Source organism: Apium graveolens, chromosome 1 (genome assembly GCF_009905375.1).
Source record: "Apium graveolens cultivar Ventura chromosome 1, ASM990537v1, whole genome shotgun sequence".
Lineage (NCBI taxonomy): Eukaryota > Viridiplantae > Streptophyta > Magnoliopsida > Apiales > Apiaceae > Apium > Apium graveolens.
The window spans coordinates 15,993,719-16,065,807 of record NC_133647.1 but is presented as its reverse complement, the minus strand read 5'-3'; the positions used below and the strand labels follow the sequence as shown (position 1 = coordinate 16,065,807).

The window sequence follows — 72,089 nt, the reverse complement described above, 5'->3', positions numbered from 1 at the left end:
ACACGCAAATGATATAATTCTGTAGACATGTCATTTATTGCATCATTACACTCAGCTTTAGATAAATGTGCAAGGTTAGTGGCGATTACCTGATTACTTGAAGAACTTGTCTCTGTTTCATCAGACTTGGCCATTAGGGCTAGATTGACATAGTTGACATCCTTATCCTCATCTAGACCATCTGATGCCCAGTCATTTTCTTGTGTAATGAAAGCCTTTTCCTTTTGTTTGAGCAACTCAAAGTATTTCTGTTTATAATCCATAGGCTCAAACCTTTTCTTGTTGGAATCTGACTTTCTACACTCACTGGCAAAGTGCCTTGCCAAACCACATTTGAAACATTTGAATTTTGATTTATCCATCATGTTTCTATTTGGCTTAGCTACTCCAAAGTTCTTCTTGAACTTGAGCTTGGAAAATCTTCTGGAAAGAAATGCTAGATGTTCGTCAATATCTTCCATGTCATCTTGGCTCAAAGAATCTTCATTTTCTGCTACCAGCCCCTTGCCCTTGTTTTCACAGACCTTTGAAGTTGATTCAACAGCTTCCATCTTCATCTCCTTCTCTTTCTCTAATTTAGCAACTAGTGCAATGGATCCTCCTTTCTTCTTTCCTCTTTCCATCCTCTCATCTTGCTCTATTTCAAGCTCATAAGTTTTCAGGATGCTATAGAGTCTCTCCAAAGTAAACTTCTTGTAATCTTGAGAGTTTCTCAATGAGACTGTCATATGTTTCCATTCCTTTGGAAGAGATCTAAGGAATTTAAGATTGGAGTCTTTTGTCTGATAGACCCTTCCATGCAACTTCAAAGCATTTAGTAGTTTTTGAAATCTACTAAAAATGTCAGTGAGAGACTCACTGTCTTCACTATGAAAGTGCTCATATTGCTGAATTAGCTGCTGCATCTTGTTTTCTCTAACTTGTTCAGTGCCATCACAGATAATCTGTATAGTGTCCCAAACTTCCTTGGCAGTTTTGCAATTGATGATGTTGTCAAACATGTCACCATCAACTCCATTGAACAGAATATTCATGGCCTTCTTATCCTTCCTGACTTGTTCAATATCAGGATTAGACCATTCATGCCTTGGCTTGGGGACATATGGCTCATTTCTAGTTGCAGCTCTCATTGGTACATGAGGGCCTCTTTCTATGCAATCTACATAGGCCTCATCTTGAGAAAGTAAATGAAGATGCATTTTTACCTTCCAGTGATGGTAATTATCTTTATCCAGAAAAAAAATCTTGACTCCAACATCCTTCTTGTTCATCTTGCTGTTTTGTTGTGATCTTAAAACTCTTTTTTATCAAGAGCTTGCTCTGATACCAATTGTTAGTCCCTAACAATGCAACAAGAATTACAGAAGGGGGGTTGAATGGAATTCTTGAAACTTTTTCACAAAGATACAAAGTGTTAATCTTAATAATATATAACTGTGTGAATTGATTTGCAAACTACGGAATAATATCTTGAAATGAATCAAGACACAAGTAATTAAAAATACAAGTCTGTAAAAACTTTCTGGTGGATTTGAATGTATCCACCAGAGATATATATTATATCAAGAGAACTCTGTGTAGCTAAATTAGCTCACAGCTGCTTACAAATATGAACAACTAAGTTTACAGAGAAATGCTAAGAAATAAAGCTTACAAATGTTTCTCTGAGAAAAATGTTCTTAGTCTTGTTGTTGTTCTATTTGCTACTTCTTGGTTTATATATCACCAAGATTACACAGTAATAAGACAAGATAATAAAACAAAACCTATCAAGTCTAATACTCTGCTGCTTCATTACTCTATTACAGCATCTCTGAATATCTTCATAATAGCATGTAAATGGCAATGCTTCTTTGTTCTCTAAAACCCAGTTGAATAGGCTTCCACATTCCTTTTGCATACACTCGACGCATGTGATTGTGTTGTCACTGTCAACAGATGTTTGAATTCTTTATCCGTCGGGTTCATGATCATCCGTCGGGTTACCTTGTTAATCATCCGTCGAGTGGCATTGTTGTTTATCCGTCGGGTAGCTATCTGGCACTTGACTTCATTTCATTAATGCAGAATTATAAGACATCATCTATGTATAATTAATCAACCTATTTTGCATCTCTAGTTGAAGTCAACATGACATGAGTACTACTACAGAATCTAAACAATGTGTATGCAGAAATGTGCTATAGACTTATTGTTACACAAGCTACTCACTCGATGTATAATAAATCATCATCCGTCGGGACTATATTGAGTCATCCGTCGGGACTATAATCCTTATCCGTCGAGTGCTACATTTTTCACTAAGTAAAATCTACCAAGGTGTTTTGTTAATAAAATAATCAAGTTCACAACATATCCACAACAGATTTAGCAAAAAGGAAAGCTACTTTCACGAGAGGAACAATTTTACCACGAGAATTGTTGGTGTTTTTGTCTAACAAAATTCCTGATAAATATACTTTTCCAAATCCTGAAGCTATGGAACAAGGCACATCCAACCTTGTTCCTGACACCATAGTGTCTATTTTTCTTCCCTTAAATCGGAACACACTATCACCTCTGGTTCTTCTCAAAAGGAATTAGTTGCAAAAGCAAAGACAATAGCTGAGACTGATTTGTCTGAGAGACAATTAAGTCTAAAGGTTGTTTCACATTCACCTAAATCCTTGGAGCAAAAAGGTGGAGTAAGTAGGAAAAGTGTTTCATCAGTAACAAAAATCAAGGAGAATACAGAAAGAAAGAAAAGGAAAATTAGGGTTGGTGATAAGCTGGTTGATGAATCATCAAACACTGAAAGTGACAGTGATGATGCAATTTTATTCAAGAAGCCTACTAGACCAGTGGAGGTTATTGGTTCTAATGCGGAAGAAGACCAAAATTTGATTGTAGCTGTTAAGCCTAAGAAAAGGAGACTGATGAAGGCAGCAGAAAAAGTTCAAAAGAAATTATATGGTCTTACAGTGTTGGTTAATGTTGCTCAGGATCAGGAATCTACAAATCTTGATAAATCATTGTTAAATACTGACAGGTCTCAAGCAGTTCCTGACAAGATAGTGACCATTCCTGATCAAAAATTTACTAAATCTCACGCAGCCAAGATTGTCAAAATTGCTAAAGAAGTTGGTCTGTAGAAGTCTATCAAGATAAAAGCACAGACTTCAACAGTTTCTCAAAGTAAAAAGACCAAACTTCAATCACCACAGAAGGGGTACAGTACACAAGAACCATCTTCTTAAAGTGAAGATGCACCTGTTAATGCCCCAGGTACACAAGAACCATCGCTCAAAGTGTAGGTGCAAGCATAACATCACAACTGACTATTCCTGACATTGCTTAAGGAAGTCAAATTTCTGTGGTTGATGACATTTTGAAGACAATACAACACATGAAAGCTCATCAAAAGCACATTGCTGAAATGGATGTTGTTATCACTGATCCCATCTTTGAGGGAAGTACACAAGAACGTTCAATTCAAAGGATTGAAAAAGCTTCTACACCTCAAGTCACACAAGAACCAGCAGTTCAAAGTACTTTTGTAGACTTAGTATCATATTCTGATATGGGATCAATTCTGACAAGCAGCACATTCTTGACAAAAGAACAATTCATGATGAAACTGTTCCTGATTCTCAACATCCAGATGAACTGATCACTTATTAAGATAAGATTGAATCTATCTTGGTGCAACCACTCAAGGCTATACCAATGGTTGATACTCCTTAAGGTACAAATCATTTACACTCTATTCTATCTGATGACATGACTATGATTAGACCTGTACACAGGAATACCTTTAGTCATAAGAACACAGAAAACTCTTCTCGACCACCTCTTATTTCTGTCAGAAAAACTAATCTGAGCTTTTCATGTGAGAATGAGAGAAAAGATTTAGCGAAAAATAGAACTAAGAAGAGCAGGATCCTTACCTGGCAAAAGAAGAGGTAGATGAGAGTAGGGATTTAGTTAATCCTTGTCAGGAAGCTCTAACTATTAAAAGTCATGAGATGAATGGTGTGAGAAGTGATGAAACCACTTTAAAAGAACAGAGAGATTTAGGTACTCATGGTTCTTTTCTTACAGGATCTACAAATGTAACTAAGCCTTCAAAGTCAAATCCTGATTTAAAGCTGAAAGGCATAGTTCCTGATTTTGATTCTGATATTTCTGAGAAATCTTCTGGTGATCATGATGATTTTGATTATTCTGATGATGATAATCATAATTATGCTGCTCTGAAAGCTGATATTGATGCCTCTAAATTCTTTACTTATGGTTTATCATCTGGTCATGCTACTTTGTACATCCTCATAGGGCTTATGAATGGAATCATTCCTAGAGGTTACCCAGTGAGAAGATATTTATGGAATATGCTCAGACTTTAGCTGATCACGATGTTCAATTGGTTTCACATCATGAAATGAAAGCATCTATCAAATCCACTACAGTTTTATTCAGAGGACTGCATTCTTCTGTCTCTGCACTCAAGAAAGATAATGTACTCTCAGAGAAGAGCTTGCTGATATTTATGTGACTATTAAAGGTACAAACAAACAAAGTGGTCTGCTAAATAGAATGTTTAGCTTGGAAGAAAAACAAGATCATATGTCTGAGAAGCTGACATCTTTGGAAGCTGGTCAGAATGCTACAAATTCCAAGTTGGATGCTATTTTCTCTCTTCTACAAAGTCTAGATTCCAAAAGGGGAAGATAGTATCAAAGAAAAAATGTCAACCTGAATCAGTTTTGAGGAGAAATACCAATTCTGATGATGATGGTGATGAACAAGAGAAGGAGACCTCTGATGCTGTGAAAGTTCAAACTGGAACTGGAATTCAAAGTCAAAAGACACAGTAAATTCAAGTCTCTAAGGATAGATCATATGGTAGATCACATGGATCTAACATGGAAGCTGCTCTTTGTACTCCTAGTTCAATTCCTGATAACAAGATTACAAGTTCAGATTCTTTTCCTAACACTGAAAGAATGATAGTGATTCCTGATTCTGTGAAAACTGAAGAAGAGGAAATTCTATTTTAAATGGATTTACAGATTCTCTCTGCTTATGTTGAAGTTGTTAATGCTGAAAACTTCAAGGAAGAAGAAATGGTTTTTGACAGAGAAGAAAGGGCACAGGAAGGAAAAATAAAAATTGATGTTGACAAAGCAGATCAAGTATAGAAGAATATGCTTAAAATATTTGAGAGGAATAAATGGAGGAGTACTGATATGAAGATGTTGCAGAAAAGAGCAGAAATGAGAGCTCAAGTATTTCCAAAGATCAAGAATAAATACAAATGGGGAAAATTGCTGATCTTATTTGTAATGATAAATTGAGCTTTACTCCTTGAGGAATAAGGATGGATGGTTTACTTGGTTCTAATACCATGGGAGATAAGAAGTCTTGGTTAGTACAAGCTAAAAATCTCAAGTTGATTGAACCATTCACAAGAGCTGGAATAGGACATCATGAACCTAAACTTGTCAATTTAAAGTTATTGAACTTCACACTTGCTGATAGTCCTGGTAAGGAAGTAACTGTTGATCATCTGGATAGACTTGAAATTCTGAAGATTATTCTTGACAAACATGATGGTTCTGAATCTAAACAGAAGATCTTACTCTTATTGCAAAATGATAAAATACAAGTTCTTTCACTTGATGAACTGATGATCATGTTTACAAAGGAATTGAAGTACATTCACTATTTGCTAAGAGCTGAAGATGAAACTTCTAGGTTATGGTCAAACATGACTCTTGCCAATATCAGAAGAAGGATACTGGATGATGGTCGATAATATTTTGGATCATATTTTCCTAAGTACATAAATTTCAGAGGGCAAGAAGTCAACGCGAAGAAAGGAGAAGCTATCATTGAAAATGTTCTTACTGAGAGGCATATAACCATGAATCCTGATGAAAGAAAAACTTGTTATGTTTCACTGAAAGACATGATGACAGAAAGAGCTAAAATCAGAACTCTAAGAGCTGCTATCTATCAATTATCTGATAAAACAAAGTATGAGAAGAATTTGAAGATCAAATTAGAAGATATTCTGTTGAAAGAGATTGATGACAGAGTTAAATCATTTGTTCAGAGATACTGCAGAATTTATCAAGAAATATGAAGATCAAAGTCTGAACCAAAGTAAGCTTAACACTACTAATTTTTTCTATCTGGTTTTTGGCACTAGAAAATTTTATTAGAATTTATGCTTATTCTGCAAAGCATAAATTGCGACAGATTGTTAAGAATTGGCTAAGTCGAAGATCAGGATCTGTCTAACAATAAGGATATGATCAACTGTTATGATATGATTATCCTTTGGAAGCTTCGTTATCATCCGTTGATAATCTTTAGTCATCCGTTGATATATACAAATAATTATCCGCTGAAGCTACAACATATATCCGCTGATCAGGCTATCCGTTGAGAATGACTTGGATGATAAGTCAGGACTGCGAGATAAATCAGAAGGTGCTGATTTATAAGATCGTAGTTGATTTAGATATGTATGGAAAGTGTTAGAATTATATTGTAACATATCTTGTAATTGATAGAGGACTGATTATAGTTGTGTAGTATATAAACACAGAATAGGTTATCACAATTTGAGAGCTGAACTCGAGTATTCGCATAACCTAGAAGCTCTTATGAATATTGTTCTTGAGAGAGTTTTGTAACAGTTTAATAAAGATCAATATAAACTGGTATTTGATTCATCTGTTCTTACTTTACTTTCATAATACATCATTTTGTTTAGTAATTATATCTAATCCCCCTTAAACAATTACTTTACTGGGCAACACTGTCCAAAAGGCACACTAAACTGTCCAATGACAGTGTGTCCCACAGACACATGTCTCGAAGGCACATGTTCTGTAATATCTCGTATTTTTAGAATTATTATAATTATTATTTGAATATATATATATGCTTTTATGATTTAGAAGGAATAAAATGGTGGATATTTTATTCATGTTTGATGAGTTCGTGTTATTCAATGGTAATGTGCTAATTGTTATGTGTTATATCGATCCTTGTTAATTTCTGGAAATATTTACTTAAATGTATTATTTTCAAAAGTTATTTGAAAGCCGATCTTATTGATATCGGTAAATTGAAATTGTTTTGTAATATCCGGAAAATATCGTGCAATTATTTTTATCATTAAATAATTATTATGTTATTATTATGGGAATTTTGGTGAATTATCTGTTGATTGATATTTATATTTGGGTGTTTATATGTGATAAAGTGTAAGTATTTTGATTTTTAATATGTCCAGAATAAAGTATAGATAATTATGGTATTTTTCTGGTAATTTTTGGATTGTTATATGATTTTATAAGGATTTATAGATTTAATATTTATTTTCTGATTAATTATAAAACTATTTTATAAAGCCGGGAATCGTCCAACTTCAACCTTTTTTGTGTTTGTAGAACTCGGAACTCTTCGGAAAACTCCTTCCTAACCTAATTTGATTATTCTAAACATTTTCCGTATTTTGACTTTTTCGATCAGGAGTACAGTTTGACCCGTACGAGTCCTAGTGCAAATTTTTCGATATGATAATCATTTCGGTAGATCAATAAAACCCGTATTCTCAAGAGACGGGATATTTTTTATATTATTTTCTCATAGGGTGTTTTATAAGAAGCTCGGTTTTGATAATTATCCAAATCTGGTATTAAATTGTATCTTTTTTATAGTTACTTACCGGCTAAATACTCTATTTTCGGATCCGATATATAAGTGTAAGTACAGAATTATTAAATAAATAAAATATGTTATGGTTCTGTCAGCCGAGTGTTGTATTTATTATTAGCTGAGTGTGACTCTATGGATTCGAGAGTTAATTGTATTATTAGATGTTGAATTGTATTGTTTTGTCTTCACTTTTAAAAGTGATTTTATTGAAAATTAATTTTCAATATTGAAATTGTCTCTAAAATTATTTTTATGGATTTATAATTTTAATAATGATTTATGGGGATTTATAAAATTTAGAAAACAATATTTCATCAATTATTTATCCCTAAATGATTCTCTGATTGTGTTTTAGTATAAATTTAGTATTAAATTTTAGAATTTTTCAAAAATCATGAAACTTATATTTTCTTAAGTTTTGAATATTTTGAGAATTTTAAAATTGTTACAGAAAATTTTTGGATTATATTTCTGGAGATATTTTCTGGACATCAAATAATCCCTTGGGCTGATCAGAATTTATTTTGGGTAAGGATTTCGAGATTCTAATATATTATATCATGTTAGTGTTTATATATTTACTTCATAATTTTTAGAAGTTGTTTTAGAAGTCACATTTGACCATTTTTTTCGTTTCTGGCGTGTTTATATATGCAAATATATATATATATATATATATTATGGTGTGTTTTAAATTTATTAATTTTATTAGAGTATAGTTGAATTGTATTGTTTGAAATTGATTTTGAGGGGTTCTAACCTCGGGAAAGTCCGTTTTACAAAGACGTTATTTCGAAAATTGTTCTAAAGTATTTATTTCAATTTCAAATTATGTCAAATTATCACTACGCCATAAGTGCTCAAATGCTATGCTTTTTTTGAGTGTTGCAATAAAAACGTTCTGTTAGGTATAATTTTGCTTAATTTTCTCCAACACTAGTCAAAAAGCATTGCATTAAACATAAATGTACTGTTTTGGTAAAATTGGTAGTGTGATGACGTGCAACACCACGTTTAAGCGTTGCATTATATTAAATTATTTTTGAGATTATAAAAATATATATATTATCAAAGCAAATACAAAATTTTAACATTTTAGTCATTTATTTTCTTAAAATATAAAATGTAATATTTTATTTTATTTAACATATTTAGACATACATTTTATATAACTTTAAATCTTATTTTGAATTTTTGTAAAATTATAAATTTTGAAAATTAAAAAAATCTAAAGAAATATATATTTTTAATCAAAATATAGGTTTTTCGTTTAAGCTTTTCATTATATTAAATTATTTTTTAGATTATAAAAATAGATATATTATAAAATTAAATACAATAATTTTAATATTTTAATCATTTATTTAAAATATAAAATATAGTATTTTATTTAATTAAACATATTCAGACATACATTTTATATAAGTTTAAATTGTATTTTTAATTTTTGTAAAATTATAAATTTTGAAAATTAAAAAAATCTGAAAAAACAATAATTTTAATCAAAATATAGGTATTTTAAAAAAATGCAAGGCTATGAGTCGAACCTAATCTTGACAAAGCACTACTAGAAATAGTATATACGACATCAGTGCTTAGACATCGGTACATAATGCACCAGATGTTAATATATTTTTTAATAACGGTTTCTAAATAGGCGATGTTAAATAAGAATATTGATATCGGTTTTGTATACTAACCGTTGTCTATATTCAAAAAAGAAATACTTCAGAATACACGTTTTTAACTTTAACATCGGTTAGTTTTTCGAACCATTGTCAATGGCTAGTTTTAAAAAATTAAAAAATTACTTGTACTTTTCCCCCGTTTTAGTACACATATTTCCACGCTTTTCTCAAAAATCTTCCCCCTTTCCCAAATTTTTATTCCCCCTTTCCCAAATTTCCCCCTTTTTTCTCGGATCCGGTCTCCAACCTCGACTCTCACTCTCTCTCACCACAACTCCCTCTCTCTCTCTGAAACCACGCCTGATATTCTCCCCCGTCTCTCTCAAACCACGACTAAAACTCTCTCTCAAACCTCGACTCCATATCCCCTCTCTCACCGTCACAACCCCTGTCTCACCTCTCTATCAACCCATCTTAAACCCTAATTTACCCCATCCTCACAAATTAGTACTCACCACTTCACAAATTAAAACCATGCCGCAATTAAGCAAAAGCCCAACTTGAAACGGATTTGATTTATACAAAATTGAATGGTGAAACAAAATCGATTTATACAAAATTGATTGGTTGAAGGTTGTATTATGGCCTTGTTAAGAGCGATTGAAGATTGTTTGATGAAAGGGAAGGAGTTCTCTGTAACAAATCGAGCTTGAAATTAGGCATATTTGATTTAGTAGTTTAAAATCAAGCGATTGGTTTAATTAGGTATGTAACTTTTAAATTTGTTTAGAAACCTATGTTTTTATTTTAATTAAGTTTTTGTTCATAGGTCTGAAGCCTTGGAGCTTGAATTCTGTAATCAAGCGGTTATCGCTCTAACTCACCTAAAAAATAACGGCTTCTTAATGATACTTGACCATTAAAAATGATAAATGATATTTTTAGGCTGGATTTACTGGAATTGCAGTTGGTGCTGCTTACCACAGTCTGAAGCCCGTGGGACTTTGGTCCCATCTGTAGTCATCCCTGAGAGATTGCATTCTAGAATTCAGATATGTTTTCACAAGTAAGAACAAACCTTCTGCTGTTTTGCTTCTTTGTAGGAATCATCTGTTAACAACAACCCCTTTATCCCAGAGCTCTCCAATTGCAATATTTTTTAGTTGAAAGTTTTAGGTTTCAGTATTCAGGAGAAAGTTCTCATATAGTTCTTTTTGTGCAGGAATGCTTCGCTTGGGTCATGTCGATGTGAAAACGATAATTGGAGATGTATCTAAAATGGGTTGTGGACCTCTGTCATGTAACCTTATGAGGACAGATACCCTTGAAGAAGGTTGGACACCTTTTATGATTATCCAAAGGTTCTGCCAACATACAAATTTTTGAAATATGAACTTGATGATATCATATTTTTCTGTTTCATTTCTCATATTGTGTGTCAAATATGACTGGATGTGGAAAAAATTGTGAAAACTATCATCTGTCGAATGTCAGGGGGTGTAGATAAAAATAAAACCAAGCTAGCTGATTGATTTAAAGCCAAATATTTGGAACTCAAGAGTTTGTAATAGGAAATCCCCCAGGTTCTTATAATCTCATTGTTTAGCTTGATACTTCTCCCTTGACTGTATTTGTCTTTCTGTTACTTCTAGGTAGTCATATTATGTAGAATGGTAGCTATATTTGAGTAGAATAAAAAGAGGTTTTCCGTGTGCAGGAAACTGTAATCGTAGTTTTTGTGGTGTTTATACTTAATTGTGCCTGGATTTTGTTGAAAGAGAAAGTGCTCATGATTTAATGTACTACTCTAGAGATGCAAGTTGGTCCATGGTCTAGAACCATGGTATACTCTTAGTTTGTGATGTTAGAAATTTAGCAACCAAACCTTGGATCATGCAGTTGCGGTAAATTTAGAAATACTTCAAGTTTTGCTGATCATATTGTTTCAGTTTGTCAATCTTAAATTCTCTACAGTCTTATAAGCTTGCAGATTCAAATTATCTGCGAAGAAAGACTCCCTGTATCTCTGATCCTTGATTATTTTCGAGCAACTAATTTAACAGAGGAAACTCAAATCTTTATCATTTAAACTAATGGCATCAGCAGAACTGAGGATGAAGACAATGCTGTTGTTTGGCATGACACTATAACAAGTATGGTTACAGAAGTCTAGATTTACAATTTTGATACCAAAACTTTGTTAGACAAATGATTTTGTAAGTTAAAGTAACTTTTATTGGGGCTAGAGGTAGTTTTTGGATTACATTTGGTAAATAACATGTAAACAACAAAATGGGATGCTGCATGTTTCAATTCTGTTTTTTTGCAAGAAACAATCTCTCTAATCTAAATAGATGTAAGAGTGCAAGACTATGTACAATTGACCCGCAGACAGTTATTTCTATGGTTTCATTTTCTCATGTAATATGGTGATAATGCTAACAACCTTGACAACACATGTACTGAAAATCATAAATCATATTGGTGTTTGTAGATTTGGAAAATAAATTTGGAGTCTCCCTTTAATTCTAAGGTCGTGTTATTCTCAAGTGTTTGTTATTGTGTTTTTAAATAGGAGGTCCAAGCGGGTCTGGAAAAACTAGCCTGGCTCGTAAGATGGAAAATATTGTTGGTTGTGAAGTTGTTTCTCTGGAAAGCTATCATAGATCTGAACAAATGAAGGACTTTAAATATGAGTATTTTAGATCATTTGATCTTACTTTGTTGTCTAAGGTATAATAAGTTACTTTGGGTTGGTAGTTGTATTTATTGTTATGGATTTCCTCGAGCGGTTAAGCCTACTCTAGGATTAGTAAATTGTTTTGTCTTTAGAAGTAAGCTGGTTACTGGAATATTTGTATTGTTATGGTTACTAGAGTTGTTATCTTTTTAATTGGAGATAATACAGTGATATTATTGAAACCTTTGTCTTACTTCTGATTTGCAGGATTCACCAATTCGTGTACCAGCGTGTACCAGCAGAACAGTTTCTTAAATTAAGGGCATTTGATGCCCCACCAATTACAATAGCTCTAGCTGCAATTGTAATAGTATCTTTTTGTCACATCGAAGAACTTGTAATGAATTTAGTAGTTAGTATGATGTTGGGGTTGTTGGATGTATTTTGTGGATGGAACTTGTAATGGGATTGTTGGATGATGTTTTGGATGGCTAGTAGAAATTGTTGAATGGCTATTAGGATAATTTTCATGGGTTTTGTAATTATGAAATATTATTTTGCAAAAATTTTAAACAAAGCGTTGCATTTGATATTTGGGTATTGCATTATAAAGTAATAGTAATGTTTTTACCAGATATTGTGGAGCCCACTGCACGTGGCATCCACGTGTCACGTGCTGACGTGGCCTTAATGTGGGCCCCACACATGGAGTCTTACATCCAGCTTATGTCAGAGCCAACGCTTTTTGGTGTTGCCTTTGATGTATATACTGTTGCATTACATCTATTAGGCAATGCTTACTGGTGTTGCTGTAGACCCCCAAAAAGCGTTGCATTAGGCCTCTAATGCAACGGCCGCAGATGTAACGCCCCTTGGTGTTGCATTATTGAAAATGCAACGCTTTTTTGACATAAGGCAACAACAGAAGAGCATAGCATTTGAGCATTTATGGCGTAGTGTATGATTTTTTATTATTTTTGAAAATCATAATTTGATTCAATTATTTATAATTTTTTGATTAATTATTTATTCATTTAATTAATTGATTAATTCATTTAATCAATTAATTTTATTTATAAATAGTTGAATGAAGTGTAATTATTTATAATTGAGCCAAATAATATTCTAAAATTATTTTGAACTTTTAAAATTATATAAAGGTATTGAATATTCAATTAATATTATTATTAATTGAAGTATTCTTATTTTATTCGTTAAAAATAGACCGATTGTCCGTTTAATACGAAACAAACGTGTCTTGACTCAGAAAAATATTCTGCTTTCATTAAAAATATTTTCGAGATCCAAATTCTTTTGTTTCAAAAGGCCGCTTGTTTTACGAGTCATTCTGAGTCGATTATTGATCGATAAACCATATTTTTGACCCGATTTCGATTCTATAAGTACTGAGTCAAATGTTTTGACAAACCAAGTCATGTGTTATATAAATTATGTGATACGTAAGTTATATGTGTACATGCTATGTGAATTACGTGCATGCGTGGGTCAAGAGTCTTGTGCCTAACTGTTTTCTTTATATGTGGGTTATCGTTCTGGTAGACGATAGAGTTTTGACGCGCAGTTCGTCGAGTAATTATCGTGTAGACGAATAAGTTGTATCTTTTAATTATAGATGCAATCATTCAAGACGATCAGAACCAAACATTGGATGAAGAATGAAATAAAATGGTATTGGATATCTGGCTTCTAGCAATCGCAGGAGCATCATATTGAAATAAAAATACGGTAATATCTTCAGATACCAGACTGAGATAATTGTGTTTCTACGAGTGTGACTAACTGCTAAAAATCAAAGGCAACTTTTCTATGCTATTCTAATTCCAGAATAGTTCAATATTTTACATATCAAACTGTTTATGATTATGCAAGTATTCTTCTCTATTCCCATTTCAGAATAGATAAATGTTTTACATATCGCTTAATTAAATGATTCTGTTTATGCAAGTACTCTTCTGCTATTCTATGTTCAGAATAGTTAAGTATTTTTACTTATAAAAATGAATGAATTTATAAATGTTTTAGATTTTGAGAAAAATGATTTGGTTGCGAGTATTCCTGCCCAAGTGAATGGGAGGAATAAAATTTATAAGGGTGTCGATTTTTATGACCCCTTTCAATAAAATGTTTTAAGATTGGATGAATGCGTAAGTGACTGGGGCAGACGGTCCAGCGGAGGGCCATGTATTATATGAAATATTTATAATAAAAACTATTCCACAGGAATATATATTGTCTTTTTATTTGAGTACTCGTGTTTTGAGACATGTTTCTATGAATCATGATCTAGTGCTATCACACGGGCTGATCAGGATGTGATAGTACGTCCGTCGGAGAAAGATTTCAATCTAAATTTAATTTTCTTTTGATAATCATATACAGAGTGATTTATCAAGTGTTTCTGTTTTGTATAAAAAGATGAAATGCAGTTTAATTTAGTTTCTGATTTATGTTGATACTTACTTCGTGGTTAAATATTAAAGGTGGTATTAATAGAGATAATTGATGTTGACTTCAGTATGGGATGTTGTGAGCATCAAAGTTCGTATTGATATCTAATTTGATATGACATCAAAATGAATATTGATATCAAGAGTTTAGTTTTAAATAAAGTTTATGATTCAGTCCATAATCACTGTTTCATATTGTTGTTGTTTACGATATTTTCATAAACACTGTTTTGCGATTTTTTTTATTCTCGTCAAGATTCAAAGTATTGCTGAAATATTTCACTCAAAAATATCAAAAGGATTTTTAATACATTTAAGGAATCAATTCTGCTATTCCTTAATTAAAATTTTCTAATTCAGCAATTAAGATTTTAATTGTTCTGCTCTATTGCAGATGTCGGTTTTTATATCAAAAAGACCATATTTATGTTATACTGAACTTGCTGAGCATTTCTTTCGCTCATACTTACCTGTTTTTAAATTTAACCCTCCAGTGAGGATTAGCTTGCGTTGTTTAGCCGCATAATTCAAGGAAGCAAAGAAGAAGCTTTTGGAATTGGTCTAGGGTTTGCGGGCTAGTGTAAGTTATATTATGTAAAGTTGTTTATATTATATTATATTATAGTTGTTGTGACCACCGGTAATTATTGGAGCTATTTTATTAGTGCGTTATATATATTCCTAAATATTCTGTGTTATAAGGCCAACTATGCGAATTCGTTATATATTGTGTATAATTTTGTCGAATGACATTGCGAGTGTTGCTGGAATATTTTAAGCGTGTAATTTTCGTACGCGAGTAAGATTTTCGCTACGCGATTAGTAAATAATAAAGATTTCTCGCGATTTAGTAATATTTGAATAGTTGCGATTAGGCGATAAATGTTCGTTTTAGTATTGTGGGATATAATCAATTTACTTGCAATTATTTGTGCGATTTATAATGTGTTAACTATATTTTTCGTGATTGATTTGTTAGTATAATAATGTTAGAAAAAATTATTTTTAATATAAAATTTTATTCGAAAATTTTGAAAACAGTTTTATTATATTTCTAAAATCTCATAGTATTTATGGTATTTATTTGGTGATTTATGGATTTGTATTTTAATTACTATTTTTTTTTTCAATTTTACTTTTACTAGTTATCGAATTACAAGCATATTCTTGCATGCAATTTCCCCTCAAATAGAAACCAAGGATAGAATTATCCTCTCACTCCCCACTAACTCCTTTTGACCAAGCAAAAGACCAATAAAACCTTGCATGCAATAATTAGCTATTAGTGGGTGAAGGCTAAAGTGGTAAGTTCAAACTCCACTACCATTTTTTGTGAGATAAAAACAAGTTAAACACTTCACTCACTTCATTTCTCCACCACCACTTCACTCTCTTCTCTCCTTCCCCTCTCTCTCGGCCGAACCTAAAACCCCCTCCCCTCTCATTTTTTTTTCTTTTCATTTCTTCATCTTCTTGCATCTTTCAACCCCTCTAAGCAAGGTTAATTTCACTTGGTTTCATATCATCATTTAAGGTGAATTTTCTTAGTTGCATGTAGTTAAAGCACAAGGGTTTAACTTTGATTCTTGTGAATCTAGAGTTGAACTAATTGTGGCTTATAAAACTTGAGCAAGAAATGGTCTTGATGAAGTGTTATACTTCTACTTTCAATCCATAATCTTGGCCTCAAGCATTCGGCAATGACTCCAAGGAGCCGAATGGGTTTTTATGCTTTATGTGTTAGTTTTATTTGATTTCAAAAAGAAAGAAGCTTTGCATGTGACTTTTAAAGAACCTATGATCTTTTAAATATGTTTTTACAAAGTTTCCATCCTTGCATCACTACAAGAAAAAAGTCCATAGACATCGCTTTTTGGCCGATGTCTATGTTGTTTCCCAACCGATGTTGATGTCGGTGATGTATATTCTAGACATCGGTGAATACCCGATGTTTATACTCGATTAGACATCGATTTTAGTTAAAAAAAAGATGTCTATGTGTTGATTATTTACATAAAATGCTATATATAAATTATTTAATAACTAAATTACACCTAATTAAACATATCATGAGCTATATTTTTTGTCACAAAAACATCGATTTTAGTGAAAAACACTTATGTCTATGTGATGATGTTTTACAAAAAATGCTATAACTAAATTATTTAATAACTAAATTACACCTATTAAAACATATTAAACATATATTGAGCTATGTTTTTTGTCACAAAAACATCGATAATTCTGACAGAGGTGATGTAAAATGACATATTAAACATCTATTTCTTTAATGAAAGGTGATGTCTAATTTAGCGTATAGACATCAGTGTTTTCTAGAATGAAGTGATGTCTATGTATCATTTAGACTTGAACATGTTAGTCTTTAACATCAGTTATTTGTCTGAAACTGATGTACATTGTGTTTTTTGACGTCAGTTTTGTTTGGTTAAAAGTGATGTTTATAATGTTACTTGACATCAGTTTTCTCTTAAACAAAGTGATTTCTATGTTTCATTTAGACTTGAACCTGGATTTCTTTGACATCAGTTTTTTACCTTAAAGTGATGTACATTATCTTTTTTGACATCAGCTTTTCTTAATTGAAAGTGATGTGTAAGAAGTTTATAGACCAAATTGTGTAAAGTTTTACATCACTGATTGTGTAATTGTTGTCTGAGAACATAAAGCAAAATAATAAAACATATGATCTGATATCTAAACTATTACATTCTTCAGAAACCAACTGAAGACATTCAGTCTAATGAAAATTGTAAGATAATTTTTTCATTATCCTGTTTTGAACACTCTTCAAAATATGAGACACAAATCCTCTCTACACAAGACATCAAAGGCCCGTATAAGTTCCCATTATTTAGATATCTCAACAACTGCAGAGGACAAGATGAGAAGGCCACTTTATCCCAAGCAAGAAAGTACGATCCCCCACTTACTGGACAAATGCCATGTGCACGATCAAATCAACCACACGGGTGCTGCATTAACCACCCAAAAAGACATATGTAAAAGAATTTAACAGTCAACTTTGCTCATAAGATAAACAATTGAACCGCAAATCACAATTAGATGAGAACGATTATTTACCTGTATCCCCATTCATTGTCATACCAGGAAACAAGCTTGACAAAGTTATCATTTAGAGCAAGTCCTGCTTTGGCATCAAAGATGCTTGACCTGAAAAATTTAATTTCGACCACAAATAAAGATGGATGCTGCATTTTATATTCATTTCATAGTGAATCTAACAACTTGCTGAGAGCCTGCTTAAATACGAACTAGCTCAACATATTATGAAGTTACATGGTTCCAAAGGTGACTTGCAGTAAGGCAGTTCAAAGAGCAATTGAGTAAACAACTTCCCTGGTTTCACAATACAGCCCATGCTTAAAAGGTTTGGTCTCACAAATCAAATATGTAGTGCTGAGCCACAAAAATGAAGGTAGCACTTTCCCAACAGCCTAAGAAAACATTTAACCATAGTATGAGTACGCATTTCAGAAAGAAATTATCAACAAACCACAACAGAAGGTGTCCATAGAATGTTCAATCACAAGCTATTCAGAATCATAATAAACTCCCAAATGGACTATTATTATCAACCCATTAAACATGTTTGAACAGTTTGCAGGTACCTTGGCAGCTCCAGTGCTGCTAGGAATGATGTTAAATGAAGCAGCTCTTCCACCTCTCCAGTCCTTGGCAGAAGGTCCATCAACAGTTTTTTGTGTGGCTGAAATACAAAGGACATATTTAAAACAGTATCACTCTTTGTTCTATGAATCAGATGAGGACTAATAAAATAAGATGGATAATCACATGTGATTGAATGGACAGTTGTCATTAGCCCCTCACAATGCTAAACCTATCATTGATCACCTGCACATTTAAGAGAAAAATTGAATGATATGTTTAATTCCTCCAAATTTTATGAGAAAAACCAATCAAGCTGAGACAGTTATTTACCTTAGCAAGGGGAGCAAGGCAATTTGTGGTGCAACTAGCATTGGAAACAATATGGAGGTCAGATTTGCAAATGTCACTTAGATTTGCTAGAGGCAGATATTATGACCTTCTTTGCACCTCCCTGAGAAACAAGATAGAAGTCCAATCAATATACCTTTCATGAAATTACTTCACCAAAACACAAGATACGTAAATAAGAAAAATTCTAAAATAGTAAATAAGAAAATGTTATGGTATGACAGTAATGATGATAAATTGTTCAGAGCCAGAGAGCACCAGCATCCTTGAGCAAAGTAACAAGACTTCCATTAATATGAGAAACCATTAGGGTTTCAACTCCTCCCAAGAACTTTCCTCCCACAAACACATCTGGCACTATATTCTGCTATTTTTCCCCCACAATCTGTCTCAGAAAGGACTGAATATCCGGGCCATCCGCTTCCCCATCTAGCTCGACAAATATTGGACTAACTCCAAGGCTGGATAAGAGCTTTCTCACAACATGGCACATACAGCAGCTACTGGTGATGAACACCACCACCGGATTGCCAGAAGCAAGGGACTGGACCTTCTCGCAAATCGTGTTCATCTTCTTCTCATCACTGCCATTTGTTGCATTGCTGCTTAATGAAATCTCCAGTAGCTGTTTCTCAATATCCATGTTTCTTATTGTTGAATAGTAAGTATAAAAGACTAGTACTTCTCAAATGTGTTGATTTGTTTTGTGTCTGTAATTCTGAATTTATAGGAGGGGGGTAAAGGATACAGAAAATAGATAATAAGATGTTGAGATAAATGTAACAGGAACAAAATTAAGTGACACAGAAAAAGAAAAAAGGACAGGGCTTATTTTGTGAATGAGTATATATTTGGTTGTGTGAAACATGACCATCTGATTGTATGGTACATTTGTAACCAACTGTTACCGCTGCATTGTTTACTTTTTGGGATCATATTTTGGCCTGTTAGTTTCTGCGGAACTGAAGGAGGATTGTAATGCTAAACAGTCTGGTCTACATGATGTCCTCATCATGCATATTAAATTTAAATATTACATAATCATTAATTATTGTATTTTCATTAAGGGTTTTAAAGATTAAGATTATAAGCAGTTATCTGGGTCCACAGTCTATATGTACTACTAACCCGGCAAAGTCTGATAATATATACCTGATCTCTGGAAAAATGATAAATATATTTGAAGGCAAACCAAAACGCCAAATATTATTATTGTGATAGTGAGACCTCACCCTTGTAATCATGGATCTACTTACCTTTAATTATTTCATTTAATATTTTAGAATTTTTCTTATTTACATATTTGCAAAGGATATTAGAAACAAGATAGAAGTCCAATCAATATACCTTTCGTGAAGACACCAGTGGATTCAACAATATACTCAGCACCAGTGCTAGCCCATGGGATCTCCCCGGGGTTCCTGCAAACCCAAAACAGTAGAACATGCTGAACAGTTAAGCCTTGCCCATTACTGGAAAACAGACAAATACTACACTATATTTAATGAACTTACTGCAACCCATACCTTGAACCGAAGACAACAACAGGTTTCTCACCAAATAAAAGGGTCTTCTCATCCTTAACTTTGAGTTCATGATGCTTCCAGGAACCATGGACACTGTCATACTTGAACATATATGTCTACGACAAACAATAATCAGTTTCACTTTCGTAAAAGTAAACAGGGAAGATCAATCTTAGTTGTTAACTTGTAAAGCTAACACCAACTTGTAAGCATACCCAGTCAATTTCAAATTGACTGAGATTTGACCAGAACACAATCGTTAAAATTAATGTCTATTATAATCATTCAATCTTGCATTCAAGTTCTGATCCAGCCTTATAACAACGGTAATCATCTATAAGTAACTTGCAAGTTAAAGACAATTTCAACAGTTAGAGTAAACTTGTGTTCAAAGACTTTCAAGTGACAAGGTAATTTATTAGTTTCTACTAAAGTTCCATTATGCAGTTTTACAAGTAAAAATGAAAATCATCCACTCTAGAACATATAGAAACTTACAATAACTCTATAGTAACACTGTTACGAGCCTCTCGTACCCGGGCAGAGCGCGCATACAAATAACTTAATTTCGATAACTTGTCTATAAAATAAAGGAGATAAATCTATAATAAGAACCAAACACCAAATCAAAACATTTGAAACCTAATCATATCCGTAATAAAATAATAGATCAGCATTTATAACGAGCAAAATTAGATAAACAACACTAAATCAAATCACAAATCACAACTAAAGCAAAAAAATGAGGATTAAAGTTAAAAAATACCATGTAATCAGTAGAGATGAAAGGATCGTTAACTTTACACAATTTACAAAAATAAAAAAACAAACAAAAATACAAATGAACAACCAAAAACACCCAAATTACCTAAAGGTTTAAATCTTTTTCTCAGATTAGGTAATGTATACAATAAGAAGAAAAGTATTAGCAACAAGTTTAGACACTAAATTTATAAAAAAAATAAGGGTTTCAAATTAGAAAAAATCCCAATTTACAAAATTAGGGTTTTGAATTCAAAAATCCTCAACTTTTAAAACTGGTCTTCATGCAGAGAAGACCAGTTCGATTCAAGTAGATACAACACTTACCGAAGTAGAGAGGTTAACTGAAAGAGGCTTAACGGAGAGATTGAGAGCGGAGAGAGGTTCAGAGAGAGAGAGAGAGAGGTTCCAGAGACATGTTCGAGAGAGAGAGAGGTTTGATAGATTGTGATAGTGAGATGATGGCCGGAGTTCCGAGAGATTGTGAGGGGAGAGAGGTTCGACCAAAAGAGAGAGAGAGAGAGGTTCGAGAGAGAGAGAGGTTCGAGAGAGAGAGAGAGAGGGGTTCGAGAGAGAGAGAGCAGATTTGTGTTTTTTAGTTTTTACTTTTGAGTTTTTAGTTATTAGTTTTTTGTTTTGATTTTGTGTCTGAAGATTAATTTGGGGGAAACAAAAATTTGGTTAAGGAGGGAGAATTTTGGGATTGGGGGGAATTTAGAATTAAAACTGAATGAAAATTTTACTAAGGGGGGAAAGAAAAGGTGGGCGCGAATTTTTTTTTGGTGAATTTTAGACATCGGTTTAATTATAACCGATGTCTACAAAGAACAAAGACATCACAAAAACACGGGGTGATGTCAATACTTCTTTTAACATCAGTGGCAAAGTTAACCGATGTCTAATGTGTGATGTCTATTGACATTATTCTTGTAGTGCATGCCATGATTTTTATACTAAAAGTTGAAGTTATTGCTTGCATGTCGTAGTATAAGTGATATTTCGAACAAATGTACTATGTGACTTGAATTTGAGTTTTTATGCAATACATGCCACAGTTTTTGCTCTAAAATGCTAGCATGCTATGTGCCTTAATAAGTTATGATTAAATCTAGTAGCCATCAAGTGTTTGTTCGAATTTTTGCTTAAAAATAGTATATGTAAAAATCTGCCTTGTTATGCTATTTGTGTTTGCCTTGGTAATTGATTTATATGGCTAGGTTTATGCTCCTATCTCCCGTATAATGATAGTCAGTAGGGTTGTGCATGTTATAGATTAGGTTTGTTGGGTTGCATGTTGGTTTTTGTGTTGATTTGGGAGTTAAGGTGGAAGGAGGTATACTAGGCACTTTGTAGCAGAATTTTTCACCAGAAGTATAGGTTGTTTTGGGTGAGTTTTGGTAAGGCCTTGCTAGGCCCAATTTTACTGGAGTTAGGACTTGAGTTGTAATTGAGTCCAGTGGCTTTGATTCATTGAAAAACTTGCATTTAGGTAGGCACACACATATATTTCCGAGAGTAACTCAGAGCAGGACAGAATTGCATAAGCTTGAACTTTGATCGACTTTAACCATGCCTTAGGCTAGGCCTTCATGGGGCCTCGGCTTAAATAAGTATAATGCATCCCTAGGAAGTTTAAAAAACCTTTAGAATTAAAAATTGAATGAGAAAAGTAGGTTTTATGTAAGTAAAAACAAAGCAGATTACATTCTAGTAGGGGCTGGGCAGAGTCAACTTTGGGCAGAAGCCTAGAGAGTCCTAGGTGAGGCCTTGGCCTGAAATCAAGTCTGAGAGTTAGTGTTAAGTCATAATAATCCATGGGAATTGATTTTGTTATAATACCCCGAGTAGAAGTTGAGATATCGGCTAATGAGCACATGACGTGCAAACTGGTGCTAGCAGAAACCTTAGTGTGAGTATTGATTTTTTAAGCCTATAGGAGTGAGGCCTTTGAGTCTCACCAACTTTAGAAGTTAGTTTAGAGTCTTAAAAACCTGTAGGAAGTGGTTTGGAATGAAGGCCCAAGGTGGAGACACCCCATTTCCACTAAGAAACCCGAGAGCACCCTTTCGAGTGGCATTAGGAAGCTTTAATGGTATTTGTTATGTTTGGAATTAAGAAGTGAAGAGTCCGAGTGTTGCACATCATCTTTAGGATTAAGTTAAGGTCAATAATAGTTCTTATGTGTTACTTGCTTATGTGCTTAGGTGTTTAGATGATATTATAGTATAAATAACTAGTAGTATATGCCATGCCATTACGTGATTATGTGACTATGTGGATTACTTGAATTATATGCGATTAAGTTTGTGTAATCGTAGTTATAATAGGGGTAAAGGTAAGTCTAGAAGCTTATAGGCTTATAAGTCGATAAAGGGTGAATAGTAATGAGGTTAATATAATGTGTAGGTTCCGAAGCGAAGGGGAAGACTCGTGCCGTCAAGAATGAATAATCTTAGGACTATTGGAAGGCAAGTTACTATCTTCTTATGCTTATAATTGTTGACAAGTTACTTACCTCTTTATTCTTATAATTATTGCACATACATACATTTTCCATGAATGCTTATTATAATAACCCCCATGTCCATAATTATTTCAAATACTTCCGATAATCACTCTTAACTTGATTTGTAATCGCTGATAGAATATATATAGATTAAGCGCAATCCTCCAGTATGTAATCGCGGTATTAGTTAGAAGGGCTGTTCCAAACTCTGAACTTGTAAAGATCTTGGGGATTGTTATTATTTTGGTTGGTTTGTATTAGATTATTATCGTCCTTTGGACTTATAAGTTTGTAATAATTATAGTTCGCTTTTATTTAGTGTGTGTATGTGTGTGTTATAGTTGGGGTGTGACAGTTTTTGGCATCAGAGCCTAGGATTAGAGTCCCTGGATAGCCCAATTAGGACCATAGGAAGTATGAGTATATATTATTATATCAGGAGTGCTAATACGCGATAATCGAATAAGCCATATCTAACCCTTATATATATATTACTTGACAGCAACGTGCGCATTCGTCATCTTCGACCCCGCAGAGCGACTCAATTCATTTTTCTATCTATGCTGACTTAAGGATGCATCATGACAATCTCCAAGGAAAGTATGTCAGGATAATGGAACGTCTTGAAGAAGTCTATGCAAGTCACAAAGTGATGGGTGATGGACCTAAAGGGAAAACCATTTCGAGGCTTGAGTCACTAATCCAGGTAGCCACATCAAGATTGGAGAAAATGCCCGTGCATCACGACCGGACCAGTCAGATTACTGTGCAGATAATAGTGGATGAGCTTGGGAGCGTAGTCGAGATGCTACGTGAGGACAATACCCCCGATATTGCAAGGACCCGTGTGGAGGAGTCTGAGGAGGAGTCTAAGAAGGAGGCCTAGGACAAGCACTAGGAGACTTGACCTTTAGTTTCTTGGATTAGGTTGTTCCTTTTATTACCATGCTATTTATTTCCCTTTCTAGACTCTCGTACTGTTTTAATTCGGACCTATAATAGTATTTATACCCTGTGATTCGTACCTTTCGACTTGAACCATGTTGAATTCAGTTATGCACTTTCTTTGATTCCTATAATTGCTCCTTTAAAATTTCTTGCTTATCACCATGCATCACCTTTATTGTTTGAAAACTATATACCATGATAACTGTAAATAATACCCCAATTATGTATCACTCAAACTGTATAACTCTTATTTTAGAAAATGGCACCTAGAAGAGCCCGAGGAAGACCTGCAAATAACCAAGAAAATGACGGATCAAACCAAAACCCTGATATAGTACAACTTGTGGAGTTGGTACGCCAACAAACTGCTACCATAGCCCAATAGCAACAACTTCTTCAACAAATGCACCCACCTCAACCATCCCCAGAAAATGTCACTACTTTCAAAACATTTCAATCTGTAAAACCCCCAGAATTTAAAGGAACACAAGACCCGGTAGAAGCTCATGCTTGGCTTAAGGAAATAGAAAAGGCCTTTGCCTTAACAAATGTTGGAGATAATCAGAAGGTGGAGTATGCCACTTACTTTCTTAAAAGTGAATTAAACTATTGGTGGGAGTCGGCGAAAGCTTTAGAAGCTACTGAAGTTATTACTTGGGATAGGTTTAAGAGAATGTTTTTGGATAAGTATTTTCCTCGCTATATGCAAACACAAATGGAGATAAAATTATTTGAGTTGAAGTAAGACAACATGATGGTCGGTGAATATGAGAAGAAATTTACAGAACTCTACGTTTGTGGGAGAGTATGTTGATTCTGAAGAAAAAAGGGCAAAAAGGTTCCAACAGGGACTAAAGCCTTGGTTAAGGAGTCGTTTGAAAGATTTTGAGTTGACCACCTATGCTGAAGTGGTTCAGAAGGCGATGGTAATTGAAGGTGAGAGTGAGCAAAATCAAAAGGAGAAAGGCAACAAGAAAAGAAGAATTGAAACGGGAGAAGAAGGCTCAAGTTACAAGGGCCAGAATCAGAGGACTAATCAAAGGTTTAAACCTCAGAGTGGACCCGGAAACTTCAAGAAGAGAGAATTTGGGAATAAGACACAAGAAACAAGATCTCAATCAACTAGTGGACAGAAACCCCCGCAAGGATCAATTCCGGAATGTAAGATTTGTAATAGATGACATAAGGGAATCTGCAATAAGGCGAATATAGTTTGTTTTAAGTGTCATACGAAGGGCCATTATGCTCATGAATGCAAGAATCAGAAGGCCAACATCACGTGTTATAAGTGTGGGAAACCAGGGCATGTGTCACGAGAATGCAAAGGAGTGGGTAACAACCAATTGATGCAACTGACTACTGTACCCTACCCTGTGAATCAACTAACTCCTATGCCAACCCCTTCATTCCCTATATCTTTCAATCAACCTCAGATAACATCATCTTTAAATCGTCCAGCTTTGACTTATCCAGCTCAAGCAAGAACTTTCAACATGAACATGAAGGATGTAATTCAAAGTTCCGATGTGGTATCAGGTACGCTTTCTGTGAATGCTGCTAGTGCTAAAGTATTGATTGATTCGGGAGCCACCAGATCATTTATTTCGAAAAATTTTGTTGATAAGTTAAATTGTGAAACCCAATTGATGCATGGACCCTTATCCATTATCTTAGCTAATCAAGATAGAGTATCTGTAGATCGTATTTACCCTTATTGTTCAATAGAGATAGCCGGTCGTGTTTTTCCTGCGAACCTTATTCCTTTCCAATTAGGCGAATTCGACGTGATCTTAGGAATGGATTGGCTGACAAGTTTCAGTGCTCAAATAGACTATAAGGATAAAAGAATAGTATTAAGTACCCCTCAAGGTAAGAAAGTAACGTTCAAGGGCCAAAAGCAAACTCAGACATTTCTCACCTCGATGCAAGCAAAGAAGTTGATTCGAAAAGGATGTGAAGCGTATTTGGCCTATGTAGTTAATAAAGATAGAGAAGTTTCTAATTCGGAAGACATTCCAGTGGTAAGAGATTTACTGGACGTTTTTCCTGAAGAACTTCCTAGCTTACCCCCGGACCGACAAATTGAATTTACAATAGACCTTGCACCCGGTACCGAACCTCTTTCGAAAGCTCCATATAGAATGGCACCAACGGAGATGAAGGAATTAGCAAAGCAAATACAAGAGCTACTAGACAAGGGATTTATAAGACCAAGTGTTTCACCATGGGGTGCGCCAGTTTTGTTTGTAAAGAAGAAGGATGGAAGTATGAGACTTTGGATAGATTATCGAGAATTGAACAAGTTGACGATTAAGAATAGGTACCCTTTGCCTAGAATTGATGATCTGTTTGACCAACTAAAGGGAGCCTCTTGTTTTTCAAAGATTGATCTGCGATCGGGATACCACCAATTGAAGATTAAGTCTAAAGACATACCGAAAACAACTTTTCGAATAAGATATGGACATTACGAGTTTCTCGTTATGGCTTTTGGGTTGACGAACGCACCAGCTGCTTTCATGGATTTAATGAATCAAGTATTCAAGGAGTATTTGGACAAGTTTGTCATAGTTTTCATTGATGATATTCTGGTATATTCAAAGACAGAAGCTGATCATGCAGAACATCTAAGAATAGTCTTGGAAGTACTGCGAAAGGAGAGATTGTATGCCAAGTTCTCGAAGTGCGAGTTTTGGTTAGTTGAAGTAAAATTTCTAGGACACATTGTTAGAAGAGAAGGAATTAGAGTAGATCCTGAAAAGATCGAGGCTGTAATGAATTGGGAGAGACCGAAGACGCCAATAGAAGTGAGAAGTTTTATGGGACTAGCGGGATACTACAGAATATTTGTAAAGGATTTTTCGAAGATTGCCGTACCCCTAACCAAATTGACAAGGAAGAATGAGAAGTTTGAATGGATGGAGAAGTGCGAAAATAGTTTTCAATAATTAAAGCAAAGATTGGTAACTGCTCTAGTTTTAGCATTACCAGATGATAAGGGAGATTATATGATATACAGTGATGCCTCTTATAAAGGACTTGGATGTGTATTGATGCAACACAGGAAGGTGATAACGTATGCTTCAAGACAACTTAAACAACATGAACAGAAGTACCCGACTCATGACTTAGAGTTAGCTGCGATAGTGTTTGCTTTGAAGCTATGGAGACACTACTTATATGGGGAAAAGTGCGAGATATACACAGATCACAAGAGTCCGAAGTACCTCTTTACTAAGAAGGATCTGAATATGAGACTGTGTCGATGGTTAGAATTGATCAAAGACTATGATTGTTCGATACAGTATCATCTGGGAAAGGTCAACGTGGTAGTAGATGCTTTGAGTAGGAAGGAAAGGTTAAATATGATATCGATGCTGAAGGAATTGTCTGATGAAGTTGAAAAATTGCAATTAGAACTTTGTGATCATGGAAGAGCGGAAGAAATGTGTTATGCCATTACTTTTCAACCGACACTATTAGAGAGAATAAAGAAATGCCAAGATGAAGTAATGACTCAAGAGAATAATCAGTTGACAGGAGAAGAGATATGTACCCAAAAAGACGAACAAGGTGTGTTGAGATTTTCAACAAGAATTTGGATCCCAAATGTGATGGAGTTGAAGAATGATATTTTGTAGGAAGCACACAATTCGAGATTTTCGATTCACCCGGGAAGTACCAAAATGTACCATGATTTGAAAAAGAGTTTTTGGTGGCTGAACATGAAAAGAGAGATTGCAGAGTGGATTTCAAAATATGACACGTGCCAAAGAGTAAAAGCAGAACATCAAAGACCAAGTGGTTTGATTCAACCATTGAAGATTCCAGAATGGAAGTGGGCAAATATTGCCATGGATTTTGTAGTGGGTTTACCGCGAACACGTTCTGAACACGACACAATTTGGGTGATAGTTGACCTCCTTACGAAATTGGCTCATTTTATTCCAATCAATGAGAAGTCTTCGTTAGATAGACTAGTTCATATGTACGTACGTGAAATCGTGTTACGTCATAGTGTACCCATATCAATAGTTTCAGATCGAGACCCGCGATTCAACTCAAGATTCTGGAATCAATTTCAAGAAAACCTTGGAACGGAATTAGACATGAGTACGACATATCATCCCCAAACCGATAGCCAAAGCGAACAAATAATCCAAACCATTGAAAATATGTTGTGAAGCTGTGCAATTGATTTTTCGAGAAGTTGGGGCGATCATCTACCACTCGTAGAATTCTCGTATAACAATAGCTACCATTCTAGTATTGGCATGCCACCATACGAAGTGTTATATGGACGAAAGTGTAGAATACCGACGAGTTGGGATGAAGTTGGAGAAGGAAAGATTTATGGACCTGAACTGATTCAGCAAATGAAGGACACTGTCACTATGATCAAGAAGAGACTCATTGCTGCTCAGGATAGACAAAGGAAGTACGCGGACCCCGCCCGGAAGGATGTAAAATTTGAAATTGGGGAAGCTGCGCTGCTAAAAGTATCACCATGGAAGGGTTTGACCCGATTCGGTAAGAAAGGGAAGTTAGTGCCAAGATACATTGGACCTTTTGAAATCTTGACCAAGTAGGAAAAGTTGCTTATGAATTAGCCTTGTCGCCGCAATATCAGCACGTGCATAATGTATTCCATGTTTCATGGCTAAAGAAGTATAATCCAGATGTCAATCATGTGATAGAAATTGAACCAGTGGAGATTCAGGCTGATTTATCTTATGAAGAGCGACTTGTGCAAATACTGGATCGACAAGAGAGAATTCTTAGGAATAAATCAGTAAGTTTGGTTAAAGTATTGTGGAGGAATCCAAAAGTCGAAGAAGCAACGTGGAAATTAGAATCTGAAATTCGAAATCGGTATCCTCAATTATTCTTCTAGATTCTGAGGACAGAATCCTATAAGGGGGAGAGGATGTGACAACCGGTAATTATTGGAGCTATTTTATTAGTGTGTTATATATTCCTAAATATTCTGTGTTATAAGGCCGACTATGCGAATTCGTTATATATTGTGTATAATTTTGTCGAATGGCATTGCGAGTGTTGCTGAAATATTTTAAGCGTGTAATTTTCGTACGCGAATAAGATTTCTCGCGATTTAGTAATATTTGAATAGTTGCGATTAGGCGATAAATGTTTATTTTAGTATTGTGGGATATAATCAATTTACTTGCAATTATTTATGAGATTTATAATGTGTTAACTATATTTTTTGTGATTGATTTGTTAGTAGAATAATATTAGAAAAAAAAAATTAATATAAAATTTTATTCAAAAATTTTGAAAAGAATTTTATTATATTTCTAAAATCTCATAGTATTTATGGTATTTATTTGGTGATTTATGGATTTGTATTTTAATTACTAAAATCATTCTTTTAAAATTTACTTTTAATAGTTATCGAATTACAAGCATACCCTTGCAGGCAATTTCCACTCAATTTGCCATCAAGTGTATACCTTGTATTTTTGGTTCGGATTTTTGCTTAAAAATAGTATATGTAAAAATATGCCATGTTATGCTCTTTGTGTTTGCCTTGGTAATCGATTTATATGGCTAGGTTTATGCTCCTATCTCCAATAGAATGATAGTCAGTAGGGTTGTGCATGTTATAGATTAGGTTTGTTGGGTTGCATGTTGGTTTTGGTTTTGATTTGGGAGTTAAGGTGGAAGGAGGTACACTAGGCACTTTGTAGCAAAAATTTTCACCATAAGTATAGGCTGTTTTGGCTGAGTTTTGGTAAGGCCTTGCTAGGCCCAAGTTTAATGGAGTTAGGACTTGAGTTGTACTTGAGTCCAGTGGCTTTGATTCATTGAAAAACTTGCATTTAGGTAGGCACACACACATTTCCGAGAGTAACTCAGAACATGACAGAATTGCGTAAGCTTGAACTTTGGTCGACTTTAACCATGCCTTAGGCTAGCCCTTCATGGGTCCTTGGATTTAATAAGTATAATGCATCCCTAGGAAGTTTAAAAAACCTTTAGAATTAAAAATTGAATAAGAAAAGTGGGTTTTATGTAAGTAAAAACAAAGTAGATTACATTCTAATGGGGGCTGGGCAGAGTCAACTTTGGGCAGAAGCCTAGAGAGTCCTAGGTGAGGCCTTGGCCTGAAACCAAGTCTGAGAGTTAGGTTTAATTCTTAAGAATCCATAGGAATTGATTTTGTTAGAATACCCCGAGTAGAAGTTGAGATATCGGCTAAGGAGCACAGGACGTGCAAACCGGTGCTAGCTGAAACCATAGTGTGAGTATTGATTTTTGTAAGCCTATAGGAGTGAGGCCTTTGAGTCTCACCAAATTTAGAAGTTAGTTTAGAGTCTTAACAACCTGTAGGAAGTGGTTTGGAATGAAGGACCGAGGTGGAGACACCCTATTTCCACCAAGAAACCCGAGAGCACCCTTTCGAGTGGCATTAGGAAGCTTAAGTGGTATTTGTTGTGTTTGGGACTTAGAAGTGAAGAGTCCGAGTGTTGCACATCATCTTTAGGATTAAGTTAAGGTCAATAATACTTCTTATGTGTTACTTTCTTATGTGCTTAGGTGTTTAGATGATATTATAGTATAAATAACTAGTAGTATATGCCATGCCATTACGTGATTATGTGACTATGTGGATTACTTGAATTGTATGCGATTAAGTTTGTGTAATCGTAGTTATAATAGGGGTAAAGGTTTGTCTAGAAGCTTATAGGATTATAAGTCGATAAAGGGTGAATAGTAATGAGGTTAATGTAATGTGTAGGTTCCGAAGGTAAAGGGAAGACTTGTGACGTCAAGATCAAATAATCTTAGGACTATTGGAAGGCAAGTTACTATCTTCTTATGCTTATAATTGTTGACAAGTTACTTACCTCTTTATTCTTATAATTATTGCACATACATAAATTTTCCATGAATGCTTATTATAACAAACCCCATGTCCATAATTATTTCAAATACTTCCGATAATCACTCTTAACTTGATTTGTACTTTACCTTCGAATGTTCTTTCCTTGAATCTAATTCAATTAAGTTGATACCTAATCTTTCCCTGGCATCCATGTTATAAATCATTAAAAATAAAATAAATGTTTTCTTATCTTAGTGGATTGGACCTAGACGCAATGTAACGGCCTCAACCCCGGGGTTAGGAGTTGACGTCACTAACAACAATACTAATAAACAATATAACCCAAATTATTAATTATACATAATTTCGACCCCTTTACCAAGACCTTTTCCAGGTTTAAGTATGACTTAGGTTACAACCATCACAAAACCAACTTACTAAGGACAATTCAAACAATACTATCTTTATTCAGCAACTCAACAGACCCGCTTGGGTCCAACATAACTACCTTAGAGGAGCCTGACACGGAAGGAACTGGAACTCTGCCCCAACTACCACTGAAGAATCTCCTAGTATCTGCAATACATATATAAAACATTTTGCAAGGGTGAGCAATCAATTGCTCAGCAGTACCACTATATGAATAGTAATCAAAAACAGTTTATGATAAACAATTATAGGAACAGAAATCATAACTTGCTAGAAAACAAGTAAAACATGTCTGAACTGGATATCAAAACTAGCATGCTCTATAAACCAAATCATTAGTTGTGTGATGTGCATAAATATCAATTTCAATTTTAGCATGCTTCTTTCATTTTCAAATCTTCCGTCCCATCGCAGGACCCATAAAACCATTTGTCCCGTTACGGGGACCCAAAATCATTTATTCCGTTACGGGAACCATAAAACTTGTCCCATCACAGGACCTATAAAACTTGTTCCTCTCCGGGAACCTCAAAATCACTTGCTCAGATATAAAAGTATTGGATGATCCCTGGTGAGACAGCTGATCAGGCTATCCTACGAAACTTGTTCCGGAACTCAGAGACTAGCTAGGTCTCTGTCACACTGGGCTGGTGGTTATAACAGGGTGCGCAACCACTTCTCCACTTACGCTAACTTCCAGGCCGTTACGGGCCTTCTGCGCACACTCATCCAATTATCTGGTCATTTTTATCCAGTTTTCCAAATCACTTACCTATCTCTTGTCAAAACAATTATAACACAGCACATTTTCCAAAACATTTTCATTTTATTCAAAACATAGAGATAGGTATTTTCAGAAGTTACTTTTCCCCCCAAAACACAAGTTAATAAAATAATTTGAAACCCAGGGGATACGTAACTTAAATCGTTCTGTTCCACTATGAGAATAAAACAATATTATATTCATATATGCTGAACCATAAAGATATGGTCAGGGGTACTTGCCTTGCAGATCCTTACAAACATTACCGATTGACCTTGAGCCGACACGAACGTTTAGGCTTTATCACCTAACCACTAGATTACCCTGGATTCGACTTCAACACTCAGGTCCTTCGATTAGAACCTTACTGAGCTCATCGACTATCCACTAGGCTATCCAACGCCAACTCTTGGGCTTTCTGACTAGCACCTACAAAGTCGAAACATCCTAACTTAGACCTTCGATTATGCTTGACATATCCTTGCTAACCATCTACCCAACGTTAACAAAACCCGACTCGTAATACTTCACATAATAATACACGTATCAATTAGGGTTCACGTTTTTGAAAGTCGGTTCGGTGTTCATTTTTAGAAATAGGTATATTTATCCTTTATGAAATTAGGGCTATCGATTTTCGTAAAGTATTTCATCACAACACATAATCAGATTTCGTATAAGGTACGTACATATAACCGATCGACGTCCCGATAGTCATTGGGTATGGCCCCGTATTTTTGTAATTAAATTTTCTCGGAAATCGGGCAGCACCTCCTTTGATTATCGGCTAACCCGTCGAACATCCCGACGTCCAAACAAACACAACTACAATCAATCACAATCCAAACCAAACCACCGATTTCAGCCATCAATATCAGTCCAAAATTCTCAATTACCAACTAAATACAATTATTAATTATTAGTCCCGTTATATAATTTTAATCACATTTTATAGTTTTATTCGCAATTCGCATTTTAAATCGTATTTTGTATTTTAAATTGTAGGACTCAGAACAACGTCATCACCGTCCACCGTCGACTCGTTCTAAAACTCATTGTCGACGACGATAAAATTTACGGGTTCCCGTAAATCCCGGGCGTCCTACGTAAATTCCATCGATTAACTAATGATAATAAAAATTCTGCACCAAAAATCTTTTCACGAAACAAACTCAAATTATAGAGAATAATTAACCAGTCATCAACAATCGGCAAGGAAAATAATTGAAAGCCGGTAAAGTGACTGGAAACAACAACAGCACTGAATAATTGAACCAACACATACACACACACGGCCAAACACACCCAAACACACGCACCCACACACACAATGCACACACAGCACACTCACACACGCGCACACGCGCAACACGCACACACACAACATCACACACACAAACCCACATACTCACACTACACACACATATACATGACCATATATATATACAGCCAAACGGAAACCCACCGGAGAAATAAAGGCGGCGGCCGGAAATCGCAGAAATAGCAGGCAGGGAGGGAGGAAAATGAAAAGGAAGGAGAGAGAGAGAAGAAAGAGAGAGATGGAGAGTTGCAGAGAGAGAGGAGAGATCGACACTGGGGGGAGAGGGAAGTCGAGAGAGATTGATGGGGAGAAAGTGACATGAACTGAATGATATAAAACGGGTTGAACCCGATTTTACAAGCCCTTGCCCTTTTTTTTATTTTCATATAAACTCCGCAATAAAATTTTATCTGACCCGCACTTTAACTATTTAACGAACAATTCACGGGTAATTAAAACCCGAACATTAATAAAATATTTTATAACATATCACAAATAATTAAAAGACAATAAAAATTAAATTTTCAAAATTTTAAAATAATTTTCGAAACACAATTGATACCCGTTTTTAACGAATAAACGAAACAACACGCGGGTGAAATTAATCTCAAAAATTCCCAAAATAATTTTAAAATTCTCGGAATATTCTAAACTTAAATAAATATGAGTTTCATAATTTTTAAAGAATTTTGGAATTAAATACAAATTTAACAAATAATTACAATTAGAAAATCATACATGGCTAAATAATTGAGGAAATGTTGATTTCTCAATTTTAAAAACTCCTAAAAATAATTAATAAAATTATGAAGCGATAAAATGATTTTAGGGATAACCCAAGTATTTATGGAAATAAATCCTGAATTAAATCACCTTTAAACACAAAAGTAACGCAACACAGCTTCACGACGAATTATACAATTAATACACGAACACCACAATCACACATAATCAATTAAAATATTAACAAATAATATCCAGCTGACGGAACCTATACACATACTTTATTTATGTACTTATTTAATAATTACACATTTAAACAGTATAAAAATATACGAGTCATTATAACCTCCCCCCCCCTAAAAAGATTCTATCCTCAGAATCTGAATTTTAACCAAACAAGTGAGAATATTTGTCAAGCATATCTGACTCTAACTCCCAAGTAGACTCTCCTACTCGAGGATTCATTCAAAGCACATTCACTAGGGATATATACTCATTCCTAAGGACTCACTCATAACAAACTAGGTTATGGGTCGATCATTCCCCGCAGAACAATTTGAACAAGAGCCCATTGGCTCGTACTCAATGATTTGGTTCGAATCAAGAACATATCGCTTTAACAATAACATGCAGAACACATTATAAATTTCTGCAACTGTAATGACAATGCTAACTCATGAGCACTTCATCTATCTTCCTCGATACCTCCAACAGGTACATATATTTAGGGCTCAACTCGCCCCTTCTAACTAAACCTAACCAATCTCTTTCAAGGTTCCTACTTTTATATCCATACTCTTTCGATGCAAATCCGTCTTCTTTCTTTGTCCATCCCAAGCTGCTTCAACTCTTTTCTGAATCAACACCACTACATCCTTGGTGCACTGAATTTACTCAGGATCTAACAATATTTCTACTCCCACTTTCTCTTAATAGAGGGGAACTCACACTTATGCTCACACAAGGCTTCGCAAGGTAGCATTCCCTAATAACATGATAATTATTAACATAGAGGACTCAATCATTGGCAGGTGATTACCACAGTTTCTTTTTAGATTCAAACTATATACTCTCAGCATATCTTATATTGCCTAAATCATCCTTTCACTTTGACCCTTCTTCTACGAATGATAGGCGGTGCTCATTTTCAATTTAGTTTCCAAACATTCAAACACCTCTTGCTTCTCACCATCAGTTAAGACTGGAAGATAATCTCTTATCTTCACTTCTTCTCACCTTTAGATATTTGAACTTCAAATTCCACTTTCCCTATTCATTTATTAACTCCTTAGCGATTTTAATCACATTCAATCCTTTCCTTCTATACAGGGCATATGTTACTATACCGACTTTGCTTAAGTGATCTTTGATAAAACGATCTGTATCCCTTGTTTATCTCAGCTACAAATCATCTTGGAAAATTTAGCATATAGTTTCTTCCCTTCTAATCTTTATAGGGAAATCTTTGAGCGTTCTACACAGAATTTCTTAATCTTTAAATAGCTGAGGATGTTATCAATAGATACAATTTGCTTATCCAAGCACTCCTTAAATTAGGTCACCTAAATAATCAATTCTTAATAGGGTTATTTATTCCTATTCGTCGTCTTGTTAAACTCCCGATAATCATTACATACTCTCATAATTTCATTCTTCTTTTCAGCAACATTCCTGGTGTAAACCAAGGGACTATATCTGGTATGCTCACTTTCCTTACTAATATCTTTTACAATTATCGATCTAATTATTTCGTCCCACTGGCCTTCCAAGAAACTCCCGGAAATTTATATATTACTCAATTTCCTTCAGCTTAAGTATTTTCTACTTCTTATCTTTACACAAGGTGGATCTACTTTATCTCTTTAGCTTATTAACTCTTTTCTTCACACGATTGGAAAAGCTTCTTATCTTGCTCCTTCCTTTAGCAACTCACCCTACTACTGGCTTCCATACACTTTACTATTCGCTTCTCCTAAATTAATCTTTGCCTTATGAAAGGAAAATAAACTAGTTACTAAAATCATGTCAAACTCCTCTAGCTCAAAGGGTGTCAGATCAGCTGCACTACGTCCGAATTTCTAAACACTCGATCTTTTGGTCACTCTGGAAGTTTTGCCTCTAGCCGTGCTGGATATTGGCCCTTGGGATGTAGTACCTTGAGTAACCGTTCCACAACTCCTTGTAATAGCCTTCCTAAAATGGTAGCGAACAACTCCTGGATTTTCTGGATTACATTCCAACGCAGCATGACCCTTATGACCGCATTTAAAGCATTGAACATTCTTTGTTTTCATATTTGAAAACCACATTAGCATTTAACTTCATATAATTGGAACCGACTTCTACATAACTGACCATTAGCTGATAAAATTAACCAACTCTTCCTCTTGAATTGACCAATTGGAGTATCATCCGAAATCCCACTAACACATCATAGTATACGTTGTATCTTTAAAAGTAGGGTATTTTCCAAAAATTTGGGCAGCATTTTCTCTATATTACTGACTACCAGTCAGACTCGAGCCGACACCAACACTCAACCAACAACCATATCAACCCATCAACATCAACCAAACCACCAACAGGTAAATTAACCATCTTTCACCACTCCACTCCACAGTTCACAATACTGTGACACATAACATGTTAATAACCATATGTATCACTAACCAACATAATAAAACGGGGTTAACTATTTCAATCACAACTACCAACAAGCAATTTCGCAAATTAGGTCAACTTAAGGACCTCTGCTAGGCATAATAATCCAAGTTTCAGCCAACCATACTTCTAAAGGCGGTTCCCTGTCATGTGCCATAGACTCGACAATCACTGAATAACCTTTCTAAGACAACAACCTTTTCTAATGGCTCACAAATCCTTATTGTTGCGATCATTCCAAAATAGCAACCGGATACAGAACTTTTATTTCTCCTGACAGTCAACTCTTTGTTTACTTTCCATAACTAGGATGGTCTGACCACAGAGGTTACCGAAGGAAATTTATATTCATAATATGCCAAATAAAAATTTCAAAATCAAGATAATCCATTCTAAAAGAAACGTGAAGGGAATGCGGATATGATTGGGAGCAACCATACAAGTACGTAAGATGGCCAGTCTTAGTATTATACAGTTTACAACACATAATTCGGTGGCGTCCCACCAGACCCTTTGTCACACAGACAAATAGTCACATCATATGTATTGTTTGCCCCAATAAACCGATAGAACCTCCGAGGAAAGAAATATAAGGGTTCAAGGTATAAACCTCAGTACTGATCCACATTCGCTATGAAACTCGGTTGTCATGGCAGCCGCTGACTATTACCCTTCCACCTGAACTTTCATGATCAGATTCGCTCGTTCGAGAAAAGAAACTAGAAACCTCAACTAGACATTGCCAATGATACCTATATATATAAGGGAGACTTACTAAAATATAGGGCAGTTCCAGCCAATCCCCAACAGACATCAGGGTTACGCCTTCGAACCCTTGACTAAACTCACAGACTCGCTCCTCTGGTTGAGTTGCTGCCTCATATCTATATAGAATAAACCTTCTTACACTCTTCTGACTCTATTCCTAACCTAAATCAGGGACTCAAACCTGTAGCTCTGATACCAACTGTGACGGCCTCAACCTCGGGGTCAGGAGTTGACGTCACTAACAACAATACTAATAAACAATATAACCCAAATTATTAATTATACATAATTTTGACCCCTTTACCAAGACTTTTTCCAAGTTTAAGTATGACTTAGGCTACAACCATCACAAAACCAACTTACTAAGGACAATTCGAACAATACTATCTTTATTCAGCAACTCAACAGACCCGCTTGGGTCCAACATAACTATCTCAGATGAGCCTGACACGGAAGGAACTGGAACTCTGCCCCGACTACCACTGAAGAATCTCCTAATATCTGCAATACATATATAAAACATTTTGCTAGGGTGAGCAATCAATTGCTCAGCAGTACCACTATATGAATAGTAATCAAAAACAGTTTATGATAAATAATTATAGGAACAGAAATCATAAATTGCTAGAAAACAAGTAAAACATTTCTGAACTGGATATCAAAACTAGCATGCTCTATAAACCAAATCATTAGTTGTGTGCTGTGCATAAATATCAATTTCAATTTTAGCATGCTTCTTTCATTTTCAAATCTTCTGTCCCATCGCAGGACCCATAAAACCATTTGTCCCGTTATGGGGACCCAAAATCATTTGTTCCGTTACGGGAACCATAAAACTTGTCCCATCACAGGACCTATAAAACTTGTTCCTCTCCGGGAACCTCAAAATCACTTGCTCAGATATAAAAGTATTGGATGATCCCTGGTGAGACAGCTGATCAGGCTATCCTACGAAACTTATTCCGGAACTCAGAGACTAGCTAGGTCTCTGTCACGCTAGGCTGGTGGTTATAACAGGGTGCGCAACCACTTCGCCTCTTACGCTAACTTCCAGGCCGTTACGGGCCTTCTACGCACACTCATCCAATTATCTGGTCATTTTAATCCAGTTTTCCAAATCACTTACCTATCTCTTGTCAAAACAATTATAACACAACACATTTTCCAAAACATTTTCATTTTATTCAAAACATAAAGATAGGTATTTTCAGAAGTTACTTTTCCCCCAAAACACAAGTTAATAAAATAATTTGAAACCCAGGGGATACGTAACTTAAATCGTTATGTTCCACTATGAGAATAAAAAATATTATATTCATATATGCTGAACCATAAAGATATGGTCAGGGGTACTTGCCTTGCAGATCCTTAAAAACATTACCGATTGACCTTGAGCCGACACGAACGCTCAGGCTTTATTACCTAACCACTAGATTACCCTGGATTTGACTTCAACACTCAGGTCCTTCGATTGGAACCTTACTGAGCTCATCGACTGTCCACTAGGCTATCCAATGCTACCTCTTGGGCTTTCCGACTAGCACCTACAAAGTCGAAACATCCTAACTTAGACCTTCGATTATGCTTGACATATCCTTGCTAACCATCTACCCAACGTTAACAAAACCCGACTCGTAATACTTCACATAATAATATACGTATCAATTAGGGTTCACGTTTTCGAAAGTCGGTTCGGTGTTCGTTTTTAGAAATAGGCATATTTATCCTTTATGAAATTAGGGCTATCGATTTTCGTAAAGTATTTCATCACAACACATAATCAGATTTCGTATAAGGTACGTACATATAACCGATCGACGTCCCGATAGTCATTGGGTACGGCCCTGTATTTTCGTAATTAAATTTTCTCAGAAATCGGGCAGCACCTCCTTTGATTATCGGCTAATCCGTCGAACATCCCGATGTCCAAATAAACACCACTACAATCAATCACAATCCAAACCAAACCAACGATTTCAGCCATCAATAACAGTCCAAAATTCTCAATTACCAACTAAATACAATTATTAATTATTAGTCCCGTTTTATAATTTTAATCACATTTTATAGTTTTATTCGCAATTCGCATTTTAAATCGTATTTTGTATTTTAAATTGTAGGACTCAGAACAACGTCATCACCGTCCACCGTCGACTCGTTCTAAAACTCATTGTCGACGGCGATAAAATTTACGGGTTCCCGTAAATCCCGGGCGTCTTACGTAAATTCCATCGATTAACTAATGATAATAAAAATTCTGCACCAAAAATCTTTTCATGAAACAAACTCAAATTATAGAGAATAATTAACCAGTCATCAACAATCAGCAAGGAAAATAATTGAAAGCCGGTAAAGTGACTGAAAACAACAACAGCACTGAACAATTGAACCAACACATACACACACACGACCAAACACACCCAAACATACGCACCCACACACACAATGCACACACAGCACACTCACACACGCGTACACGCACAACACGCACACACACAACATCACACACACAAACCCACATACTCACACTACACACACATATACACGACCATATATATATAGCCAAACGGAAACCCACCGGTGAAACAAAGGCGGCGGTCGGAAACCGCAGAAACAACAGGCGGGGAGGGAGGAAAATGAAAAGGAGGGAGAGAGAGAGAAGAAAGAGAGAGATGGAGAGTTGCAGAGAGAGAGAGGAGAGATCGAGACTGGAGGGAGAGGGAAGTCGAGTGAGATTGATGGGGAGAAAGTGACATGAACTGAAAGATATAAAACGGGTTGAACCCGATTTTACAAGCCCTTACCCCATTTTTTTTATTTTCATATAAACTCCGCAATAAAATTTTATCTGACCCGCACTTTAACTATTTAACGAACAATTCAAGGGTAATTAAAACCCGTACATTAATAAAATATTTTATAACATATCACGAATAATTAAAAGACAATAAAAATAGAATTTTCAAAATTTTAAAATAATTTTCGAAACATAATTGATACCCGTTTTTAACGAATAAATGAAACAACACGCGGGTGAAATTAATCTCAAAAATTCCCAAAATAATTTTAAAATTCTCAGAATATTCCAAACTTAAAAAAATATGAGTTTCATAATTTTTAAAGAATTTTGGAATTAAATACGAATTTAACAAATAATTACAATTAGAAAATCATACATTGCTAAATAATTGAGGAAATGTTGATTTCTCAATTTTAAAAACTCCTAAAAATAATTAAAAAATTATGAAGCGATAAAATGATTTTAGGGATAACCCAAGTATTTATGGAAATAAATCCTGAATTAAATCACCTTTAAACACAAAAGTAACGCAACACAGCTTCACGATGAATTATACAATTAATACACGAACACCACAATCACACATAATCAATTAAAATATTAACAAATAATATCCAACTGACGGAACCTATACACATACTTTATTTATGTACTTATTTAATAATTACACATTTAAACAGTATAAAAATATACGAGTCGTTATACGCAAGTCCTTTTCATGTTATTGATAGGCTCACATATAGCCTAGGGATCCCATTATATTTGAGAACTCGGCGAGGTTCGGGATTACTTCGTGGCTGATCACCGGCTGTAATCCGTAGCGTCCTAAAATGATTTTGATGACTTGACATTTAAAACATGATTTCCTGATGCCATGATACCATATACCATGTTTCGATTATTATGATTCTACCATGCTTATATACTATATCATGTTGCCCGATATCATGATTCCATATACCATGTTTCGATTGCTATACTTTTTCCATGTCTTCATATTACAACTTCATTTTTCTTATTGTCATTTTTATAAGTATCCATAACCCCTTAACTTCAGAAGTCGTGATTTTGAGATAATGCCTTGTATAGTAGAATGATTAGTACTTGCTGAGCCGTTTTATCTCATTATCTTGTGTTTAACCCTGTTCTACAGCTAGCAATCATGGTTCGTACCAAGCAGACCGCCCGTAAGTCAATTGGTAGGGAGAGTGAAGACCATTTGAGGGCGCATGTAGAATATATATAGATTAAGCGCAATCCGCCAGTATGTAATCGTCGTATTAGTTAGAAGGGCTGTTCCAAACTCTGAACTTGTAAAGATCTAGGGATTGTTATAAATTTGGTTGGTTTGTATTAGATTATTATCGTCCTTTGGACTTATAAGTTTGTAATAATTATAGTTCGCTTTTATTTAGTGTGTGTATATTATAGTTGGGGTGTGACGGTTGTTATTGTAATTGGGCATAGTATACTTCCTTTCGAAGTTATATTAGCGGGTTTGCCTCGAAATTTGAATTATTGAAAAGAGTTTTAAAAGAAAGTGAAAAATTTATTTATGGAATTTGGATATCTTGTTTCTAGAACTGTAACCTAAAAAGATCTTGGTGTAGTTTGGGGTCACAGATGCTATATTTCAGTTGATGGCATTTATTTATTGATTCAACAGGTTATTTTGGATTGAGGTTTCATAGTGACGACCAAATCCCTTGACCCCGGATTTGGGGGCGTTACAGGTTGGTATCAGAGCTGAGGTTATAGCAAACTAGAAACGAGAGTGTGTAGTTATGTAAGAACGCTTGAGCTCATATTGAGTTCCCGTTGGATTATTGGATATAGTACCAACGAGTAAGCTAAGATAGGTACATTTGTTTGAGATGGTTGTGTTGAGCTGGATATAACTCCTATCAGCTGCGAATATCTATTGTGGAATCTTCTGAGGCTACTACGATTCGACGATGATGAAGATTATCGATATCCTTATAACATGAAGAAGTTTCTAGAATCGGATGACGAGTCAACTGAAGAGTTCAAATAAAAGATAAGTATTAAGACCTTGGCAATACCTTCTCTTTCTATTACTTCTTTGACATCTCTCAAAAAAGAGGTATTTGTTATATATGCTTTTATGATTTAGAAGGAATAAAATGGTGGATATTTTATTATTGTTTGACGAGTTGGTGTTATTAAATGGTAATGTGCTAATTGTTAAGTGTTATATCGATCCTTGTTAATTTATGAAAATATTTACTTAAATGTATTATTTTCAAAAGTTATTTGAAAGCCGATTTTATTGATATCGGTAAATTGAAATTGTTTTGTAATATCCGAAAAATATCGTGTAATTATTTTTATCAATAAATAATTATTATGTGATTATTATGAGAATTTTGGTGAATTATCTGTTGACTGATATTTATATTTGGGTGTTTATATGTGATAAAGTGTAAGTATTTTGATTTTTAATATGTCCAGAATAAAGTATAGATAATTATGGTATTTTTCTAGCAAGTTTTGGATCGTTATATGATTTTATAAGGATTTATAGATTTAATAATTATTTTCTGAGTAATTATAAAACTATTTTATAAAGCCAAAAATCGTCCAACTTCAACTATTTTTGCGTTTTTACAACCCGGAACTCTTCGAAAAACTCCTTCCCAACCTAATTTGATTATTCCGAACATTTTCCGTGTTTTGACTTTTTCGATCCGGAGTACAATTTGACCCGTACAAGTCCCGACGTAAAATTTTGATACGCTAATCATTTCAGTAGATAATTACACACATATGGTATTAATTGTATCATTTTTATAGTTACTTAGCGGCTAATTAATCTATTTTCGGATCCGATATATAAGTGTAAGTACGGAATTATTAAATAAATAAAATATGTTATGGTTCTGTCAGTAAAGTGTTGTATTTATTATTAGCTGGGTGTGATTATGTGGATTCAAGAGTTAATTGTATTATTAGATGCTGAATTGTATTGTTTTATCTTCACTTTTAAAAGTGATTATTGAAAATTTATTTTCATAAATATTGAAATTGTCTCTAAAATTATTTTATGAATTTATAATTTCAATAATGATTTATGGGGATTTATAAAATTTAGAAAGCAATATTTCATCAATTATTTATCCCTAAATGATTTTCTGATTGTGTTTTAGTATCAATTTAGTATTAAACTCCAGAATGTTTCAAAAATCATGAAACATATATTTTCTTAAGTTTTGAATATTTTGAAAATTTTAAAATTATTTCGGAAAAATTTTGAATTATATTTACCCGCGTATTTGTTCGTTAAATCGTAAAATGCGGGTAGGTTGCGCGATTCAAAAATACTTTCAAAATTTTGAAAATTTTATTTTATTAGTTTTCAAATATTCCAGGAATTTTAAAACTATTTTGGTAATTTTTCGGGTTATTCTCACCCGCAAAGTGATTCGTCAAAACACAACACGCGGAACATAACCAGGCTGTTAGGGAATATAAAACACGCGTCAGGTTTTCCTTCTGCCTTTGATGCGTGGCAGGAGATTATTGGAAAAAAACAAAGAAAAGCAGGCGCTGCCCGCATAACCCCCCCCCCCCTCGTCCCCCGTTTCTCTCTCTCTACTTGCTCTCATTTTCTCCCTATATCCTCCTAACTTAAGATCCAGATATACTTCCCGATCAACTGCTATTGGTCCTTACTCTGGTGCTTATAGCTCTATCACTCTGCTCGCTTCTCTTTCGATATATTTCTATACTTTTAATTTTCAAAAATTCATATCTTACAAACCGTTTATCCAAATTTTATTTGTTATATATATAAACGATCAACGCTTCGATACCTATACAAAGGTATATATATTGCATGGTTTTGAGAAGAAAATTTGCGGAGCATACTTCCCGTTTTAATTTATTTTCGGGACATGGAAAAGGAGTTTGACGGTGTTGATTACTTCACATGGCATTTCAACGTGTGTATGTTTATGGCTATTAATTTCGGATTTTTCTGGAGATATTTCCGGACATCAAATAATCTCTTGGACTGATTAGAATTTATTTTGGGTAAGGATTTTGAGATTCTGATTTTGTACTTGGGTATATTATATCATGTTAGTGTTTATATAATTATTTCATAATTTTTAGAAGTTGTTGTAGAAGTCACTTTTAACCATGTTTTTCATTTCTGGCGTGTTTATATGTGCAAATATATATATTATGGTGTGTTTCAAATTTATTGATTTTATTAGAGTATAGTTGGATTATATTGTTTGGAATTGATTTTGAGGGGTTCTAGCCCCTGAAAAAGTCTGTTTTACAAAAACGTTATTTCGAATTTTTTTCTAAAATATTCATTTCAATTTCAAATTATTTTCTTTTATTATTTTTAAAAATCATAATTTGATTTAATTATTTATAATTTTTTTTGATTAATTATTTATTCATTTAATTAATTGATTAATTCATTTAATCAATTTATTAATTGATTAATTCAATTAATCAATTAATTTTATTTATAAATAGTTGAATGAAGTGTAATTATTTACAATTGAGCCAAATAATATTCTAAAATTATTTTGAGCTTTTAAAATTATATAAATATATTGAATATTCAATTAATATTATTATTAATTGAATTATTCTTATTTTATTCGTTGAAAATAGACATATTGTACGTTTAATACGAAACGAACATGTATAGACTCAGAAAAATATTATGCTTTCATTAAAAATACTTTCGAGACCCAAATTCTTTTGTTTCGAAAGGTCGCTTGTTTTACGAGTCATTCTGAGTCGATTATTGATCGATAAACCATATTTTTACCCGATTTCGATTCTAAAAGTACCGAGTCAAATGTTTTGACGAACCAAGTCATGTGTTATATGAATTATGTGATACGTGAGTTATGTATGTACATGCTATGTGAATTACGTGTGTGCGTGGGTCAAGAGTCTTGTTCCTGACTCTATTTTTTATATGTGGGTTATCGTTCGGGTAGACGATAGAGTTTTGACGCGCAGTTCGTCGAGTAATTATCGTGTAGACGATTAAGTTGTATCTTTTAATTATAGATGCAATCATTCAAGACGATCGGAACCAAATGTTGGATGTGAAAGAGATATGTCCTAAGTCCAATCATCTATGAGGATTTAGGAATAACTTTTATGTAATCTGTTTTGATTTTATTGATATTAATCAAAGACTTGTTTTGTTTTTATTACGGGCTCTATCTATTTTAAATGTTTGAATAAGATATACCACAGTTTAGAGTAAAGCTTTTTATGGATTGTGATGAGATCATAATAATGATACCTAAAAGATGATAACTCTAAACTTAAAAAGTTCCTGGTCGTAGGATTACTAACTGGTAATTAATAATCCGCAAAGATCGGTACATACTATGCTTGCTTCATTATGAAGGATGTCTGTTCTCATAGACATTTGTGTGGTGACACTATAGCTAGTATGTAGGTGCTTATTATAGAATAAGTTCACTGAACATGACTCGCACAGCTGAACAACTGATGGAGTTCACTCACGTGTCAGCAGTTGTTCACATAGTGATAGTTGTACAAGTATCCTTAGAATTGAGGTCATCATAGTAATCTTGTGTACATTGAACTATACTTTGGTTTAGTTCTTAGTCTCCAGGGACAATTATAAGGGCTCTACTGGGTATAGGAATTTGTATACGAAGATAGTGTATGATCAATAAAGGATCTACCCCTTCCAGTGAAGGAAGAGAATGTTCAATGCTGATCCACTTATGCTAGTTCTGGAATCTCTGGCCAGAGTGAATGAAATTAGAAAGGAGTTTCTAATTTACATTAAATAGAACTAAGCATAATGAATGGGAAAGCAAATGATTAAATAAGATAGGCTTGACACAAGTTTCATGCCTTGTATTTAATCGTGATATTGCAGGGTAGAAGGAATTAATTGTACGGTAACTATTCACTGAATAGGTTCTTGGTATTCTAAGCAGTGAATTCGTATTATCCGGATAGTCGCGATATGCTGAGAAGTATCCCTCACGATATAGAATAAATATGATTAATTAATTAATCATATTTAATGAATTAGAGAATTTATATAAATAATGATAAAATAGTTTTATTATTATTTATTTCTACTAACGGCTTAATATTGAACCTATAAGGTCACACCATAAAAGAGAATGATTTAATGGTGGAGGAATTAATTAATAATGGCTGATAATTATTTATTTATGAAATAAATAATTAATTGGCAAATTTAATAATTGATTAAATGATATTTAATTGATTATAAATTAATTAAGAAAAGGTTCTTAATATTATTATTTAAGAATTTAATTTTTGGAAATTAAATCAAGAGAGAGAATTATTTCTAAAGTGTTTAGAAAAAGGATTAATAATTAAAAGTAGTTTTAATTATTAATGAGAATAATAAATGGTTAATAATAATAATATTTTATGGGAAAATTTTCAGCTGAAAATTTTGCCTATAAATATACTATTATAAACCCTATTTTTGCCTCAACCCAAAGATTTACAAAAACCTTAATTCTCTCCACCTCCTCCTCCTTCATTACATCGTTTTCTTGGTGGATACCGGTGGAGTGCTTCACACTTGAGGAGCAGCTGCTAAGGATCTCCGCTCGTGGTTCTTGGATCGCTTTTAAAGGTTAGAAATCGATCCCTCTATTTTAATCACGATTTATATGCTTTTATTTGGATTTTATATGTGTAAAATTGTTTTACCATGCTTCCTTGATAGATAAAATCCTACACTGGTATCAGAGCATAGGTTGTATGCATATAGATCTGTGGTAAAAATTTTAGAATTTTATGTGCTTGTATGAATTAATTATGATTTTTACAAGTTATATCATGGATCAATTATGACTGGTTAGAAATCGTTTCTCAGAATTGTTTTGACTGTAGATCTGGGTTCTATAAGTGTTGTAGATCGCCTGGGTATTTTTTTCATAATTTTATGATGGATGGATTAATTGTTATGAATTTTTGAAGTTATTTAAATTAAATTTGTAATTAAATATATATATATAATCTTTTAAAGTATACATATATATGTGTGTTGCTGCTGTGGTGTAATGGTGGCACGGAAAAGAGAAAAGAACAGGGACGGCGGCACGGAATTCCGTACAAGAAGAATGTGGCGGCTGTCAGGAACAGAAGGGGAGGAGCGCGCGTGGGGCACACGCGCTCGTGTGTCACGCGCGTCGCGTGTCAGACACGCGCGGGTCAACGGTCAACCAGTGCTGACATCATCAGATGACGTCATGCTGACGTCAGCTTAGGGTTTAGGGTGCATGAAGCGCGTGGGGCGCGTGGGCGGATGTCAGACACGCACCTGACAGCGCGTGTGCGCGTGTCAGCGCGTAGATTTGCTTCTTCCGGCGCGTGAGGGCGCTTGGTTGCTCAGAACAGGGCGTACTTGGTGCCGTTGGATTCGTCTTTTCGAGACGCATCTAATGGTATATTATATGATATTTTCTGAAATTGTTTCGAAGTGTTTATAGCTAACAGAAGTGTTTTAAAGCTGTTTTTGATTGTTTTAATTGCTTTTAAATGCCTCATGTGATACATAGAGATGTATAATGCTTAGACCAATATGCTACATGATGTAACATCCCTACCTTGTTGTTTATTTAATTTTATATATGAGATATATGCCTATGTTTACCATGCGATGATAGATTTAGGTGAACTTAAATCAACATAAGGCGTTTGTTAGACAATCTAGTATAGTGAAATTGTTTCATGACTTTAATATAAATATTATGAATACGATCATGAGATTCTTGTGTTTATGAAACACGTAATTGAATATGAATTTTCAATATTGAGAGAAAGGATGATTCTGTCAATAACAGATTTCTATCTGTAAGAAAGGGTTATTAAGTGACGCCTCTTGACAATGCTCCACCCGATCTGGGAATCATCTGATTATCGATTATTGATTTGAAATATTTAATTTAAAAGGAAGAATCTCTTTATAATATGATTATGATTGTAACGTAATATAATCCCTCTAAAATTAAATAATATCAAGTAGTAATTGGCCAATGACACAACGGGCTTGGGTCGGTCATAGCCTTCCAACATGGTAGAAAGTGGTTCTTATTTTTAAATCATTATCGTTTCGTGCTACATCCGAGGGCTTTGATTTCGAAATAAGAAATACTTGTCTATTACATAGAGATGTGTACATTGAATTAGAATCTAAAGGTCGGTACGTGCTACAGCCGTGGGCCGTTGGAGACTGATTCAATTATACGAAATGTTGGGTTAGACTTGACTTAGAATATTGAGTTTGTCGTGCCACAGCCGTGACTCAATTATTCAAGAGGCTAAAGTTATATTAGGGAATAACATAAGATGTAATTGACAAGAGTTGTCTGCCTATTGAACATCACATGACATTTCGTGCCGGAGCCGAGGTTGTGTGATGGAATGTAGGATCCCTATTCCCACTAGCATTATGAATGCTTAATTTTCATTTAGGGGGTTGAATAAATTAGATAAACTAGGGGGAGACACTTATGAATAAAGACCCGAATCATATAGTGTTTTGAAATGAAATTGAATATTTGCTAAGTGTTGTTATGTGTTACTATATTCGTCATGTCTTCTGCACTATCACCCCGGAGCATACTAGATGCTCACAAGTTGACTGATCCTAATTTAGCTATTTGCTTTCACTATAACAAGTTAGGGCACTGGAAGAGAAACTGCAAGGTTTACCTTGCAGAATTGAAGAAGAGGAAGGGAAGTAAGACTACCGCTTCTGATTCAGGCATGTTCATGATCGAAGTTAATATGTCACTAGGTCAAATTTCTACTTGGGTATTAGATACCGCATGTGGTTCTCATATTTGCAATTTGTTGCAAGGACTAAAGGGAAGTAGGACTCTTGAAAAAGATGAGGTGATTCTACGTATGGGCAATGGAGCAAGGATTGCTAGGATCATTTAGTTTACATATGCCTACGGGCAAGACTATTATTTTGAATAATTGTTATTAAGTTCCCTCTATTGTGAGGAATATTGTTTCTATCCCTATGTCGGATTTGGATGGTTTTTCATTTATTATGAAGAATAATGAATGTTCTATCCTTAGAGATAATGTTCTTTATGGACGTGGTATTATAAATAATGGTATATATGTATGTGACGTAGAGCATGATTTACTTCAGATTGAACAAACTAATAAAAGAAAACGAGATGATGAAAATATGACCTATTTATGGCACTGTAGGCTAGGTCATATTAGTGAAAATAGACTGCGGACATTGCATAAGAAAGGGTTACTTGACCCCTTTGATTTTGAATAATATCCTACATGCGAGTCTTGTCTATTGGGTAAAATGACCAAATCTCCATTTAGTGGACATGGAGAGAGGGCTGCAGATTTGCTAGGACTGGTACACATAGATGTATGTGGACCAGTGTCTATGCAAGCCATGGGTGGATTTTCGTACTTCATTACTTTCATAAATGATAGATCTAGATTCGGATATGTGTATTTGATGAAACACAAGTCTGAAGCCTTTGAAAAGTTCAAAGAATATAAACATGAAGTGGAGAAATAAACCAAACACAGTATTATAACTCTTCGATCAGATCGATGTGGTGAATACTTGAATGGAGAGTTTCTAGATTATCTCAAAGAAAATGGTATAGTCTCCCAGTGGACTCCTCCATATACTCCACAGTTAAATGGGGTATCTGAAAGGAGAAATCGAACTTTGTTAGACATGGTTCGGTCCATGATGAGCTATGCGAATCTTCCAATATTCCTATGGGGTTATGCATTGGAAACCTCAGCATATTTACTGAATAAGGTGTCTTCCAAATCTGTTCCTCAAACACCATATGAGATATGGAAAGAAAGGAAACCGAGTCTTAAACACGTTAAGATTTGGGGATGTCCAGCTTATGTCAAAAAGGTTGACCCAGATAAGCTGGAATCTCGATCCGTAAAATGTAATTTTGTGGGAAATCCTAAAGAGACTTTGGGGTATTACTTTTACACCGATCATCGGGTGTTTGTCTCCAGACATGCTACCTTCTTGGAAAAGGAGTTTATCCTTGAAGGAAACAGTGGGAGCAAAATTGAACTTGATGAAGTTCAAGAAGCAAAAACTACTACGGATCAAATGGAAACACCTCTTCAGACTGAACAACCTTCTGTGGAACAGCCCATTCGTAGGACAGGGAGAGTGTCTCGTCAACCTGAGAGGTATTATGGCCTTGTCATTGAGAATGGCAATGAGTTGTCAATCATTGATGATGATGACCCTGTGACCTATAATGAGGCTATGAGTAGTGTTGACTCAGAGAAATGGCATAGTGCCATGAAATCCGAAATGGAATCTATGTATACCAACCAAGTATGGACTCTGGTTGAGGCGCCTAAAGGTGTTAAGCCTATTGGGTGCAAGTGGGTACACAAAAGAAAGATTAGATCAGATGGCCAGGTGGAGACCTATAAGGCCATGCTCGTGGCAAAAGGATTCAAACAAAGGCAAGGGATTGACTTCGATGAAACTTTTTCGCCTGTAGCCCTGTTAAAATCAATTCGGATTTTGCTTGCGATTGTTGCTTACTACGACTATGAGATCTGGCAAATGGACGTGAAAATGGGCCTTCCTTAATGGGGGACTTGAGGAGGAAGTGTATATGACACAGCCAGAGGGTTTTCTTTCCAAGGGAAATGAACACCTAGTGTGTACGCTGCTGCGAACCATATATGGTTTAAGGCAAGCTTCTCGTAGATGGAACATCCGTTTTGTTGAGACAATCAAAGAGTTTGGTTTTATCAAAAACATAGATGAACCATGTGTCTACAAGAAGGTTACTGGGAGCGCGGTAACATTTCTTGTATTGTATGTAGATGACATACTTCTTATAGGAAATGATATACCGATGCTACAATCAGTCAAAGTATGGCTATCACAGAACTTCACCATGAAGGACTTGGGAGAAGCATCCTACATTCTCGGTATGAAGATCTATAGAGATAGATCTAGAAGAATGATAGGTCTTACCCAGGGTACATACATCCAGAAAGTGCTTAAAAGGTTTAGCATGGAAAACTCCAAAAGAGGTCTCATACCGATGAGCCATGGAGTGTCCCTTTCCGAAAAATGTCTCCTAAGACACCTGAGGAAAGAGAGCGTATGAGTAAGATTCCTTATACTTCAGCAATATAATCTATCATGTACGCGATGTTGTGTACAAGGCCTGATGTTGCTTATTCAATTAGTGTGACGAGCAGATATTAGTCCAATCCAGGTGAAGATCCACTACAAGAATAATGTCAATAGACATCACACATTAGACATCGGTTAACTTTGCCACTGATGTGAAAAGAAATATTGACATCACCCCGTGTTTTTGTGATGTCTTTGTTCTTTGTAGACATCGGTTATAATTAAACCGATGTCTAAAATTCACTAAAAAAAATAATTTCACGCCCACCTTTTCTTTCCCCCCTTAGTCAAATTTTCATTCAGTTTTAGTTCTAAATTCCCCCCATCCCAAAATTCTCCCCCCTTAACCAAATTTTGGTTCCCCCCAAATTAATCTTCAGATACAAAATCAAAACAAAAAACTAAAAAATCAAAACTAAAAACTAAAAAACAGTCTCTCTCACTCTCTCGAACCTCCCTCTCTCTCTCGAACCTCTCTCTCTCTCGATCAAACCTCTCTCCCCTCACAATCTCTCTGAACTCCGGCCATCATCTCACCATCACAATCTCTTGAACCTCTCTCTCTCTCGAACCTCTCTGTCTCGAACCTGTCTCTGGAACCTCTCTCTCTCTCTCTCTGAACCTCTCTCCGCTCCCAATCTCTCCGTTAAACCTCTTTCAGTTAACCTCTCTACTTCGGTAAGTGTTGTATCTACTTGAATCGAACTGGTCTTCTTTGCATGAAGACCAGTTTTAAAAGTTGAGGATTTTTGAATTCAAAACCCTAATTTTGTAAATTGGGGTTTTTTCTAATTCGAAACCCTTATTTTTTTTATTAATTTAGTGTCTAAACTTGTTGCTAATACTTTTCTTCTTGTTATATACAGGACCTAATCTGAGAAAAAGATTTAGAGCTTTAGGTAATTTGGGTGTTTTTGGTTGTTCATTTGTATTTTTGTTTTTTTTTATTTTTGTAAATTGTGTAAAGTTAACGATCCTTTCATCTCTACAGATTACATGGTATTTTTTAACTTCAATCCTCATTTTTTTGCTTTAGTTGTGATTTGTGATTTGATTTAGTGTTGTTTATCTTATTTTGCTCGTTATAAATGTTGATTTATTATTTTATTATGGATATGATTAGGTTTTAAATGTTTTGATTTGGTGCTTGGTGCTTGTTATAGATTTCATCTCTTGATTTAGCTCTACAATATCAAATTGAATTGTAGCAATAACTGTAAAAATGTTATATGTAATGTGTGCAATTTAAGGCTTGTACCTTTGATTTGGATAAAAGGTGAAGTTATTTACACTTTACACTTCAATGTATGGCTTTTTTGTTTATATTTTTTTAAATTTTCTGCTACACAAGACTGCTATGGTTCACTTAATACTAAGATTTGTGCTTGCTGAAAATATATAATGTACACTCGTTTGCATTTCAGGTGACATCCATGGGCAGTATAGTGATTTGTTACGACTCTTTGAATATGGTGGCTTTCCTCCTCAATCAAATTATCTGTTTTTAGGGGATTATGTGGACGTGGAAAACAAAGTTTAGAAACGATATGGCTCTTGCTTGCTTATAAAATTAAGTATTCGAATAACTTTTTTCTTCTTAGGGGAAACCATGAATGCGCCTCTATCAATAGAATATATGGATTTTATGATGAATGTAAGCGCCGATTCAATGTTAAACTATGGAAAACCTTTACTGACTGTTTCAACTGTCTTCTTGTGGCTGCTGTTGTTGATGATAAGATATTGTGCATGTATGGTGGTCTGTCCCCTGATCTTAACAATTTGGATCAGATCAAAAACCTGCCACGTCCAACTGCTATACCTGACACAGGTTTGCTCTATGATTTACTTTGGTCAGATCCCAGTAATGATGTCAAGGGATGGGGATTGAATGATAAAGGAGTATCATTCACCTTTGGCCCTGATAAGATGTCAGAGTTTTTAGCAAAGCATGACTTGGACCTTGTTTGTCGTGCTCATCAGGTAAAACCAATAATTTTCTTTTTTTCCACAATTAATTTGCACCGGAGTTGATGACTTGACGTTATGCTTGTGCAGGTTGTGGAGGATGGTTATGAATTCTTTGCTGAAAGACAGCTTGTTACCATATTTTCCGCTCCCAACTATTGCGGTGAATTTGATAATGCTGGTGCAATGATGAGCGTTGATGGAAATATGATGTGCTCTTTCCAAGTACTGAAGCCAACTGAAAAAAAGAATAATTTTTTAATGTCCACAAAAATGTAACTGGTATATACTTTTTCTTGCCTTTCCTTTCTGGGTATATTGCCAATTTGCCATTAGCAGGTTTGTGGTAGTTTAGACCTTGTTGGTTAGACTGGTTCACCTTTTAAACTTATAAAGAAGTACTATTCATATCTTAAACTATAAAACAAGTTAGATTATTAAGTATGATTTGAACTTCAATGTATTGCAACTACCATAATTGGCAAGACCTGCTACTATTATTAACTTAGTTTATTTGTCACTTCTTGTAGTGTTTGCTTTGCTTCTTTATATTTATATAAAGGGTCTTTCTTCAAGAACCATCATCCGAATGAGAAGAGATGGAATTCTGACTATTGTGTTTACACATATATCCCCTGTCCTGGTGTTTCAAACGTCAACAATTAGTAAAAGTCAGTTAGACTTAAGTTTTAGACGGCTAAGTTGGTGTTATGCTGCCAAAATTCTCATAGTTTTTTGACTTGATTGCAGTATTGCTACTTCTTTATATAATGACTATTAATTTATTCCTATATAAATATTACTTGTTGTTAGGTCCCAATTTGTTTGTAGAAGGGGGGGTTGAATGCAAACAATACCGTTTAATCGAATAAAATGCGGAATAAAAAGGTGAAACAAAATTCAAGTTAAATAAAACTTTTATTAAACTTGAAAGGTGTTACAACTACGGTATCGGTTACAAGGGATTAATCTCAAATCAATTATTACAAATCTAGAATAAATTCGACATGAACTTTTTCTATTTTTGCAATTAAAAGATCAAATGCTAAATGCAATTTGAGATTAAGTTCTAGGGATTTTAATCCGCTAGATTGTTACACAAGAACAAGATAAATAATTCTAGTGATTTGGATTTAACTTTACAATCTAGAATTTTGATCTTGAATATAGCAGATGAAAAATGAAATAATTTGCTTTTTTTTCTGCTGTGTTCTTGACTTGTGTTTTTTGTTGAATTATTGCATGAATGTCTTCTGCTGTGTTTTTGTTGTTTAAGTAAACAGAACAATCCAGTTTACTCAGCAAGACTTTCGGCAAGACAATCAAATGAACTGGTATGACAATCCATTTGAACTGGTAGGACTTTCGGTGAGACTATCATTTTGAACTAGCAAGACAATCCCAATAGCTAGCAAGACAATCAGAATGAACTAGCAAGACTTTCGGTATGACTATCAATTGTCATACCGATTGTCATAGTAGTTCAAATCAAATTGTCTTACTGAATTATTAATAGATTTTAATCTAATAATAATTCTGAAAATCCTTAATATTAATTCTGAATTAATTAATCAATTAATTCAATTAATCAATAAATTCATCTTTGCAGATTTAATTTATTTTCTTAATTAAATTATTTGACTTAATTAATTAATAGAGAATTAATACTAATCTTGAGCAACAACCATTCTTCTGAAAATCTTCTGAAAATTACTGTCAATTATGAATCAATTCCACCACTTCAATGTTGACACTCGATGTACTGTCTGGTTCATGAGTGACTAACTTCCGTGACGTTTCTTCAAGCCTTGACCTTGATACTCTTGATTTTCTTCAGATTAAATCCTTGTAATTAATTGATACCCTGACGAGATCTCTGTCACTTGATTAAATCCACAATTTTGATTTATATCACTGAGGCTTGATCAATTTCTTGAGCTTCTTCCAGTGAATTAAGTCTTCAAGTCTGTAGATGAATAATGTTTCTTAACCCTTTGACAGATGTTACTTTGTGAGATCTCTCTGACGATAGATCCACTATTTACTTATTACATTCTTATTTTGAGTTGAGTTATTTTTCTTTTGGTGTTGGATCTTTCTTTCTGCTCTACGCGTCCTATTTATTTTGATAAATTTTTTTATATGTAATCTCAGTTGATAGTGGGGGAAGTGGCTATGATTATAAATCAGTCAGAAGATGGACTACTCAAAGGAAGTTGGGATACAGTCTCATTGAATGTGAAAAAGTAATTTGTGTGTGTGTGTTAATTATTGTTACCCTATTATAGTTGGGATGCTGACAATATTTCTTATCATCATTATTAATTTCAGATATTTGTCCCTATCCACAAAAAAGCACATTGGTGCTTGGCAGTAATCAACAGGAAATATGAGAAGTTCCAGTATCTTGATTCTCTTAAAGGAGGGGATCGACAAGTAATGAAAGTTTTGGTATGTTGTGGGTTCGCCCCTTCCCTTCAAATTATTTGTCTACTTGCATACGTGTAAATTAGTTTTAGTAGACTTTAGGTTTGGCTAATCTAGCATGGTTGTTAATGCAAAGCTTCCTTATCTATCTTATGTGAAGATTCAGTAAATTGGTTGTTAAAGAATGAAGAGGAGTTGCAATATAACTTGTAAATAGAACAAGACAAAAGATGGTTATTAAAATTTTATAGTGAGCACACAAAAGACTGTTGTTAAACAACAGTCTTGCTGATTGTTGTTTTTTAACACATCTGTCGCTTACCTCTTTATAATTACTTATATCTAGTTTTCTTATCTTTTCCTTAAATCTAATCTGATTCAAGATAATAATCTTAAAAATGATTTTAGAGCCCTGATTTGCTAACTCACAGAAAAGGCAAAATATTTAAAAAGGTGGGTTTTGATCAAGTGAGAACCAATAAATAAATGAGAACCAGTAGAACCATGAACACACATATAAATGTGGTTCAATAAACTGAAATAACAATTCAACTGTTCTTGTACACAGTAAACTCGTAGTATTCCCTGCAGTCAGTCATCAAAGATTGTCGTCCTGGTCTCTTGTTTAATTTCTGATCTCTAATTTGGTTTCGAGTTACTATAGGTTATTAAGCCAACAGTCTTGATTGGAACATCAGGACAGGGGAAGACATTCACTAAAGAAGTTATAGAGGCTATGGCTTCTTTCAATAAGGTCCTTCCTCCCCCTTGGCATGTATCTCAATATAACATATTTTTATATACATGTATGTAAGTTCATGAGCCGACGAAATGCAGAAACCTCTTATTATGGCTCTCTCAAACCCAACCTCTCAAGCTGAGTGCACTGCTGAAGAAGCTTATAACTGGTCTGAGGTAAACAAAAGATGTTTTTCTTCCCTCCATGATATATTGATATGTATCCAACATTAGTTGATGTTATTTACTTCAAAGAAACTCATTGAACCAACAAAACCTTATTCCTTAATACAGGGTCGCACAATGTTTGCCAGTGGAAGTCCATTTGACCCTGTGAAATACAATGACCAACTTTTCATTCCTGGCCAGGTTCTATAAATTTATCTTGTACATTTTATATCAGTATTAGTTAGAAAAAATTATATAAGCATAAATGACTGAGATGTTTGGGTTCTCTTTGTTTTAAAGGCAAATAACGCATATATCTTTCCTGGACTTGGACTTGGTTTGGTTATGTCTGGTGCAATCCGCATGCACGATGAAATGTTTCTTGCAGCTTGTAAGTACTGACACTCCATTTATAGGACCATGGAATTACATGTTCTAAATATACCATAATTCTTCCTATTAATAATGCTGACTACTGAACTATAAATTGCTAAGTATGAACCATAATTGTTTGATAACTAGACGCATACTATGTCAGCTGAGTGCGTAAAAGCTTATTATCTGTGAATTTTTTTAAACAGTTGAAGCTTTGGCCTGTCAAGTAACACAGGAACACTATGATAAGGGAATGACATTCCCACCATTTTCTAATATCAGAACAATATCCGCTAACATTGCAGCTAAAGTTGCTGCTAAAGCATATGATCTTGGTTAGTATCTTTTGTATCATAGATTTATCTATTGTCCATCTAATTGCCATCCTAAAACATAACAAATTTGATGTCTCACAGGCTTGGCAACACGTCTTCCTCCAGAAGATCTGGTCAAGTTTACTGAAAGCTGCATGTATAGTCCCAACTATCGCATTTACCGGTGAACTGTCAATTAACCTATGGCTCTTAGCCTCTTATAACTAATAAAGTTCCTCGTGATCATGATGTTTGGTTTTCCTCTGTGTTAAGGGAGCTTCTGTTTGTGAATTTGGAATAATCAATGGATGTTAGTTCGTGGAAGCAAGAATTTGTAGAAGACCTTCCTGAGCAAAAGAACGGGTGCGGTTTGCCTTTTTTTGTCTATCTGTATTGTTCCTTTGCTCAAAAGAGTAAGCTGATATATGTGTTGTTTAATGAGGAAACTTTAGGAATTTAAAAAGGTGTAAATGGAGAGAATATTCAGTAATAAAAACCTTTCTTAGAAGAACAACGTGTGCTTTTCTTTGCTCAAAGTAGTAAGTTAAGATATGTGTTCTTTAAGGAGGAGACTGTTGGAATTTAAAAAGTTGTTGCATAAACAGGGAGAATATTTTGTAATAAAGAAATTTTACATGTGTGTTGCATTCTTTCAATCGTTTAGAGCTCCATGAATAATAATCCTTTAGTTCTTATCCCCTGTACTGATTGAATCATGCTTATCAGAAATGCATTTATATTAGGGAGAATGTGTGTGTGGTCTAATTAAGAATACTCTCTCGCGATCTCATTCAGTTTTCAGCATGACTATTTAATAGGCACTCAGGAAGAAGCAGCAGAAGCGTATGACATTGCTGCTATGGTTTCCACCATACTAACTGGCCTACTATCGCAATCCAGCAAACGAAGTCTCCAATTACTATGCACTACCCGTACGCTGATCACCAAAGGCTCTGGTGTAAACAAGAAATACCAGATGTCGATTCTTCCTCCCAAAGCTATCAAGGATTTCACCAACTTCAATTAGGCAGCAGTAACCACAACTTTTATCAACCTTACGTGCTGCATATGTTTAGAACCGAGAATGTAATAGTTTAGATTTCAGATCATATGTTTTACTATTTTGGTTGACGTTCTCAGACAATAATTACACAATTAGTGATGTAAAACTTTACACAATTTGGTCTATAAACTTCTTACACATCACTTTCAATTCAGAAAAGCTGATGTCAAAAAAGATAATATACATCACTTTAAGGTAAAAAACTGATGTCAAAGAAATCCAGGTTCAAGTCTAAATGAAACATAGAAATCACTTTGTTTAAGACAAAACTGATGTCAAGTAACATTATAAACATCACTTTTAACCAAACAAAACTGATGTCAAAAAACACAATGTACATCAGTTTTAGGCAAACAACTGATGTTAAAGACTAACATGTTCAAGTCTAAATGATACATAGACATCACTGTTGGGTTCCGAAGGCATAACAGCGGATAAACGTAAATAAAACAAAAATTCGAAACCCAAAAACAGGATCCATGTATAATTATGGGCAGATTATGGAGATAACGAATCATACCTTTCAAGAGATTAACTTTTACGAACTCAACGGAGATCCTAGCTATCACGCTTTGTGTCTACCTCTCGGAGAAACACCTCTATGGTATCCACACGAGCACCTTCAAGAACGTCTCACGAACTTGACTACGGAATGGATGTACTAGCCTCCTTCTTGACGATCTGAATTGCCTCTGCCTCTCTTTGCTGCTAGGGTTTTCTTAAAAACGTTCAAGCCTCTTTAACCTCTCATTATCTATTTATAATGACTGATTAAAAAGGCCCATAATAGCAAAGCCCAACCCTAGTAGGTATTGGATTAAATAATAAAAACGAATTTCTATTATTTAATTAATAACTAAGTCATACTTAATTATTATGGGCAAAAACATTCCTTTTAATTCGAATTTATATTATCTCAATTAAGTCTTACTTAATTATAATAAAATTCAAATAATCATCAATTAATTTAAATCCATAATTTAAATTAACTATTCCATTAAGTGCTCTATTTGTGCGACCCTATAGGCTATTATTTAATTGGCAATAATTTTATTCTCTAATAAAATTATAAACAATGAGCGATATCTAGTAATACATCATTGTTACCCAATTAAACAATAATTAAATCGTGATTAGATAAAACCTTTCGTGATTAATGTTTTTTCGTGTAATATAATCCCTTTAACCATACATATTATAGATTAAACTCGAGGCATGTATTTAGTCATCCTCTTCAACATTTAATCTGGGTTTACTTGATGCATGAGTAGATTATTGAAACAAATCATTATTTGAGCATGGTCATGCTTTTATAATCTCACTCAATCAAGAGGCCAATAATATCTCTCCTAATTATAGGAGGGTTAAATCCTTTATCTATCATTCATATTTCTCATACGACTCATGATATACCCGATGTCCACTTTTATCATCACCCGATCAAAAGTAACTTTTAATGTAGTCAAAGTATATTAATCCTCGTATAGAAATATAATGATTTCAAGTCAAAGGATCGTTACACCATTATCACTGTGAGTCTTTCTTATGACTTTATTAAACATGAAGAATCTCACTGTGGGTCTGTCCAGTACCATGTACTCTCACAAGTACCTATGTATTGACTTCAGTATCCCCATACTTATAACCAATGAGATGTGGTTATCTTGTCAAACAACATACTAGTCTATCTATGTATTATTATTGTCCTATATAATAATACTCGACTAGGGACCTTTAAGAATATGATATATTATATAATCTCAAGTTTAAGTCATGTACTTAAACTATACAATTTGTATCATGATTCTAAGGACATTTATTATGCTAACAAAATATCGCAGTAATTAAGGTCATAATAAATACATTTATTGAATGATCAACTGACATAAAGATAAAAGAATAATGTATTGCCTCTAGGGCACCTACACTAACAATCACTTCATTCTAGAAAACACTGATGTCTATACGCTAAATTAGACATCACCTTTCATTAAAGAAACCAATGTTTAATATGTCATTTTACATCACCTCTGTCAAAATTATCGATGTTTTTGTGACAAAAAACATAGCTCAATATATGTTTAATATGTTTTAATAGTTGTAATTTAGTTATTAAATAATTTTGTTATAGCATTTTTTGTAAAAAATCATCACATAGACATCAGTGTTTTTCATGAAAATCGATGTTTTTGTGACAAAAAAGATAGCTCATGATATGTTTAACATGTTTAATTAGGTGTAATTTAGTTATTAATTAATTAATTTATAGCATTTTATGTAAATAATCAACACATAGACATCTATTTTTTAACTAAAATCGATGTCTAATCGAGTATAGACATCGGGTATTCACCGATGTCTAGAATAGACATCACCGACATCAACATCAGTTGGAAAACAGCATAGACATCGGTCAAAAAGCGATGTCTATGGACTTTTTTCTTGTAGTGACCATTGGAAAGCAGTGAAAAACATCCTTAAGTACTTGCGAAGGACTCAGGACATTTTTCTTGTTTTTGGTGGTGAATCTGAGTTGAAAATAGAGGGTTATACTGACTCTAGTTTTCAATCAGAAAGTGATAACAAATCCATGTCAGGGTACTTGTTTACTCTAAATGGTGGTGTGATTAGTTGGAAGAGTTCCAAACAGTCTACTGACTCCATAGCGAAGCAGAATATATAGCTGCAAGTGAGGCTGCAAAAGAAGCCGTTTGGATGAGAAAATTTGTTTCTGAGTTGGGAGTTGTTCCTAGCGTTGAAAAGCCTATTTTGTTGTATTGTGATAACAACGCAGCAATAGCACAAGCCAAGGAACCTAGGTCTCATAATAATTCCAAACATGTCCTGCGGCGCTTTCATCTGATTAGGGAGATTGTTGAAAGAGGAGATGTCAACGTCGAGAGAGTTAACACACGTAACAATGTAGCAGACCCACTCACAAAGCCACTTTCTCAAAGTCACTTTGATCGTCATAAAGACAAGATAGGTATTAGATACCAGAGTGATTGGCTTTAGTACAAGTGGAAGATTGAAAGAGATATGTCCTAAGTCCAATCATGTATGAGGATTTAGGAATAACTTTTATGTAATCTGTTTTGATTTCATTGATATTAATAAAAGACTTGTTTTGTTTTTATTACGGGCTCTATCTATTTTAAGTGTTTGAATAAGATATACCACAGTTTAGAGTAAAGCTTTTTATGGATTGTGATGAGATCATAATAATGAGACCTAAAAGATGATAACTCTAAACTTAAATAGTTCCTGGTCGTAGGATTACTAACTGGTAATTAACAATCCACAAAGATCGGTACATACTATCCTTGCTTCATTATGAAGGATGTCTGTTCTCATAGACATTTGTGTGGTGACACTATAGCTAGTATGTAGGTGCTTATTATAGAATAAGTTCACTGAACATGACTCGCACAGCTGAACAACTAATGGAGTTCACTCACGTGTCAGCAGTTGTTCACATAGTGATAGTTGTATAAGTATCCTTAGACTTGAGGTCATCATAGTAATCTTGTGTACATTGAACTATGCTTTGGTTTAGTTCTTAGTCTTCAGGGACAATTATAAGGGCTCTACTGGGTATAGGAATTTGTATACGAAGATAATGTATGATCAATAAAGGATCTACCCCTTCCAGTGAAGCAAGAGAATGTTCAATGCTGATCCACTTATGCTAGTTCTGGAATCTCTGGCCAGAGTGAATGAAATTAGAAAGGAGTTTCTAATTTACATTAAATAGAACTAAGCATAGTGAATGGGAAAGCAAGTGATTAAATAAGATAGGCTTGACACAAGTTCCATGCCTTGTATTTAATCGTGACATTGCAGGGTAGAAGGAATTAATTGTACGGTAACTATTCACTGAATAGGATCTTGGTATTCTAAGCAGTGAATTCGTATTATCCGGATAGTCGCGATATGCTGAGAAGTATCCCTCACGATGTAGAATAAATATGATTAATTAATTAATCATATTTAATGAATTAGAGAATTTATATAAATAACGATAAAATAGTTTTATTATTATTTATTTCTACTACCGACTTAATATTGAACCTACAAGGTCACACCATAAAAGAGAATGATTTAATGGTGGAGAAATTAATTAATAATGGCTGATAATTATTTATTTATGAAATAAATAATTAATTGGAAAATTTAATAATTGATTAAATGAGATTTAATTGATTATAAATTAATTAAGAAAAGGTTCTTAATATTATTAATTAAGAATTTAATTTTTGGAAATTAAATCAAGAGAGAGAATTATTTCTAAAGTGTTTAGAAAAAGGATTAATAATTAAAAGGTGTTTTAATTATTAATGAGAATAATAAAGGGTTAATAATAATAATATTTTATGGGAAAATTTTCAGCTAAAATTTTTTCCTATAAATATACTATTATAAACCCTATTTTTGCCTCAACCCAAAGATTTACAAAAACCCTAATTCTCTCCACCTCCTCCTCCTTCATTACATCGTTTTCTTGGTGGATACCGGTGGAGTGCTTCACACTTGAGGAGCAGGTGCTAAGGATCTCCGCTTGTGGTTCTTGGATCGCTTTTAAAGGTTAGAAATCGATCCCTCTATTTTAATCACGATTTATATGCTTTTATTTGGATTTTATATGTGTAAAATTATTTTACCATACTTCCGTGATAGATAAAATCCTGCAGGATGAAGAATGAAATGGAATGGTATTGGATATCTGGTTCTAGCAATCACAGGAGCATCATATTGAAATAAAAAGACGGTGATGTCTTCAGATGCCAGACTGAGATAATTGTGTTTCTACGAGTGCGACTAACTGCTAAAAATCAAAGGAAAGTTTTCTATGCTATTCTAATTCCAGAATAGTTCAATATTTTACATATCAAACTTCTTATTATTATGCAAGTATTCTTCTCTATTCCCACATCATAATACAAACTATGCCACATACAGATATATTGCCTTTTTATTTGAGTACTCGTGTTTCAGGACATGTTTCTATGAATCATGATCCAGTGCTATCACACGGGCTGATCAGCATGTGATAGTACGTCTGTCATAGAAAGATTCTGATAGGGAATAAATAAATCCTGATTACGTAATTAAATATTGCATTAATTACACATGATTTGGGCTACAAGGCCCAATAAAAAGATGTATGACATTCAGACCAAAAAGGTTAACACATTGATCAGGCCTGATGGACCAGATCAGGCCTGATGGAACAAAGAAGGCCCAAAAACCTGAATATTAATTAATTTTGTAATTAATTAATAAGGAAAAAATCAGCTATTAAGAAGAGTCCCAATAAGGACATAAATCCTTGTAGATTAGTCTCCAAGGGACCTAGAAGGATAAGGAATCAGTTTCCTACCACTTAGGACTTCAAAGTCCATTCTAATTCTAAGACTTGACTACCAAGTCTCCTACACCAAGTTCAATTCAAGGACTCCCAACATCTATATAAGGGGCGTCACCCTACAAATCAGAACTACATTTTTTGACTTGATCCTTGGCAATCAGCAAGGTACGTAGGCATCTTGTTAAGGCAGATTGAGTCACGAAACATAAGAGCAGTCAAATCGAGCCTCGAAGCTCACGTTCCTTAGTAATAAATACAGTGATTATATACCAAGTTTTTAATCCATAACATTTGGCGCCGTCTGTGGGAAAGCATAACAACAACCATGGCGAGAACACAGAGAACAATTAGAGCCCTTGAAGGAGGAACACCAGCTGGGACAACCCAAGTGATTTCGTCAACCGTGGAGGTACCTCCTCACTCAACTTATGCAGCCATCCAAGGAGAAGCCCAGATAGGGGCAACTGAACCTCAGCCACAATGGAAGATTCCCTCTGCTACTCAAGGTACGAATCCCCAACTTCAACAACTACATGCATCTGTGACTTCTCGACCCATTGGGTATGAGTATTCAACTGTTGTGACTACTAACCCCCCATATGGGATGCCCCTTTACCCCGAGGTTGGAGGAAGTGGACATGCTGGGCGAAGTGAAGCACGAGGGCGATCGCCCCCCTATATACAAGGTTTGGCTCCTATCCCTGAGGATCAGGAATTTTCTGGTCCTTACACTGAGAGAGACTCCGAATCTTCAGATGATGAAGTGGCCCCAAGAAGGAGGCATGCTGGCAAAGAGCCGATGGTTGATGGTCACCAACGTCCTAGGAGCACCCAATGGATGAATTTCTAAGAAGTGCAGAAAAGGATCAGGGCTCATGAGGCTGAGATTCAAAGGCTGAAATGCGACTTGGAGGCGCACCAGAATACCAGACCCCCACTACCTCCAAGTGGGATGAATCCTCGTCCAATCATAGACCTGGATGGTCTGACACAAAGAAGGGCTATAGCCCCAAGAGCTGATCCAAGCAATCTTCTTCCCCTTGGAGATCCTGATGATCCTACTCCACCATTCACTGAAGAGATAATGAATGCCCATATCTCAAGGAAGTTTAAGATGCCCACTATCAAAGCTCATGATGGCACGGGAGATCCCGCTAATCTTGTCAGGACATTCTCTAATGCACTATTGCTGCAGCCCGTGAATGACGCTATTAAGTGTCAGGCCTTTCCTCAAACCCTGTTGGGAATGGCTCAAAGATGGTATAGTCATTTGCCCCCGAACTCTATTGGGTCCTTCAGAGAATTAAGTCAGGCTTTTATTAAGCAGTTCACCAGCGGGAGAGTGCATGAGAAAAGTTCAGCATCCCTCATGAGCATTGTGCAGGGAGTGAAGGAAACCTTGAGAGACTACCTGAATCATTTCACGAAGGAAACTTTAAAAGTCCCGGACCTTGATGACAAGGTAGCCATGATAGTACTGCAACAAGGAACTAGGGATGAGTTCTTCAAGATGTCATTGGCCAAGCGCCCCCCTAAAAACATTTTATAGCTCCAAGATAGAGCCGGGAAGTACATCAAGGTGGAAGAAAGCATGAGGAAGACCGTAGTAAGTAACGAGCCCGCTGGAGGCAAGAAGCGGAAAACCGATCTGGAATATATTGTAAAGGACAAGTATCCTAGAACTGAGCAAAACAATGACTCAACCCCGAAGAAGGGAGGACCTGGACAAAAGTTCACTGAGTATGCTAAGCTGAATGCTCCAAGAAGCTAGATTTTAATGGAAATCGAGAAAAATTGAGATATTCGTTGGCCTAAGCCCTTGAAGGCTGACCCTACCAAGCTAGATAAGAGCAAGTATTGTAGATTTCACAAGGATGTTGGTCACGACACTGATAAGTGTAGACAACTGAAAGATGAAATTGAATTCCTCATACGAAAAGGAAGATTGAACAAGTACACTGGGGAAGGAGGGGATAAGAATAACAATGGAAGAAGGAACTTTGAAGATCGTCGCAGGGATCAAGACGATCAGGGGAGAAATCCCCAGCCCAGAGGATCGGTGATAAATACAATCTTTGGAGGACCACGACCCCGAGGGCCTGTGATAAACATGATTTTTGGAGGACCAACCGCTGCTGGATTATCCAAGAACTCCAGGAAAGCATATGCCAGGGAAGTTATGCATATTGTTGGAGAAGCCCTGAAGAGGGCCAGGACAAGAGTAACAATGACTTTTGATGATTCTGACCTAGAGGGTGTGAAATTTCCTCATGACGACCCGTTGGTCATAACACCCATAATAGGAAACAGCCCGGTTAAGAGGTGGGCTTCAGTGGATATCTTGCTCCATGATACCTTTTTAAGGATGGGTTATAATGACTCCCAATTGACCCCAACCGATATGCCGATATATGGATTTGCGGGAGTGGAGTGCCCCGTGGGGGGGATAATCAAGTTGCCAACAACCATAGGACAGGAACCAAGGCAAGCAACACAGATGTTAGACTTTGTGGTGGTAAAAGCTAGTTCAACTTATAACGCTATCATGGGAAGAATAGGGATACATGCCTTCAAGGTAGTCCCTTATTCCTACCATTCAGTTATGAAGTTTCCCACCTGGAATGGGATTGGAGAAGAAAGAGGAGATCAAAAAATGGCTAGAAGTTGTTATATGGCCTCACTGAGGGCAGACAGAGTTGGGGAGCAGGTTCTGCCTACTGAAGATCTGGATATTCGAGAGAATGATGAGAAAAGAGGGAAGTCGGCTGAAGACTTGGTCTCAATTCCTTTAGCTCCTGAGGATCCTGAGAAAGTTACTTTCGTTGGAGCCATACTAGAGGAGCCCCTTAGAGGGAAGTTAGTAAAATTTTTGCAAGAAAATAGTGATGTGTTTGCATGATCGGCAGCTGATATGCCAGGCATAGACCCAAAACTAATTACTCACAAGCTGAATGTGGATCCGAGTCGGAAGACGATAAAGCAAAAGAAAAGAAGTTTTGCTCCAGAGAGGCAAGAAGCTATAAAACAGGAAGTAGAGAAGCTCTTAGAGGCTGGTTTCATTGAGGAGATTCAATTTCTGGAATGGTTAGCAAACCCTGTAATGGTGAAGAAGGCCAATGGAAAATGGAGGATGTGTGTGGACTTCACTGATCTGAATGATGCCTGTCCTAAGGACTGTTTTACATTACCAAGGATTGATACTTTGATAGATGCCACTGCTATGCATGAGATGCTGAGCTTTATGGATGGGTTTAGTGGATACAATCAGATCAAGATGCACAAGGATGACATTCCAAAGGTATCATTCATCACTGACTTTGGTGTTTATTGTTATCTTGTTATGGCATTTGGTCTCAAGAATGCAAGAGCCACCTATCAAAGGTTGGTAAATAAAATTTTTAAGGAACTTATTGGCAAGACTATGGAAGTCTATGTTGATGACATGTTAGTCAAGAGTCTAGTAAAGACTGGCCATAAAATGCATTTGAGGGAAGCTTTTGAAGTCCTGAGATATCATAAGATGATGTTAAATCCTATGAAGTGTGCTTTCAGAGTAGGTTCTAGAAATGTTTTGGGATTAATGGTCTCCAAGAGAAGAATCGAGGCCAATCCTGATAAAATAAAGGCAATCCTGGACATGGAACCACCAAAAACTATCAAAGATGTTCAGAAGCTCACATGAAGGGTTTCTGCGCTGGGACGATTCATCTCCAAGTCTGGAGATAAGTGCTTGTCATTCTTCAAGTCTTTAAAGAAGGTTAAGGATTTTGTATGGAGTGAGGAAGCTCTGATAGATGGCCTTAGCTTAGCAGGGACACTTAGAGTCATGAATTTAAAGGTCTGTGGAGACTCGAAGCTGGTCATATCCCAGGTAAAGGGAGAGTTTGAGGCAAGGGATGACACGATGGCTAAGTATGTCCACCTAGTAAGGGATGTGATGACTCAGTTCGATGAATGCCATGTTGAGAACATCCCAAGGGAGGAAAATGCTAAGGCAGATGCATTGTCTAAGTTTGCTTTATCTGAGATGGAGGAAAGTTCAGGAAGTGTATACTTCCGCGTTCTGAAGACACGGAGCATTGATGTTAAGCTTATAGCTCCTATAGGTCTGGGGACGTCATGGATAGATCCCATTAAGACTCATATTCAAACCGTTTGGTTGCCTAATGATGCTACTGAAGCACGGAAGTTGGCTGTTCGAGCATTAAGATCCTCCCTGATATATGGGATTTTGTACAAAAGATTTTATGTGGTTCCTTACTTAAGATGTCTCAGGCCCGATGAGGCACGCTTGGCTCTTGAAGAAGTACATGAAGGTATCTGTGGACAACACTTGGGGGACAGAGCACTGGCTCATAAGATAACTCGTTTAGGCTTCTATTGGCCAGAAATGATGGTTGATGCCAAAGAGTATGTGAAGAAGTGTGACCGCTGTCAGAAGCATGCACCTGTCGTAAGACAACCCCCCGAGATGCTGACCTCCATCAACTCACCTATCCCCTTTGCTATGTGGAGAATATATATACTTGGGCCTTTCCCCATGGCCACGACACAGAGGAAGATCCTGATTGTGGCCATTGATTATTTTACTAAGTGGATTGAAGCCAAATCCTTGGCCAAAATCATAACTAAGCAGGTTGCACAATTTTTATGGGAAAATATCATGTGCCGGTATGGAATTTCCCGCATCCTGGTCACTGATAATGGAACACAGTTCAACAATGAAGAATTCAAGAAGTATTGTGAGGAGAATGAAATTGAATTACGATTCACCTCTGTGGCTCACCCGCAAGCCAATGGGCAAGCGGAAGTGGCGAATCGGATAATCCTGGATGGACTAAAGAAGAGGATCGAGAAGTCGAGGAATAATTAGGTGGATGAGATACTCCCAATACTATGGGCCTTTAGGACTACCTGTAGAGTCACGACTGGAGCAACTCCCTTCATGTTAGCATATGGGGCAGAAACAGTTGTTCCTGCAGAGATATCACATTCCTCCCCCAGGATACAAGCTTTCAATGCCGAGGAAAATCAGGAAGGGCAAAGGTTAGCCCTGGATCTAATCGACGAAGTACGATATGAGGCACATGCGAAGATAGTGGAATATCAGAAAAAGGCTTCATTCTATTATAACCTAAGGGTCAAGGAAAGGTTTTTTAAGCAAGGTGACTTAGTCCTGAGGAAGGTGGAAGCGTTTGGGGTAGGGTAGAAAGGGAAACTTGCCCCGAATTGGGAAGGGCCATACAAGGTCAAAAGTGTTCAGGGTAGAGGAACCTACAAGCTTGAGACTATGGATGGTTTTGAAGTCCCAATAACTTGGCATGCGCAAAATCTGAAGGTTTACTATGTGTAAAGCAGTTAAAGCACGATTCTCACTTGTCAAAATGACAACTATGTTTAAAAGCACCTTGAAACTTTGCTTGCTTAGGATTTTTATGTATTTAGATTTTATCAGGGTTGAACCCATCTCATGTAAGGTATTAAGAATAGCAAGTTATAATAAAAAGTGTTCAGCTTGATCTAGCCTATTAGATTGATACATTGTGAAGGATAAAACCAAGTTATAAACTTGAGTTTGAAAAATCAGAAAACTATGATAATATTTGGACAATACAAGTGAAAATAATCAAAGTCAATTACACATTCAAAAACGTCTGAAGAAAAGAAAAATACATAAAGAGTTAGGCCTTAGAAGGCTCGGATTCTTCAGAGCTGCTATCTGTAGTCTCCTCGGACGTCTCCTGAGTTGGCCCCTCGGAAGTCTCTTCAGAAGTCTGCGCCGAGGTCTCCTCAGAATTACCCTCGGATGGCTTAGATGCCTTAGGGGATGCTGGTTTCAGAGGCTCCTCCACCCTTGCCTTCTTAATAAGGGGCTCGGCCTCTTCCTCAGAAGAAGATTCCTCCTCTTCAGAGTTGGATTCGGGCTCCCTCCTTTTTTGGCCTTGACCCTGGCTTCCTGATGACGCTCTAATCGGAGACGCTGAAGTGCCCTCCTTAATAAGATCAGCGAGCTTTTCTGCAATGCCTCCAAGTGTTGGGACTTGCACAGGGCAAGGGAAGGAAGATTGTTCAAGAACCTCAGGAAACTCGTCCTGAATAGCCTCCACAGCAGCATCCCAGCCTTCCTTATAACTGACTGGATGGGCGAGGGCATCATGCTCTATCATTAAGTCCTTGAATTCTTGAGTTTCCATCCAGTCGTCAAAGGCCTTGTCCTTCTGGGCCTTGAGAATAACAATCTCAGCCTGGGCCATTTCGAGGTCAGAAGTTGAGGAGGCAAGTTGGGCTTTAAGAGCCTCTATCTGCTGGTTAGCCTCCTCAAGGTTCTTGTTTGTGTCCTCTAGACCAACTTTCCAAGCCTTGGCTTGGTGAATTGCCCCTTGAAAGTGGACGTTCGCCTATAAAAGATAAAGGAAAAGTAAGAAATGAGGAAAATTACGACATAAAACTATGGATACCAAAAGAAAAAGACATACCGTCGCCAAGGCCTGAGCTCCGAAAAGCTCGTTAGCTTCCAAGTCCTGTTGAAGGACAAGTTCATGATAGTCTACGGGGGTGATAGACTGAATTGACCACTCCTTGGCTAGTTTCGTATTCCCAACGATCGAGTCCTTTCCCCGAATCCCCCAGGTAGGCTGGAAGAAGGCCCCCGGTTTTTGTTTTGTATGCAAGGGTTGGTTGGGGCCCTCCTCGTCTCCTTCCCTTGCCTGGAGAAGGAACTCTGGGAAGCGATCCCCAAGGCGCGGGTCCTTGAAGACCTTCCCGGATCTCTTCATCCTGGTCGTTTCCAGGTCTTTAGGCTTGGTAGCCTCTTCGATCTTCTCAGCAACTACAACAAATAGGTAAAGTGAATTGAGAAAATAGTAAAGTAAAAAAGTAGAAAAAATGAAGGCAACTGTAAAAAAGAATAAAAACGTACCTTTTTTTAGGAACGTGAGAAAGCCCACGCTCCACAAAAACAGTCTCCCTGATTTGATCCCAAGAGTGGGATGTCCCATTATCCTTGATAAGGAGGTTGAAGGTCCTGGTCTCCTCCTCAGATAAAACTATGTCATTCGGGCTCCCATCCACAGCTTGCCCAAATGACGAGCGAAAGAGGGTGCCCCAATCGCCGCCCTCCCAAAGGACGTACAGAAAACCTTTTTCCACCCCAAGTTATTGTCAGGGATGGACTTCCCGTTCACTATATGGGGAACAGTGGGGCGTTGGTTCAAAGAAACCCACCCCAGATTCTTGTCGGGGCTGTTCTTGAACTGAAAGATCTTTCTGAACACAGCAACCGAGGTAGGGAAGTTGTGCTTGGCGTATTGCGATAAGTAGAAAAGAATCAACCTCTAAGAGTTTGAAGGGAGTTGGCAAGGGCTGATGCCCACATCAGCTAGCAAAACAGGGATAAATGGATGAAAGGGGAGTCTGATACCTGCCCTTAGAGTGTCCCTGTAGACACATAGAGCGTCTTTCTTCCATTGACAGGCCCTGTCGGTCGGACCCGCAAGAACCAGCTTGAAGGGTTCCTTTATTTTAAAACAAGTTTTTAATTTATCCAATTCCTTTGCATCCCTGAAGATGCTGATGTGATCATGCGCGTCCAGATGCGCGTCAGACGGGTACTCATCCCCTCGAGTGTTGATCATGTCAATCAAGGAAGTGTACCTTGACCGAAAGGGGAACTCATTAGACTTTTTGGTCACGGTCATCTTGGCCAAATGGGTCATTTTCTTATCAGCCATCTGAAAAGGGGCATAAAAGAAGACAATTTTAAACATAAACTATGCAAAAATGAGCAAAAGAAAAGGGAAAGGTATTTACCTGAAGTAATGCTGTAAAAAGGAGCTGGCTTGCTAAAAGAAGGCTTTGGGGCTCAAAAACTCTGACCTACAGTAATTTCTCTGAGATCTCTAAGAGAAGAAAAGAGAA

At 35.5% G+C, this 72,089-nt stretch overlaps 2 protein-coding genes and 2 pseudogenes across 14 annotated transcripts; 3 read left to right on the top strand and 1 right to left on the bottom strand.

Annotated features, from left to right (window-relative positions):
• The first annotated feature begins 9,565 nt into the window (after positions 1–9,565).
• Positions 9,566–12,610, top strand: LOC141661253 (uncharacterized). 13 transcript variants are annotated; one of them, XR_012549912.1, is made up of 6 exons: positions 9,566–10,103; positions 10,284–10,404; positions 10,561–10,671; positions 11,387–11,491; positions 11,914–12,071; positions 12,286–12,610. XR_012549912.1 is itself a non-coding variant. In XM_074468239.1 (5 exons), exons 3-5 carry the CDS (start codon positions 10,563–10,565, stop codon positions 12,331–12,333), a joined length of 315 nt encoding a protein of 104 aa, XP_074324340.1. In that variant the 5' UTR covers positions 9,566–10,103; positions 10,284–10,404; positions 10,561–10,562; the 3' UTR covers positions 12,334–12,610. The 13 variants fall into 13 exon arrangements, 1 of the variants encoding a protein (XP_074324340.1); XR_012549909.1 differs by having other exon boundaries at positions 11,313–11,491; XR_012549906.1 differs by having other exon boundaries at positions 10,833–11,491.
• Positions 12,611–17,433: 4,823 nt separating this feature from the next.
• Positions 17,434–19,128, bottom strand: LOC141717613 (glyceraldehyde-3-phosphate dehydrogenase, cytosolic-like; annotated as a pseudogene).
• An 8,350-nt stretch (positions 19,129–27,478) lies between these two features.
• On the top strand, positions 27,479–54,182 carry LOC141717537 (serine/threonine-protein phosphatase PP1 isozyme 1-like; annotated as a pseudogene).
• Positions 54,183–56,814: 2,632 nt separating this feature from the next.
• LOC141719402 (NADP-dependent malic enzyme-like) lies at positions 56,815–57,947 on the top strand. The gene is made up of 6 exons (XM_074521783.1): positions 56,815–56,900; positions 56,984–57,061; positions 57,179–57,253; positions 57,353–57,443; positions 57,634–57,762; positions 57,844–57,947. The coding sequence occupies exons 1-6, from the start codon at positions 56,883–56,885 to the stop codon at positions 57,927–57,929; spliced, it is 477 nt and encodes a 158-aa protein (XP_074377884.1). The 5' UTR covers positions 56,815–56,882; the 3' UTR covers positions 57,930–57,947.
• Positions 57,948–72,089: the final 14,142 nt, after the last annotated feature.

What these genes read in the sequence shown, in the direction of transcription:
- LOC141661253 (XM_074468239.1), top strand. Translation starts at nt 10,563, where the DNA reads ATGCTTCGCTTGGGTCATGTCGATGTGAAAACGATAATTGGAGATGTA. An exon ending in GACAGATACCCTTGAAGAAG is followed by an intron (nt 10,672 to 11,913) that starts GTTGGACACCTT and finishes GTTTTTAAATAG; the next exon opens with GAGGTCCAAGCGGGTCTGGA. An exon ending in ATCTTACTTTGTTGTCTAAG is followed by an intron (nt 12,072 to 12,285) that starts GTATAATAAGTT and finishes TCTGATTTGCAG; the next exon opens with GATTCACCAATTCGTGTACC.
- LOC141719402 (XM_074521783.1), top strand. An exon ending in AACTTTTCATTCCTGGCCAG is followed by an intron (nt 57,254 to 57,352) that starts GTTCTATAAATT and finishes TTTGTTTTAAAG; the next exon opens with GCAAATAACGCATATATCTT. An exon ending in TGAAATGTTTCTTGCAGCTT is followed by an intron (nt 57,444 to 57,633) that starts GTAAGTACTGAC and finishes TTTTTTAAACAG; the next exon opens with TTGAAGCTTTGGCCTGTCAA.